The sequence below is a fragment of the Ixodes scapularis genome, unplaced genomic scaffold (genome assembly GCF_016920785.2).
Source record: "Ixodes scapularis isolate PalLabHiFi unplaced genomic scaffold, ASM1692078v2 PGA_scaffold3__209_contigs__length_174095766, whole genome shotgun sequence".
NCBI classification, from domain to species: domain Eukaryota; kingdom Metazoa; phylum Arthropoda; class Arachnida; order Ixodida; family Ixodidae; genus Ixodes; species Ixodes scapularis.
Window position 1 is genome coordinate 99,885,292 of NW_024609868.1, and position 71,228 is coordinate 99,956,519.

Genomic DNA, 71,228 nt, shown 5'->3' on the forward strand with positions numbered 1-71,228 from the left:
GACACCACAAATAAAGTTATGGGTCTAATTATTCGTTCCAAACAGTTAAAATGGATATAAAAAGGGTGTCCTCGATGTGGACACGTGATATTGCAGTTGGTTTCGTTTTTGCTTCAACCTTCAACTGCAAGCGATCTGGCCACGGCGCAAGCGCAACGCCGATGTACGCTGGAAGCAAGCGCCGGTTGGCTTTCGTTGTTTTTGTTTGACCGGAGAAAATCTGGCAAGTACGCATGGCGCCGCTACTGTTTTGGTTTGACGGGACGCGAGAAGCTTCGCATAGAGCTTCGGAGTTTGCGAGCACATAGTGAAGACGTGACCGGAGAAGTGCCCCTGTGATGTTCCTGGAAGAGGGAAAGTAGCATTCGTAATCGTCGTGTGTGCTTTGAAAGCGAAGGGAGTCACAGGGTCCACGAGTTCGCAACCACAAGCCAAGTTTCGTGACAGCGCGGCCTTGACTTCGGCGATCTCGTTCTGTTTGGTGCAACCCGGCGATGCGAAAAAGAGCTGAAACATTCGTCATGTGTGGTGCGGTGCTTTGTATTCCGGGTCTGTTTGAACCTCGCTTTTAACACGGAGCGCAAATTGTTTGTTGCGTGGTGGAGGTTGAACGGGTACAGTCCTGTCGTCGTCAGCTGATCCGGTCCAGCTGGTCCGGGAGGACGCAGCGAGCGTTTTTAAAAGTAAATCTTCCTTCGTTCCGTTTCAAACTGTGGAAGTATCCCGACGCATACCGTGAGTAAGAAGCAGCGGGCGTTTTCAACAAAACTACGTTGTTTTAATTGAATAATGGACTCCGGATTGTTGTTTTAAATCTGCCGTTTTTTATGCTTCGTGTTGGACCGCGTTTGCATAGCGACGCACACCGCTCGAGTAGATGATTCGGTCCTGCAACGAGTTTGTTGCGCCAATCATGCGGCGTGAATAAATTAGGGCAAGGTTTCCTACCTGCACACAGATGCATGTACTGAGACCATTTTTTATGTTGTGAACGTAGTGCTCTTTCTTTATTTTGTAAGACGTGTTGGTGCATTTATTATGGTACAATCACTTGAGAGTTGAGAAATTGGAGAGCGAGCAAGCTTTCCCAAATTTGTCTCTCTCTCTGGCACTGCCCTGTTTCAGTTTCAGTAGGCATATCAACTAGCAGGTACAAACTGCTCTAAAGCAGGTAAAAAACGGGAAGCTTTGGACGATGCGGACTCCGTGTTTCGCGCTTTTCGCAAGGTGACAGGGTAAATGCTTTTGTGAGATATGCGGAATATGCAAGCGATTTTGTTATGCCCGTCGTTTGCGTCTCTCCAGCAAAATGAATAAGATGATCTACTACAAAGGCGCAATCACAAGCCAAGATTTAAGATAGCAGTCGTTTGCTTCGGTGATCTGTGTAGTTGTATTTTGCCCTGCTCTCTGCAACACCGTGTCATGACGAAGAGCTGGAACGGTCACGGTTTGTGCTGGCCTCCCGGTTGACAGAAACCTGCGTCGCCCGCATCGGCACCGAGTGCGCTTGGGCTGTTGATGCTCAAGCCTTTCATCCGCGGCTTGTCGCCAGCTCATCCTGCTTCTCAACGGTGAGGAAGCGGGGAGAGTAACCTCGGAAGTGAATGTAAATCCTCGTTCATTCAGTTATCCGGTGTCAAAGTGTGGAAGATGTCCAACGCGTACTGAGCGCGGGAACTACGAGCGTTTTGCCTTGCTTTTATAACCGAAACGAGACCAACGAGATAACTGCCTTGCCTACTCTAATATGACGGAAGCAATAAGTTTCAACAGGTCGAGTACGTCACCGGCGATGTAGGCGAGACGGTGCACACTGTTCAAACGCTTGCAGTATCCACGAGTGGTACCAGGAAAGCGACGTCAACAGAGAAGGAGCTCGCGATTCAGCATAATGCACTGCTACGGGCCCGTGTATCTTCAAAGTTCGGGGTGGTGGCAGTATAAAAAAAAGACGCATCAGCGCCCCACACCAGTGTTCACGAATAACACCGGACACAAACTCCCAAGCCCCACCTCTGTTCTCGACACCGACACGACATACGACAACAAACTGCATCAAAACGCCCCAAAAGTGAAGGCGTCTGCTCCCGTACTGCAACTGCTGCAACTAGCGGAAGTGAAGTGTTGGGCGGATGTCCGGATGTCCTTCACAAAAATATATAAAAAATGCTTTGCGCAAGGATCATTTACATTTATTATTGTATACGTAATGACAAAATCCCAATAATTTGTTTTCCTATCTGATTCAAGCTAGTCGGACTGCTCATAACACTGGTCAAGCAAGAAAATAACACAAATTTGAACTTTTTCATGGCCGGTTTAAGATTTATTGTTAACATATCGTTATTTATTGCAGCGGACTAACATTATAGATTTTGCCTCCATACTTTTTAAATGCAAACAGTTTTAACACACGGCTGTCCATTGCGCCGTGTTTTGTGTATTCTTCTATAAATCTGTAATGGTCAGCGACCAAAGAGCTCACCCACACATGTCAAGCTTATATGCGCCACGGGGAGAAATGGATATCGAGTAGGAAGTGTCGGGCGTAGTGTTGGTTGTTGTGTTTGTGTACATGCAGACTTGTACGGTACTCATTACAAGTAATCAAATTACTTGTAATTGATTACTTTTTGAAGTAATTTTGTATTCATTTGATTACTTTTGTTTTGTAGTAATCACAAGAGTAATTTGATTACTTTTGAAAGTAATGGAATTACTTGTAATCATTACTTTTTTCCTAACCCCCCCCCCCCCCCCCTCCCCTTCCTCGGCCAATCTAGTCACGACTCGAGACACGAGTCGTCTCCACTTTATCAGCTTCTAAGCTTTTGGAATCCGAGAGAATAAAGGCATTGTTGTCGAGCTCTACGAAAGGAGGTCATGCTCTTTGTCTGGACAGTTCGCAGAGTGGTTTGTTGGAACTTGGATTTCGACTCGGTCTGTCAGGTTCGGATTCTCGACAAAAGCCTTTCAGTGCGAAGTTCGATGGTTAATGTAGAATGTTTGTCTCCATTAACTCTTCATACAGTCCACCCCTCTTATATATTAAAAAAAAGAACTCTAAATCCTGGTCAAAGCACCTCTACACTCTTCTGCCTCCAAGATAACCAAAGCCATGTAATGTAAATCCTAAGGTGTGACTATAAATGTGAGCTCTAAGAATTCATATCCTTTGGCAGAAGTGACAGCCGCTGCCGGATCATTATCTTAGTGGGAAACTCCAGGAAAGAAAAGGCGCCACACGGAAGAAAAGGGGAGAAGCTGCTTCTTTGTACTAACTTAGAGCAATAAGCCACAAAGAGCGCAAAAGCGATATCTCCGGAGCTGGATATAGGTCACCGTAGCTCAGTGGAACTAACAGGATCTAGCGTCCTTAGCACGCACTTCAAGAAATGTTCGAGCTCGCTCTACCACGCCCATGCATTATTACACCCAAAAAGCCTGAATACGGGAATCCGGAAAGGGTGGATCGAGATTATGAGTAGTCCAGCGCTTCTGTTACAACCAAGAAGGGATGAAGGCGTTCCCGGGTGAATAGCTCGGAACTTAGAAATTTTACGGCTATAAAACACGATGTTTCAGTCGTGTTTTATACAGAGATGGCTCATGCTAGGGAGGTCGGTGACGCCGTGTCTCCGTGGCCGCAGCTGGCAAGCTTGTTTGTGCTGAAGGAAAAGCGAGGTGATGGCAACCTCACATTTCAGTGTTTACTTTGTAAGCCTAAAGAAAAGCTCCTGTCTTGTTCCATGGTGACGAACTCGAACCTGCGGAAGCACGTAAAGGTATGTTTTATTAGCCGTGCATGTCCGCAGTATGTGTGTGTGTGTTTTTTTTTTTTTAAATCTATGTATTAATCACAATCGTTCTTTTAGAGTCAACACCCCGGGAATCTGGCTGACTTTGGGAACTCTTCGCGGAAACGGAAGCTGTCTGAAGCTGCTTCGACGTCCACGCCGAAACAACTTACCCTCAACTTTGCAAGCGGGCGGGTGCCTCAAAAGCAGCTGGACAGCCTGATTGTGAATTTTGTTGTAGATTCCCTGCAACCTTTCTCTGTCGTCGAGGCTCCCAGTTTCGTTAAACTTGTGGATACCTTGGCCCCTGAAAACACGGTACCAACACGGAGAATGCTGATGGCGAGAATCGACGAGAGATACGAAGAGATGAAGACAAGCCTGCGGAAAGCTTTCGACGAGGTTCCTTACGTCACTGTGACCGCCGACTGCTGGACATCGTTCCGACGGTAAGCCTCTTTAAGATAACATCGTGTATTCCTTGTACGTTCTTGTCGCATATCCAGAATGTTCGTTTCAAAGCTATATGCGTGGGTTTGTATTTGCTGGTCTCTGTATTTAAATATAAAAGTCTCCTCATGGAAGCTTTTTGTCCGGCGTCCTCGGCACAGTGCGGCTGAAATAAATTCAATTCAATTCAATTATTCTCACTTAAAAAAAAACCAAAAAAGTGAGTTGTCGCGGAATCTTTTTTTTTTTTTTTTAATTCGGTGATATAAAAGCGCTGATACTGCTAAAATACGTAACTAGTTTAAGAGTCATAATATGACCTTAATGTTCAGACAATACCAGTATTGTCTACTGGCGATTAAGCTGGCGGGTTCTTGTTTTCGCAGTACAGTTTATACAAAATATTTGTTTGTTTTTTTCGCAGGTGCTATCTGGCAGCGACAGTTTCCTGGCTCGAGCCGGCTTCCCTGAAGAGGAACTCTGCAGTACTGATCTGCCAAAGAATGACGGGCAGCGTCACGCACGACAAGATTGCAGACCTTCTTCTGGAGGTTTTCAAGGAGTACGGCCTTCAAGGAAAAGTCACCAAGGTCGTGACCGACAATGGATCCAATTTTGTAAAAGCCTTCAGGTAATATTTGCCGCATACAGTAATAGCGGCCTGTTATTTATTGATCAAAATTACTGATAGAATTGCAAAAGCGCTTGCTTAGCACATCAGAACAATTCCACGCATATACCTGATCATGACAACAAGCAGACCCACTTTGTGAATCCAATATAGCGTTCAAATTCCACCAGCAAAGTGTATCCGCTTGTTGTCGTGGTTCAAACGTTCAAAAAGTAAACGCAGGTTGTTCTTTTGGGTAACTATTATTTTCTTCATTTATAACACAGGGTGTTTGGCGAGCCTGTTCAGCCTGACGACCTAGAGCCTTCGGAGCAGGGCGATGAAGGCCTGGAGTTCGTGGAGGTAGCACCCCTGCTTGAAAACGTGGACCAAGGAGAGGCCCGACTCCCCCCTCACCATAGATGTGCTGCGCACACCCTAAATTTGGTGGCTACGACCGACACCGGAGCAGCGGAGCGTCACGAAATCTTCTCGAGACCTTTTCGCTCCGTTTTGCGGACATGCCGCGCCTTGTGGAATAAGCAGGGACAGTCGGCGGTTGCTGCCGAGACCATCCGACGCTTCTGTGGGAAGGCATTAATAAGGCCCGTAGCAACGCGGTGGAACTCTCTCTACGATGCGCTAGAGTGCGTGCACAAGTTGGATGCTGAGGGCAAAGACTTCGACGGGTTATGCAGGACCTTACAAGTTCCTCCCTTCCAGCGTCCACGTGACCTACTCTTCATAGAAGAGTACTGTAAGGTGAGAGTGCCATATCTGTTATTTCTACGTTTCACAAAAGGAGGTTGAATTTATGACGAGGGATCTGCGTATCAATACCGTAAACAAAACATCCTTACTGTTAACCTCCACTCTATTGCATTTGCAGGTCATGAAGCCCCTCGCCTGTGCGATTGACGTGGTTCAAAGAGAAGAACACATGTTCATGGGGTACCTGCTGCCAACGATCACGGTACTCCAGCAGCGGCTCAGCCATCTTCTCCAGGCGGGCCTAGCTTTCTCCGCGCCGCTTGTGAATGCTCTGCTTGATGGAATCCAGAACCGGTAAGTTTCTGAAGAAGCACAATCTGCTTCCACTTTTTGCGGGACGGAACTGTGTTAACCTATCAGATGCGATACTTTCTATTTACAGGTTTGGTCCCCTGATCAACGACCGGGAGCTGCTGCTAGCAGCCATTGCGCTCCCCCGGTTTAAAGTCGGCTGGGTTCTTGGCGAAGCCAAGCGGCAGGAGCTAGCTCAGCTGCTAACGGACGAGCTGAACCGCCCATGCTACGGAGGATCGCCCACCGGCGGATAGGAACCTCCCGCTGACTGCGGAGGTTCCCCTGTTGACGATTTCTTCGCTTTTTCGGCGCCAAGATCGACCCGGGACAGTGGGGAAGTCTCACGCTACCTCAGCTCTCCGGACAGTTCGACGGAAATGCTGAAGGAGTACCCCCGCCTACAAAAAGTGTTCATTAGGTTTAACACTGCCCTGCCATCTAGCGCGCCTGTGGAGAGGGTGTTTAGCGTAGCAGCGGACATCCTGACCCGAAAACGCGGGAAAATGAGCGACTGCAACTTCGAGCGCCAGCTTCTGCTTAAATTAAACAAGACATAAGAAGTGTCTGTGGCATCTAAAATGAAATAAACGTCTCCCTAATATACACGTGCCTTTGTCTTCATATGATGTGCCTCAAAGTAGCTGATTTTTATTCCGTTTCTCATTGTTCCGAGTGCTCACGGTGCGAAGCTTCGTGAGCAGTCGGAAAAGTAACGAAAAAGTAATCGGAAAAGTAACGATTACTTTTTCAAGTAATGCCCAATTACTTTTTCTGGAAAGTAATCTAGTAATCTAATTGAATATTTTTAAACCAAGAGTAATTGTAATTGTAATCGATTACTTTTTTCGAGTAACGTGTACAAGACTGTGTACATGTCGGTGCTGTGTACTGTGTTGCCTGCGTTGTATGTAGGGTTGCTGTGTAGTCATGGTCGTTCGCAGTGTTAACAGGCTCGTCTTTTCTTTTTAAAACAGGCTGCTAGAAATCTCGATAGGTGGCGCAAGTTACCGCCCGATTTTAAATAGTTTCCTCAAGTTATTTATCCATGTAAGTTCGGCATTCGTTCTTTTTTTTTTTTTTTGTCTAGCGGTTTGTTGGAGCTACCAACGCCGCCGACCGCCGACAACGCACGTACGTACCTTTGCAAGTAGCTACGTCCGCCGCTTGGAGACTTTACTGTGTATAAAAGACATCGAAGGAGAACTAACGCGTCCCGTGTGCTTTCAATTCGGCTGAAAGGCGCGCGGCTCGCTGGGCTCGTCTCTCGCCTGTTCACGGCCGCTGGCCGCCATGTTTCATAAGGAACACGCTCGAAACGGTTTTGCGGAAGGCAGACACGGTGTAGCGTGTTAAGTTTACAGAGCACCTCATGTGTAGACGAAAAACACAGATGGCCTCGTGTAAAACGAACACGTTTCGACGTGTCCGCTATGGGACAACGGTTTACACGTCTGGGCGTGTTATTTTTGCTAACAGTGTAGTAAAATTTCTTAAATCTATTCTTTCATAGGTAGTCTATGTTACAGTACACGAGTAGCTTCCGTAAAAGTTAAACATCATGAATCTAGCGTAGAAGTCAGGCAGGCCGGCAAAGTTGCATCACATTCTGATATCCCTTTAAGACACATCTCGATGAAAAGTAATTTATGACTTCATTCTCTACATTTTTGTGTTCGGGTATCTGCTCGTCGGATCAGCATTTAGAACAGCAATATTTAAACTAACCTTTGCTGATAATATAAATGTTATATCACTAACAATTACATAATGTCGTAGTCGGTGGATAGAGTAGGGAGTACTAATGAAACCAAGACTAAGTGAAAATATATTCAATTTTGTAAAGGCCACTCTACAAGCTTCGTTGCTAGGAAAAGATAGATGGTTAGAAAGTGTTGCTACACGCGTTTCCTTCTCCTGGTGTTCAGCGAAGCTCCTGTGTCGCTGAGGTTGGAACCACATTCGAAGGTAAAAATCTGCTGAATGACAATAAAATACGTCGAAGTTAACGGGGCATCACGCATCAAAACACTAAGGATGATGAAAGCAGGCTCAATCTTAAACATTATCACCTCTCTCGTTTAATAAGGCACGTTGACTACGGACAGTAATTTGTATTTGAGACTTTGTAACGATATCTAGCCCTCTAGAACTAGGTTCTGTCAAACTATAGTAGACTTGGTGGGAATTTATTTTGAGCTTGCGAAAACCGATGACTTAATGCTTTCAAACATTAAATATATTTTGTTTTAAATTTTACTTATCTTGACTGGAGAACCCAGAAGTACGTATTGCTATACCAGTTCAGGTAAGTCAATAGTAGACGTTCTCAAGTACCATGCCGGATTACTTTCGGAGATTTTTACAATCTTTGAGTTTTGAGGATAAGCGAGTCAGCGATAGTAGCTCTCTTGTTAAACTTCTAGGTTAAATGTAATAGCTACTTTATGGCCCATAGCAGAATTCAACTAGATACTTAAAAACTAGACTGCAATAAGAAATTTCTAGAGACTATGAATGTTAATGACTTTGCAGGCGGATAAGTGAAATGTAGCCTGAGTAGCATTTGAGGATACGTATTATAAAGCCGTGTGTAAACTTAAAAAAAATAATTATAAGTTGCTTTTTGAGCAATGGCTTACTCATTTTAAGGCAAATAAATACGCATAGAAGATCAGTAAATTCTCTATCTACTACTGCGGAACCCCTATGTGAGATCAAGAGTTCCATTATTCTTCGATGCAATTAAAAATGATAGTGCTTATTTTTTTTTTAAATGCTGCAAGTGTGTCCTATCAGAGTTATAATCTTTACTACCCCAAATGGATAGATAATAAGCACAATTCCATACATCGAGGGTTCTGTATTGATTCCGGTCCCTCGTATAGGTAATTTAATAATTTATTAATCTAATATTGTTCATTCTCCAGTCAGAAACATAATAATAGTAAAATAAAAAAAAACACGACTGCCTACAACCTGAGAGCGTCGTTAAATACTGGGAAGACACAAAATGCCGGAAAGCTATGGCGTAAAAATTAATTACCATTGCAACGTCAATAGGGTACAAAAGAACAAATATAAAAATAAGAGCAACACAAAAAAAAGACAGACACAACATTCGAACAAGCTCACAAATACTTATTTAAACGATTAACAAAATTAGATAAATAAATGAATTAACTATTTCTTCTAGGAACATGTCCCACTATAGGACTGTTCTTAGAGGATATTAATACTTAAAAGCGTCTATTTTGAAGCTATATTAACCGATAGCTTTGCTTCCGCAATGCCACGATGGGCATCTACAAAGAACGAGTGATACAATGTACAATGAGTTGACGCGGGTCTGCGTGAGATAGAGGCTTGGGCGAAGCGGGCATGGCGAGCCCGCTCGCCGGAGAAAAAAAAATTGAAGACATATTTGGCTGCTGGATCCTTAGAAAATTCGTTAGCATAACGCTTGGGAAACGCCATGCACGGCCCCCTTTGGAAACCGCTAGCACTGACTCCGTAACACAGCAAGAAGAGGCAGCCAAATATGGAGGAAGCCGGGGGTGGTTATCATTTGAGCCCGTTCTCGTTTCGCCCTTTTTACTTGGCCCTTCTCAAAACAACCATTCTCAAAAATATCTTCTCGTTTTGGCCCGTCGCATTTGACCCTTTCCCGTCTCGTCTTTCGCATTCCAACTCTCCTGATTTGGGCCCGTTCGCGCTTCGCCCTTCTCCCCTGGCCCTTTGCAAAACAGCCATTCTCAAAAATATCTCGCTTTGACTTGTCGCACTTGACTCTTTTCATACCAAAATCTTTTTTTAGGGTAATATTGATAAATACATTTATATATTTTGTGCCTGTGTGTGTGTGCCACGCTACCGGCATACCCTCTCTGCTAAGGATTTTAGCAATGCGTCGTGGTCGTCATGAAAAGCTACTAGCTGACAATAAAACAAACCAACTATTTATCGCAGCCAGATCATATTCCGAAATGTCACGTTGTTTGAGGTCTCTGGTCTTGGGACAATGCCACCACTTCTATAATGCAGTGGTTCTCAAAAGGGGGTCTGCGAAAGCATCCTAGGGGTCCACGAAGCCCCGTCTCAACAGTCAAGCACGGCAATAATAGTTATCTTTCTTCACGTTGAGAAGAAATGTTATCATTTTCGGGTAAGTACTCTCGTCTGTATGTCAATGAGATGAGTCTACTTCACACTAGCAATTAGTTATATTCATTTATTAAATCATTATCATGATAACCTACAGCTTTCTATTCCGCGCTCCCCAAACGCGGTCCTCCATCATCTCCTCCTTTCTACGAGGGGTCCGCGAAACATCAATGGCTGAGAAGCACTGGTATAATGTATGTTATTTCTGTTAAAACAATTTTTCCAAATTAAACGTTCATCGCTTGTTTTTTCTCGTTTGCTTAGAGGAAGGGAAGCAGGCGTCATTGTACGAGTCTCAGTCGCTACATATGTTATGTTTAGAGGTACATAAGCAAGGTAAGGCTCATCAACAAAACCGCGAAGGCATAACGACGTGAGAAGCATACCGAACTAGCGCAATTCGGTCATAGCGCGAACGGGCGCAATGAGAATGGGTCCAGTTGCGAAAAACACAATTCGGATCTTATGAGAAGGTTCAGACAAAGCGGACCAAATGAGAATGTGACGAAATGCGCACGGTCAAAATGCGAATGAGACGTTTTCAGATAACGGGCAAAATGAGAATGGGCCCATTTGCGAAAAACACAATTCGGATCTTATGAGAAGGTTCAAACGAGAAGGACCAAATGAGAATGGGGCGAAATGTGCAAGGTTCAAATGCGAATGGGACGCTCTGAGATACACCCAGAAGCGGGCAGTAACTGCGGGCCAATAGGAGCGCACAGGCAGAATCCGGCGCATTCCCGGCTACCGCACCAATCCAACACGACAGTGCGTTTTCGCATGTGTGGTATACCATGAGCCATTCATTGCAACGCGTCGTGAACACCCAGTATGATTGAACGCAACGCATTCAATCTGTATAGAAATGACGCACAAAAGACAAGTGACAAAGGGAAGACACATAGGTCTAACAGAGCGCTGTCTTCGACTTTTTCTTCTCCTTTTTGTCCCTTATCGTTTGTGTGCTATTTATATACCGCAAGAATCGCCAACTCAGCCAAGCCTCCCAATTAACAAGAACGTTCAAACTTTGCGGGAACTTGAATAGGTCCTGATATTCAGCACCTTAGACTTCACCGCTAATCCGCGTTCCTAGCAGACGTCGCTTTCTTCAACGAAAGCTCTGAGCTTTTTTTCTACACACCAAAAGTCAACAAATCTAACAATTATTGTTCGAGAGAGTATGACCTAATAAGTGTATAGGAGACGGCTATTATTATTTGCATATAGTAGGTAATCACCTATGCCTCTTGTAACTTGTGCTGCTCGACGATCCGTCATGGTGAAGCGTGGTGATATAATGTCTACGTAGCAGACTGCAGCGCACGAGTTGGTGATAGATGGCACTGTGCTGAATTTAAAAAAAATTACACAAGCTCTTGTGACTGTTTCTCTTTGTGAATACGTGATCTCACTATTAAACATTATTTCTTCTAGAAAGGTAGTGTTATACGACATTTTAATAACTTGTCATTATTTACAAAAATACCTGTGAAAATATATTTGTAAAAAAGAATGCTAAAAAATTGCTCTCAAATTGAATCCATCAATTCAAAAATCAGTGACTTTCGTTTTGAAATAGACTCAGATCAGGACAAAATTTGAACTCGAGTACTACAATGGTGGCTGGCAACTGAATGAAACTAGCACTCAACCTTTCTTCGCTATTTCTTATTTTAGCCCCCGAAATGTTCAAATAAAAAACAAAGAAATTATCAATAGAACAGTGTAAGAAAGTTTGTGCAGAGTGAACATAAATTATATAAAAGCCACTAAGAGATGCTGAAAGGATTCAAGTGCAAAAGGACTTCAAAGAAAGATGTCGCAACCATTAAATATTGCAACTCAGTTAAGGCAGTTCAGCCTATAAGAACCGCGGAGAAATCAATATTTCAAGAACGCACATGTATGCAAGGTGGTTCGGGAAATTTTGGCCAAATCGTCCCAGGAAGAAAATTGATGGCGTAATGGTGAGTGGCAAAGGTAGTACTATGACAAATTATTAACGTTCGATATACTTGCGTGATTAATTACTTTTCAGTAAATAATTTTAGCTATTAATTGTAAACGTTTGGTTTTAATTAGAAACAATTTGATGTGAGTCATGGAATACTACTGAATCTACCCACATTAGGATCATATAAGGACGTGCAGCATTGTATGGCGTTCCGAAATCCTTAATTTAGACGCGTCTTTAGGTTTCTGTTAGTTATCATAGCGTATCTCCGCGCCAGCAATCCCTCTCCCTGTGGCCAAAATGCGGCACGTACGTGCGCCGTCACACATCGCGCGTAGAAGAGGCTAGATAAAAAAACCTCCGGACTGACATATCAGGTTTGGCTTTTTGAAGTCAGTGTCAGTTTGAAGACTCTCCTTTGCGAACAATGTGTGGTGGCGCACGCACATTGCACGTTTTGGCCATGGGGGTGGGATTACTTTGCTCGGAGATACGCTCTTATAAATAACCGAAACCTACAGCATCTAAACTAACACTCTGAAGGCCAATTTAGACAGCACGCAAAATTTGACTTCACAACATATCGCGGTGCTATTTATTACACAGGTGCAAGCAGGTGCTGCAAGGTTACAGTGACAGAATCAAGAAATGAACACACTTCGTCTGAAGGGTGCAAAAACAAACAGAAACCTTTATTATTCAATATGTGGCGCCACTTTGCAGACGATGCACGCGTAGAGAGAAGTGAAGCCAACAGATGTCTCTACGCCGCTTCGAGGGAGTGCCGTTCGATTCGGGTTCGTTTACGGGATCGTCGGTTACGACCGAAATCGGTCAGCATTCCCGCGATGAGGCGTATGCCATCTGCCGACAGCACTTCCATCTACGCGTGCCTCGTCTGTGAAGTGGCGGTGTAGATTGCCCGAAACAGATTTGTTTGCTTTTTTTTTGGAACGTGGGAAGTTAAACTCTTTATTTTTGCACAGTAAAGCTTCCACCACCTGCATTCACCTCTGTAGTAAATCACAGAGGTCATTCGCCTTTGTTTTACGTTCAGCTGGTATTCAAGGAAGGAAGTAAATCACAGCGCGATAGGTTGAGAAACCGACTTTTTCAAGCCGTCTAAATTGCCTCAAAAGCATTAATTTACATGCTGTAGAAAGGCTTTTAAAAGGACAAATTTTTTGGAACTCCGTAAAATGCTGCGCGTGACTGAAATCATAGTAATTTGAGTGAATTTAGTGTTTTCTAATGATTCGTATCATGCTTCGAGTTGAAACCGTACCTCCAAGTTACACATTTAAAGACCCAGTTAGTAAAGAGCAGTTGTTCATTCAAGTGTACTGAACACTAGTCACTTATCATAATGGAAATGTTGGCACAGACCACTACGGCATCGACGTTTTCTTTGGTGCGATGCATAGATTTCGTAGGAACGATTTGACCTGCCAATCCAAAAACACTCTATGTACAGGAATCGTGTTTTCACTATTTCGGCTGGATGCCCTTCACGGGTGCACCGAAGACGCAAGTGACGATGCAACTAAGCGACTATGTCACCTTCCCAAGCGCCATTGCAAGCAAAACGTGACGCGCTTTCTTTTTTTTTTATGCGCGAATTTATTTTTTGTATGGAGCGAACAAAAACGTGGAACTTAATTGTGTATATAAAAACAAACACGAAACTTTCGAGAAGCACGGTTTAGCGAAAATGGATACATTTTATCGAGGCCTCCGTTTGAGAAATGCTGCTTGTAGGTGGCGGCAAGCTAGGCTTGCAAACAGACCGCGCTTCGTGCGGGCACCCCTCGCTATCGCTCGGGAAAAGTTTAATATAAGCTCGAGCGTGGATCGCCAAGGGTTGGTTAGCATGCGGGCGGTCGCCATTTTCTCTAAACGGCGATCCGATCTGCTGTTGTCGCGAAAACGGTGTTCGCTAAAACGAGCTCCCCTAAACCACAGTTCTCCGAAAATCAGCATATTCTTCTCCATAGCTTACAACCATGCTGGGGTGTTGCAAGCTCTTCTTCTTTGACCAAGGCTGACCCCTGTCGCCATTTTGCAGGTTGTTTCCGCCTACGTAGACTACCGCAAAATCGAACTTTTTGAGAGGCGACCCGTCAATGTTCTCCATGAGAGCCTGCACCGTCGCTCCCGAGAACCTAAAGGTGCACACTTGTATGCACTCATCTAAAAACAAACGGTCGTGGCAAAGCCATTTCACTTGGCTGCTCTCGAAGATTGCGCCTTTCATCTTCATGCGGACCTCAGTGAAATCTTCTAAATCTCACTTCTCTATATACCAAGGTCGAACGCTAGAGCACGTCTTTTGAAAGCAATACACCTCAAGCGCACACAAGGAACTGAATAAAGACCCAGGATGGGCTGAGTGAGAAACGGCTAGCTAAACTTATTTTTGCCTCAAACATGCAGTCCGTGTTTGAAGTGCAGGCCACTATAGACTACCGAAAAGTAGCTCCTAAAGTCTTCTTTACGGAACGTGCAGATTGTCTTCACCGGAGAAGAAAATTGTGGCGGAGCGCTTATTTGTACGTGTATTACTTGTTTTGATGTCTAGCATTCAACAATGCTGCGGAATGCCGCCGTGAAAACTAACACCAAACAAAAACTAACCCAAAACAAACGAAAGAGCCAGAACCCGTGCAAACTCCGTGCAAGGTCTTTCCTTTTGTTTTTACTTTGTGCACGCGGCCCAACGCTGCCCGGTGCCCGGTACCGCCAGCTCCGTCCAGACGGACTTTGCGGGCACTGAAAGTGAAGGGAAACGAAAGGAGACTGACGCGCGCGTCTCCAACCGAGAAAAAGGAGGCAGGAGGCTTTGAAGTTGAACTGGTTGAACTTGAGCGCAGACGTCTCTGTCGAAGAGCGGGCCCCGGACGGGCGAGTTCACCCCAAGTTGGAGGGGAGGAAGGCGAAACCAAACTCGCGTAACCTGCGATCGCGGCGTTTGCACCCGCAAATGAATGGGCTTGGCAACTTACAGACTCGCAAGACTTCACACTCAGTGAACCGATCAAGTTAACCAGTTGACAGAAAAAAAACAACATAAAATATACAAAGTAAAATATTTTGCTACGCGAAAGCGCTCGGTTTCGTACTAACAGCGACAAAGCGTCTTTACTACGGCTGATCGAACGCCGTTATATCGAGGCTCATCTTAGCGAAAGGGGTACGGTTTACAGAAAGCACGGTTTAGCGAGAGGTGCACGTTTTATCGAGGCCTCCGTTTGAGAACTGCTGTTTGAAGGCGGCGGCAAGCTAGGCTTCCAATCTGACCGCGCTTGGCGCGGTCGCCCCTCACTGTCGCTGGGGGAAAATTTACTATAACCTCAAGCTTGAGCGTGCACTACCAATAGTTCACCGCCAAGGGTTCGGCAATCTAGGCTAATGAACCAGGGGGATATCGGAAACGGCACGCCGGCTGCCGTCATTTTCTCTAAATTGCTATTGGATAAACTGATATTGATAAAACGGCGTTCGCTAAAAGGAGCTCTTCTAAACCGCATGCCTCCGCGACAAAACGGGAATCCGCGGAGGTAGGAGCGGCATCGAAATGCGCACATCTGTGTCCATTTGGACTGTTGGCGTTTTATCTCATCGCCAACGAGCGACACAGGGCAGGTAATGCTAACTAACCCGTGCCGCGTTTTCTTTTTTTGCTTGCACGTTTTTTTTTTTTTATACATTTGCCTTTGTTTTTTTGAAATGTGCGTGTGCTGCGTGTGTTGCTAGAAAAGTATGCCGATTATTGAGATTCTAAAAGCAAACGTCTCGCAAGATGAGGTAATCGGATAACACTAACACTGACATTATGTCAAAGTTATAACCTTTATCTCCCTAGGTTTACCCCCAAAATTCACAAAACGTCCTAGTACTTACACAAGATAATGACTTCGGAAGGCATTTTAGGTGTGTTATGCTACTTTTTTTTTTTACTTTACGAGCCACCTTGCGGATGTTAGTTTGGAACAATACAGAGGCGCGAACTTCAAAACACCAAGTGATCAAATGACTAATGTCAAGCGTATAAATGCCGGAAAATTAGGTAGAAGTATGTCGTGCTAAATAAATAAAAAACTCGTTCCTCCACAGGTAACTTAAATCGATACATGGGGATTTAATTCCCCATGTGTAATTTGTTCGGGAAATTCATAGTCCCGCGAAGGGAGTTTTAATGCAATAAGAAGAATTGTTTTTTCATTTCCGCAGTTCAATATCGTAGCTTATCATCATGCATGTCAGTACAAATGAATTTCACCAACCAAAACAAAGTCACCCTTTCTTCGAACGCATTGCTACATACTAAAACAAAAATAATAACCAAGATAGCAAACAATAATAGGCCTCGTGAACAATTATAGCCAACAACGAAGACATTATTTATTTTGTTTAATCTACGTGCTTTGACATACTTTGCACAATTCCGAAGGGGCATCTGGTGTTCTCAGATAAGAACGGTCGACCATATCCGGTGACCATTTTTAATTTTGACTAGAAAAATGCATCTTGCTGCCCCAAAGACCAGGAAAACGGAACCGGTCGTTGTTGTTGTTTTCTTTTTTTTTTCTTTAGGGGGGGGGGGGGGGTTGTATCAAAGAAAAAAAAAAGTCAGAAACACCTGGTCAATCTGGAGCGCGGTTTGCGGATTTCGCAGCATTGGCATTTCAAGCAACTTTCCCCCAAAATGTGTTGTGACTACTGGCCCAGAAATATTTACCGACAAAGTAAGTATGGGAATGATTGACCCACATATATTTATCACGAAGTATCGATGTCGTTATTTTGAAATAAAAAAATCGCACAGACGACTGCACATTGAGCCTGACAGCTTAAGTTTTATCTTTTTTTCTCCGCATTTATTCAAGCCAGGATTTTCAAACTTTGTCAGCGTGTTGTCCTTTATTTGGCTAATCTTCGTGACAAATATTGTTGTCCTTGTTAGCGGGAAAAATTCACGAAAAACGCTCAAGTAAAGTCATTTTCGTAAATGTGCATAATTTTGAAAATCAATTTAAAAAGAAAGGCCATCTTCGAATTTTTTCAAACTCTTCCAAGTTAGCGCCAATGATATGTACTAACAGGATGTGCAAAAACATGTTGCATTATTTGTGTGTCTTTAAAGTTACAAAGCAAGAAAATCTGGCCAAATGGAGGCTACCGCGGTTGCCATGAATGAGGCCTGTGCGTACGCCTAGTTGACAATTTCATTATTTTTACACAGCGTAAAACTTTTCCCGGGCGGTCAGATTGACAGCACTGAGGTGGAGGGTACATTTGAAGTGATGATTCTTGATACGTCTTTTTTTTTTTTGTCCTTATTATTAGTACAACAGTCACAAAAATGCGCAGAAGCTGGAGCAATCGCGAGACGCTAGCCTGTCGCACGCTTCGCAGGGCCCGTTTTCTATAGCGGGCGTGTAGCGTCTCTGCGCACGCCACGTAGGGGAAACGATCGGTGCGGCTCCGATAACAGGCGTTTAGGTAACGCGATATAAGGCTCTAACACGATATTGAGGATAGGGCGCCGTACAACGGGGGCACCTTTGCGCGGCAATAGAGCCTCGGCCGTGGTGGGCCGCACTCCGCACACCGCACACCGCACACCGCAAAAAAAAAAAAAAAAAAAAAAAGAGGAAGAAAGATTTTCGTTTGGTTGAGACTTTTATGCTCTTTTTTCATCACATTTGTGTCTTAGACTCATTGTAGCCGCTTCGCACTAGCCTGCCAGCAGGCCTGGGTGGAATCGAGCCTTTATTGTCCGAGTGGCTTGTTTGTAGATGCTATCGCTCGTGCTACGAGCAATTCGTGCCGCAGTGAGTTGACGCATGTATACACTGTCAGCAGTGCCAGGATTGAATTCCAGGCACGGGATGGAGGGAATCCCAGGCTGCTGTTTTCATTTCAACTGAACTCCTCAAAGTCAGCCCTTGCGAATCAATGCCACATTGGGTAATTTGGTGCTGAGGACGTCCACCATATTTGAAGCACATTTCATATATGATGTATCCGGCTCTCGATGGTTGTAAACAGTTGCATCAAGGTGCTTGACGAGGCCTCCAATCCCATCGCAGGCGCTCTTGCTTCCCAGTAGCGAAAACTAGCCACTTGGCCGACAGTTACTCGGTCTTAGCGAGCTCATGATGTTGGTACGTATTCTTGAAGTAGCTTGCTCCGCCGTCACTGACCTACATAAAATGTGCCTAGAAAGGAGCAACGTCCTCAAGCCTCTCGTGAATGTTCCCAATGCCGTAGTATGCGCGGGCGGAATCGTGGCTGGTGTCATCACTGATCGGAGCGCAGCTACAAGTCCTTTTTTTTGGTTGTCTCTATGCATGACGTCGCATGTGAATATCTTCTCTAATAATGTATGGAAAGCGAAGAGGTTGTGCCCTCTAATGGTTTCGCCTCCCCTCCTTTTCCTTCAATCAACGCACCCATTTTTGTGACGTGACCCTCCGGGTGACCAATTAATCAAAAACACGAAAGATGCAGCTACGCTGCCTAAAACGTGGACGGGAAGGAAAATGCGACGTTTCGGGCGAACGTCCTTCTTCAAGTGATAGATACGAAACACGTCGAGGAACAAAGAAAGGGTCGTATACGTCACAAGAAAAGGGGGCTATACATGTGTTACTCACCGATTTTTTGTTTCTTACACGAAGATGGGCGTCCGCCCGAAACTTCGCTTCCCGTCCACGTCCTATTTATTGTAGCACAATAATATCTCTTTTGTGATTACGTGCCGAAAATTATTGTTCTCGGCAGCCCCATCCTCTTATACGCTGAGATAAACATCTGCTATCGGAACCACTTCTGTTGATTCCTCTGGTTGGCGTACACAGAGACGCTACTCGCCGACTACTGAAAACGTACCCTGCGAAGCGTGCGACAGGCTAGCGTCTCTCGATTGCTCCGGCTCATGCGTACTTTTTTAAAATCTTGTACAAAGAAAAAATAACTTGCTAAACATTATCACTTAGAAACTATCGCCCACCCCTGCACTGTCAATCTGACCACCCCGGAGCACTCTTACGGGCTGCAAAAATTATGAACTTGTCAACTACGGGTATGTATAAGACACAGAAACAATGCAATAATATTTTTGCACATCATGCTCATAGATGCCATTAGCGTTATTTTGGAATAGTTAAAATATCGAAGGTAGCATTTTTTTATTTGATTTGCAAAAGTATGCATATTTAGTAAAATGCCTCGATTTGAGCGTTTTTCGTAAACTTTTCCTGCTAATGAGGACAACAATATTTATAGCCAAATAGAGGACAACACGCTGGCAAACTTTGAAAACGGGCTTGAATAAATGCGGACCAAAAAAAGTTAAAACTTTCGCAGTATGGCTCAATGTGCCGTCGTCTCTGCGATTTTTTATTTCAAAATAACGACGTCGACACGTACGTCGTGATAAATAATTTGGGTCAACCATCCCGATACGGGCCAGCAGCCACAACACATTTTGGGGGAGAGCTGCCTGAAATGCCAATTTTGCTAAATCCACAGACAACGCTTCAGATCGAGCAGGTGTTTCTGACTTGTTTTCTTGAATGTAACTTTGTTTTTTTTCCTAAAACAAAGACCGGCTCCGTTTTTCTGGGCATTGAGGCAGCAAGATGCATTTTTCTGGTCAAAATTAAAAGCTGTCTCCGGACACGGTCGGCCGTTCTTATCTGAAGACAGAGTCGTCCTAGAGAAAACTGCCGCGGCATAACATAACAGAACTGCATGTATAATTGACGCACAAATATCAGTAAGCTAGGTGCCCCCTTTACGTTTTATTTATGTAGAATACGCTTGCAACATCACATTTTAATGCGTTCTTTTAGTGGGTAGTGGAAAATCAGACCCTTCACGTAACATATTTTTGTAGCTTTACTTTTTCGAGTACAAAAGAGGGATTTTAGTACTAGAGGAGAAGTAACCAAACTTAGGAACGACTATAGAGACACGACAAGAAATGTAGAAACGAAAGCTGGTGGTCAGTCAAGTGCAAAACAAGCACCCAGGAGATTTTATTCACATTGCGCGGTCGCATTTTAATATTGCAATGATGAAATTCGTCTAAATTTGGAGAATAGACGCAAGTGGAGACGTCCTCAATTGAAAGAACGCATGTTGTTCCTGTCCTCACTCGGAATACTGTCGCGGGACTTCGTTCTTTCTCCACAACCCCAACACAGTGAAGACGATAACGAGTTAATGTTTCAAAGGCCTGCGCATAGAATGATAACATCATGTCCCTTGATTGCAGATTAGCGCTGTCTTCAGGCTCGGGACCGCCCAAGTTGAAGCACTGGAGGCGGTCACAAACTGGAGTCGATAAGACTGTTTGCCGAGCCGACCAAGTCTTGCGCTAGAACGTATAAATAGCAGATTGGTTAAAAGCAGAGTCAATAATTATGTTCAATGCAGGACACCAAGTAACAGTTGCGAGCTTTCACGAAAATTTCAAACTAGGTAATGATAGCGACGTACTTCGTCCCTCGAACACACCCGAATCTGGAAGCAATCTGTATACAATAGAAGCTATACGTTTATTCAGTGTGTGGTTCGCACCAACCTGAAGTACACAAAGTGACTCTCAGTTGATCGTGGCAATCGCACGATTCTGATAAAGTGAAAATGTTCATCACTTGCGACAGAAATCATAACTGAATCGGGACGTCATAAAAAAAAAGTTCTTACCTCTTGATTTTGGCTCTCTTCGGGAAGGCCAGCGCTGACATATCGCGACTGAGAAGTCTAGGCCTTCTCAACCAATAACGACCGCAACAGAGCGGTCGTGCGCCAACAGCCGTCACCGCCGGACGGACAACGTATCGGCGTTCAGAGTTCTACGAATCCTCCGGAGAAGTCACTCCCCGCGAACATTCACCGACCGCACACCGCAACCCTCTAGCCCCTCGGGGCGACTGCCGGCCGCGGCCCGCCGCCGCCGCCGCCGTGGGCGACTCGGCACGAGCCTCACAAACCCGCGAATCCGCTGCGAGCATCGAATGCGACGTCATCACGTGTCATTTACGTCACCCTACCGAAGAAGACGTGAAGCGCCGTCCGCGAATTTCTCGGGGCACGGAAGCACTGTGAAGGCTGTCACTAGCGGCGTTTTGGTTGCGTTTCGACTACACTGAAGGAAATGCAAATGTAATGAACCAAAATGTGGTTTACGTTCTTTTCCGAGGAGTTTTAAAGGACATAAGCTCTCATTTCGCTGCTAGACCCAGATACGTTACGCACTCATTCGCCTCGGAGGGAGAGCGCCTTTTCACGCTTTCGACGCGCGCGCCATCTGGATTCTTGAAAAGTTCCTATCGGAGATAAAATTCGAGGAGCGCTCCCTTTTAAAGCCAAAATACAAGTCACGTGCAGTTCTTCGAGTGGCCGCTGCGGGAGAAATGGTGGCGTTGTGTTCGTCATTAGCCCGGTGCTCGGAGGCAGATTGGGGCCATTTTTTCAAAGCTGTCTCTATGGGAGTTTCCCAACTGAGTGTTTTAGTAACGTTGGTATATACTTTTTATGTCGATAGCAATATTTTTTTCTTTAGTCTTAATCAAAATTAATATTAATGGCAGGACAATATTGTGGACACGTTGTTTTTTTTCTTTTTTTTTGTCATGCAGAAGCACAATCACGCTTCTTTTTACAAATGTGATTGTCCTGCTTTCTAACAGTACACACTTCTTTCTTACATACCTGATCTACTGTGGTGACATCTCCCGTGGTCAGGGGATCACAGTTCCGATACCAATAAATAAGTGCGAGGGCCGTAAATGCACGAACAATGTGAAACACGATTGTTAGTAGCCCTGCAGCGACGGCCATCCTGCGGTCAAAAACAAGTAGGCAATTCGACTTCGGATGAATTTATATAGTTGAGTTATATGTTAGGTTTTATGTTTATTAACGCATCTTAAAATAATTTATAAAAATATAATAAAAACACATAGTGATCTGTCGCACTTACTTTCACTCTTATATCGGTTTTAATATTCCTTGTATTGGCATTTAAGATTTTTAAACGTGGTGTTAGGAGGAGGAAGGCTGAAAATTATTGATTCATATACTGTGCCTCCACTGCACGAGTAAAAATAAATTAGGGCATACACATCGTGAACGCACGATGACTGTAGAGGTAAAGCGCCGTTCACACACATGCAACCGACTAAGACCGAGAGAGACCAGACCGGTTTTTAAGCCTCTTGCGACGTCTTAGGACCGGATGGGCTGCAGCGGAGCTGGTCCTAAAACGTCGCTGGATGCTTAAAAACCGGTCTGGTTTCTCTCGGTCTAACTCGGTTGCATATGTGGGAACGGCGCTTTAATGTGAAGTGGGTTAAAACGTAGTCAATAAGCGTATATAAGCATTGTATCGAGTTACTACGTCTAACGGAGAGTATGTCGAACGAGTGAAAAGTTTTTGATACTCTTTTTGAACACAGTAGCAAGATATTCATGCAACATAATATGGATATAGCCTCAGGTAAAAAGCAACAGAGAAAGATCTAAACTTGGGCAGGTTATATTTCAACAATCTTGAATTAAAGGTTTTCCTACGTTATGTGTGCATAATTAGAAATATTGAAGTACGATGTTCATTTACATGAAAACAAACATGTATATATATATATGCTGTTCCCATGTTGCAACTGACGTTCAGTCTTTTTGTCGATTGCTGAAATGTTCAAGCGAGCTTTGAGATTTCTCAGCATCTTTTACGTATCCCTAATTGCTAAATCTGCATGGATTGTGTTAAATGCTTGTAATTCAAAAGCATGCACCATCGGTATATTAAAGAACTCACAGTGGGCATGCAGGAAACGAACCTGCACAGCTAACCTTTCGGAAGAGGCGGAGGTTACGCCTAATTTATACTCTACCATTTCGTTCGTAATAATGCTTTGTTTTTGCACGTTTGAATCCACGCTCTGTTGGCTGCGGTGTTCTCGCTCACCGCTTGTCCGGAGAATAGCTCAATGGCATGATGAAGAGCTGTGCATTCTTCAAGCCCAGTGATTGGCGGCCTATACCGCCATGACTTGAATTCTCTAGAAAGCTGCTCCACAAACCGTGCCCTGGCCACGCACGACAACAAAGTTATCTTAAAGGGGCGGTGCAATGATTTTAACACTGAACGAATTTGCAGCTTGTATTTTTTATATTGTTTACTTCGGCATAAGTAAGAGAAAAAGTGCCACCATATCCCAAAATACCTCTATTTCGCTGCGTAATCGCAAAATAAAGAGCGCTTTTTTTCCCAACCTGCGGCCACATGGTGGCCGCAAATGGAACCTGTGGTGTGACGTCACTCGGAGTGGTTTTTGTAAGTGATAGTGTTAGGCAATTGTAAGCTTGATTTAAGGTTAAGTTTTAAAAATCTTGTTGTTTAGGCATGCATAAACGCTTCAAAAGCCAAAAGTCAACAAAACCTGCCGTCGCCGTCATCCGTCGACGCCCGAGGCGCCTACGGCGGCTACACGAGCAACCCGGACACCCGGAAGTTTTGTCTTTCCCTCGCTCGACGGAGTCCGTTCGTCGTGGTCCGGGTATCGTGGTGTTGTTATCATTCCTGGTTTCTCGACCTCGACTTCGACTTCGACTGCCCGCCGCGGCCGCCGGCGATGCCAACTGCGTGTTGTGTTCTGCTGTGCCCGAACCGTGACTTGAAAAGTCCACGGATCCGAGGCAAAAGTCTCACATATCATCGCCTCCCGCTCGAGGAACCACTCAGGAGTGAGTGGTGTCGGAGGATCGGAAGAGACCCTGGGAAGACAGACGTGCGCGTATGCTCCGATCACTTCGACGAGAATCGGGACTACCGTTGTATAAGAAGTATCCTTCGGGATGCCGGGCAGACGATGCCGAGAGCCCTCCTGAAGCCGGACGCAGTTCCTACTCTTCGACTGCCCCCCGCGACGAAGCCTACCATCCCCCCAGCGAACGAAACAACGCTGAAACGTCGCAGAACTTTGGTAAGCGGTGCTTTTTTTTTTTTTCGTGAACGGTATTTACAGCAGAGGTTTTATCAGAAGTTTCGGTTTTCCAGGGTGATGAGCCGGTTGATGACCTGTACTGCTTCGAGGGCGACGCACCTCGTGAGCCTTGCGAGGACTGCTGCCGTTGCGGTCCCCGAGCAACCACACACGACGCAGCTGTTCAGACGTCTGCTGAGATCCCGAGGCCGCCTCAGCCGCCTGCCGTGAGAAACGCTTCCGTGGGAACAGACCCTCGGCGGGGAAAGCAGACCGTCGGTAGGCATAAAATTGGTTTGCTCTGTATGTTTATACAGCCTTTACGGAGATGCGTCTCAACGGGTAATCGGTCTCTTAGCTGTAGATGAGAAATTTAGCCAGTGCGGTACAACCGCTAGCCTGGGGCTTTTAACGTACATCACGCAGTAGTGATCACGCGAACGCGTGCCGGTAAGAAACTCATCCAGATCGAAACGGCGGGTATCGATCCGGGAGGTTCCCAGCGCAAGCTTTCGCTCCACTCCGAGCTCAGACGCGTTAGCCCACTCGGGGCATGAAACTGGAGCAGCCTTCATTAGTCTACTTGACGTCACGTGGTAGATTAAAACGATTAAAATATGTGCATGATTAGAGATTAAAACGATTAAAATATGTGCATGATTAGAGATTAAAACGATTAAAATATGTGCATGATTAGTTCCATATGCCATGATATTGTGCGCTTTATCGATAGGATGACAATGAAATCGTGAGCGATCGAAAGCGTCGCAGCGGTCGGCCTGCCACGATTGGCCGAAAGCTGTCTATGACATCAGCAAAGGTTTTCTCATCGACGGAAATAAGACTAATGTGATAACTTCAAATTGGACAGTGTTGGCAGTGTTGGTTTTAGAGCGCATTGATTTCAAGCCTCCACCATGCTTTTTACAAACACCATCCAACTTGTTTTTCGCAAGGTAATTACGTCAGGGGCGGGGGGGGGGGGGGGGGACCATAGGAGCAGCGACGTAGCTTTTAGACTTTCCATTTCCAGTCAAGGTGCACGGCGTCGTGCGTATAGCTTTACTCATGCAAGGTGACAGCCCAAAATATAACGGCACATTTGAAGTGTGCATGTGCAGCCCCGGGTTTTCTTCACCTTTTGTGTATTTAACTTCTATTTCATACTGAAGCGTTGTTTGCTGTCAGATCAAACAGGAGATATTGTTCAAGTTCATCGTTTGCTGAGAAATGGAGCTTGCGCCGGAGTGCATTTAGCAGAAACAGGAGCTTACGCAAACCCAGGCGGAATAAGGAGTTAGATATTGACACCTGTGCCCTTTCTTCAGGCACACAGGCAAACTTCTTCGCAAAAGGTGTGACCAGCGACTGGGTCCAGACTGATGGTAGCGGTGACACAGCCATCAGTGCCAGCACATCGATCCCAGTCCCCAGCGCTTCAGATGACGATGACAGCGACGAGGAGGAGGAGGAGGAGGACGATGACGAGGACAAGGATCCCACGTACGAGCCGTTCATCAAAGAAAGCTGTGTTGGGTAAGATTATGGTTTTTCCTTCGCTTGAAACAGACATTATAGGAACATGGAAGTGCTTAAAGGGACACTGACAGGGTATTTATGCCTGGGAAGGTTTTTATTTGTCGATGGCACATTAGACCCCAACTACCCCGAACACAATTTGTTCGAAATTCTCGAAATTCGATTTTCTTCCAACCGAAAACTGCCTATCGAGAACTGGCCGGTTTGAGTCGTGCTCACTCTCTTTTCCAATGTGATGTGCCGTTTTCTATAGTTTAGACACAACAACAAAAGATAATCAAAGTCGTTGGTCATCGAAAGCACACACTAAATAATAAAAATAGACAAAAAATATGATATCTATTTTTTGTGACTTATAAAAAACAACAAATGCGTCGATTGAAAAAAAAAAAAAAAAGTGGCACAGCCTTGTGACTCCTTTTAAATTTCTCCTCCTCTATAGCCATTCTTCCTCCCCAGTTTGGTTTCGGTTTTGAGCTGTTTTTTTTTTTTACTTTATTAAAAATATATGTGACGTCGTACCAAAATATTGATTCGGTAGTCTTCTGACACCATAATCGATCGCCTGGCAAAACATAAATAAAATTTGTTGGGGTGTGTCAGTGTCCCTTTAATTTATCATTTGAAAACTACAGTAGCTACAAAATAAAACATCTAAAATTGGGCCACAGCAAAAGAAAATTTGGGAAGTGTGCCGCAACTGAAATGAACATGCATCCGCCGTGGTCGGAGGCACAAAATCTGTCTAAACTGACAAGCAGAGATTTCTGAAACTATTTGCTCCAATTGAGGACTATTTTTGTCAGAGCCGTTCTTATTTAGACAATTGTCGGATACCCTGTCTTTCTGGAGTGAGTGAAGTCACTGACATTGAAGGGCAGGGACATGAGAGTTTGGTCAGTCAGTCAGCCACTACGATAGTCAATATCTATTTGTTCTGTTCAGATTCAAGTGGTATGATCATGTTTGAAACCACTGGTGGTTATAGGATGACCCTTGTTAAAAAGCAAAAGCCAATCGCCTTCGTTGTGGTGAATGCTTATATTGTTTTTGTCACACAGAGAAGGGTAGCAATATAAAAAGAAAGTAAAACGCTACGGGTAATTATACAGAGTACACTGCCAGTTTCTAGCATTGCCGCATTATGGTTAGCATGAAGCATAATAATTTATAAGGGTGCCCACAAATTGTAAATTAAATTTAAAACTCGTTCTAGTATTGTGAGCCGAGAAAAAATTCCAGCCCTTATAGTATGTGTTTTTTTGTGTCCATTCATTCACACAACCCCAAGCAATTACCGTATTTACTCGCGTATAGGTCGACCTGTTTTTCAAAAATCGCCTCATCAAAACTGGGGGGTCGACCAATACGCGAATCCCGGTATTATATTTTTCAACTTTTTTTTTTTTTTTTCGGGGGTCCCGAAGTTAGGGGGTCGACCTATACGACGTATCGACCAATATGCGAGTAAATACGGTAGTTTTCACCGATAATCACTGTTCAAAGCATCTACTTACAGTATATAGCTGAGATGCAAATTTTTTTACAAATTAGATTAACAATCATAAGTAGACATAAACTTTTCCTATAAATAGACACCAAAAAAAAAATATGCAGTGTCAATGTAAGGCAAGAATGTTCTGTTTTTTGTTGATAAGCTGAGCACAGAAATGAGTGTCAAACACTAAATATTCACAACTTTTACAGGAAGGACACCTTCACAAGTGCAGAACCTGGGTACCAGGAGCGGAAGTTCTTGGTATTCGAGAGTTGCCTCGAACAGCTGTTTTCTGTATGCAAGACTTGCTACAGCCCTTGCGACGTCTCCATGAAGGGGGTTGGCACCCTGCTCGTGGTACGGACCTCTTGCCCTGCAGGGCACACGAACCGCTGGGACAGCCAACCGTACATCAACGGCAGGGGGGCGGGGAACCTGCTCCTCACATCTCTCGTGCTCTTCACGGGTGCCTCCCCAACCAGAACGCTGCGCCTGTTCCAGTTGATGAACATCCAGGTCTTCTCAAAAAAGACCTACTTCAACTACCAGCGAGCAATTTTGGTCCCAGCTGTTGAAGAGGTGAATATGATGCCACTTCTTTCATTATCTCACATGTTTTTTTCTCCCGATGCAGTGTTTCACTGCACTTTTTATGTCATTATCGCACATTTTAGTATCAATTTTCACAGGTGTGGAGAGACGAGCAAGAGAAGCTGATGGAAGAGCTCCGTGACCAGCCCCTCGACCTCGCTGGTGATGGGAGGTGTGACTCTCCTGGCTTTAGTGCCAAATACCTAACGTATTCCCTGCACGTGCCCTCTGTCAACAAGATCCTGCACTTTGAGCAAATTCAGGTTGGAGAGGTGAGGAATGATTACTACCACCTCCTTACAGTAGCTTCGTAATCAGATGCATATTGAAGCCTTCAGCTACACCTAGTTATTTATACTGACACATTTTGCGGCCGAGCAATATCATTCAGTGCTCTTGTGGAAGAAACAGAGCTCCATGGCGTTTGATCAATCACTGTGATTATAAAAAATGCTCGCTGGGGTCTGTAGTCCGGGTTTATCTGAAATAGTTACAATTTCATGTCAGGTATTATGGTCATCCTGCAGTCTCCTGCACACCTATCCTGTCCTTTGAATCAATTTCTACACCTTTGCCTATAGACCAACACGCAGCCCTGACATCACGCAGCTGCGGTGGCGCTGTCGACGGCACTGCGCATGTGCAAACGCTTTACTTCACGCAAATTTTGTTTCTGCATACACACTGTGCCCACACCTGGTGTCGGCCAACACAGGCTTGTTTGTAAACAGCGTGTAGGTCTATAAGTATCAGAAGGAAATTTAGCAGGTCTATCTGATCCACTGTCTTACTAACATGACAATGGTCTAAAATTGGAGCCAAGCTGTGAAATGAGATATCTGTCCAAAGCTAGATGTCAGAAGGTATTTTATTTAGAAAGCAAATAGTTCAGAAAATGTGAGGCGGCAGAATACTTGAATATGTAAAATATATGTGATAATCATTGCAGAAACTGAAAAACTACTTGCGCCACTTTACGGAAACTTTGCAGTGCGAAGCGGTGCGCTGCAGCGGGCACATGGAAAAGGAAGGTCTTGTGCGGTCCCTTGCTTTCACAAGGGACAACCAGCTCACTGTGCAGTCCCTGGCCACCGACAGGCACCGTTCCATCGGGAAACACATGCGGGAAAAAGAACCGGCCATCCTGCACTACTTCGACGTATGGCACGTTTCAAAAAGTAAATATCACATGTTATGATCCTCTTCAACTTCGCCAGTCTACGCTGCTTGCCAAATTGGCGAAAGCTAGGCTCGAGCAATGTTCCGCTTGACTCGATTCGAGCAACGTTTCGCTTGTTGACAGAAAGACAAGTTTGTCAGCAAGTGTGAATGTAAAACACAAGAGACCTTTCTAACAAGGTGTCCTTGGTATGTCGGCGACTACTGTTTGTCTAGAATAACTATAGGCATTTACATTTTGTTGTGATGATATATATTTTTTTCATTGTAGGGCTTTACAAAAGAAAAGCTGAAGTGGTTTTAAATTTGAGAGAAAGCACTACTATATTCATATTTACTTTACATTTAGAATTGTAATTATTGTTTATATCGTCATTTAAGGCTTGCTTTACGAACAGATTGTGTTCAGAATAGGGTAAAAACTATACAGCGATACCAATCTTCACCTGTGCCCTTTTCTCTCATATTGCTTGCCCCTGTTCTGGCATGGCAGTTGGTAATGAAAGTCGAAATGAAATAGTAAACTTACATTCAAGTCCAATGATCTGAGGCACCTCTCACAAAGAGCATAAATATGCGTTCTGTGTAAGGTGGTGAATGTTTTCTTGTAGACCGGATATTGGAAAAAGACAGACTACAGCTGATTTTGTGCACTCGTCAATTTGCAGGCGTCAAGAAGAACCTCAATGCTGCAGGCAAGAGCCAGGACTGCGGGTCGATTGCTGACTGGGCCCAACCAGCAGTGAACCACTTGTATTGGTGTGCCGCAGCTAGCCAGGGCAACGCTCAACTTCTCGTGGATGCCTGGTGCAGCATGACCAGGCACGTGGTCAACATCCACACAGACCACCCTGGCATCTACACCACATGCTTCCACAACCCCATCGAAGAAGGCGAATGGCTGGTGCCAGGTGAATAAGTGTTTCACATATCTCTCAGTGTTCTACAGAGTGTAAATGGCAAAGGAGATGGCCTTTAAGAAGTATAATACGATAATATTTACAAAGATTTTTAGGTGAACATACAAAACCTGAATCAACTAAATTTTTCCACAGCAAACCTTGGTCGTGTTTTTTCTTTTTGTTCTAGACACGCCTGCGCATGCCCGGTTCGTTGACGTGGTGACGAGCAAGTCCTTGCTCAAGGACCTACGCCAACTGTCTCCACACACCCAGACGTACGCTTTGGAATCTTTCCATAGCGTGCTGAATGGTTTTGCACCAAAGTGGGCTGCATTTCGCCCAAAAGGCATGCTTGCCAGGTATGTAAATGAATGAATTATCCAGAAAAGAATTCCGAGGTGTTGCTCCATCGCAAAATATGGAAGTTCCATCTATGTGTGTGACATGCATTTTGGTGCACTGCTTACCATTTTAAAATAAAATTTCTAAAACTCCATTTTCTTTTGTTGTGAAGTGACCCATAAGGATCACTAAACTCTCACTATTTGACATTATATTTTGGTGTCTTCTATGCTATAACATACTGCCAGTTCACAACTGTAGCTGTTAGCAGATAGAACAGAGTATAAAATTATTCAATGCTACAGAAAGCTGGCGGAACAAAGATTCTCATGGGACTAGCAATCCTCACTGCTGGGGTAAACCTAAAAATGCACAGGTTGTGAAGTGCTGACAAAGGCAGCGAGCAGGCACACACCACTTTTGGGATCTGCTCCATACCTTGTTGGATCACATTTTCTATTGCAGGACCCGCATAGCTGCGCTCCACTATAACGAAAATGGCAACCGGGAGCAGGCCACCACCCAAGCCGGTCAGAAGCAGTGGAAGCTGAAGTCCCCGAAAGCCAGAAAAGGGCACCATGCTGCTCATCCCGAGAAAACGAAGGCCACATATGGTAATCTAAAAAAAGCATTTCTACCTGTGATGCTTACAAGTTAATGGCAACATTATCAGATCAATTTCCGTACCAAGTGACTAGCTAATATGTACAGTTTGTAAATAATATTTAGCGCACTAATCATTTTGATGTAGTATATACTCATGTATAAACCACTTTTTTTTTTTATTCCGCACGGGTGCGGGATATTTATAATTTGTTCTTGAATTTTTTCATCACAAAGGGGGGGGGGGGGGGGTGCGGGTTACGCACGAGGATGGCTTATACATGAGTACGGTATTTACTGTGAGAGTATCTAAATTAATGTTTTATTAGATGAACCATGACAGGCAGCTGAGAACCAGATATTCCTTTTCTCGTTCATGCATTTGTCTTACTGAGGCATACTCGTGCATTTTCTGTGATGTACAATTTTCACTTCTGTATTGGTTTCATGGTTGTTTTTTTTTTCGTTTTTCCAACTTCACCATTTTTGTGGGTTGGAATCTTTTTGTTGTTCTTAGGAAGACTAAATTAGTTATCTATGCACAAATGATACACATTTATTTTTATTATTTTTTAATTGATAACTCTGATTATTCTTTGAAGAAAAAAAATGGATAGCTGAGGAGGGAAAGAGATGTCAGCCTTGCAAACTTCTTTTTGCAGACAGCAGGGCATGTAAACAAAAAAAAATACTGATGCCTGTTACGGTTTATCATTGTAAAGAATATTCTGAACACAAATTACCCTAAGCGCGAACACTGTTTTTTGGTCCTGCCTTTTTTGCATTGTAACATTGTTATCTAAGTGCTACCATTGGAAAAATGCTTAATGTTAAAATTTGATCCTGCAGGCTACGTCACCAAGCTCCTGGCTCAGGCTGTGGTGGTCTGTGAGGAGATGGGGTCTCTGAGACAAGCCTTTGAGCTCGATGCGGAGAAGCCAGACCCGTCCTGCCTGAACCAGAGCACCGACAGGCCACCGAAGGAAGACCTGGTGGCAGCGAGGGTCAGCCGGTTCGCAAGAAGACCACCGGGTGCACTTCTCCCCCACCAGACGCAGTCCCCGTAAGGCTCGGGATGCCCAATCTTTCGAGCTCCGACAGGGTGCAGGGTTTGTGAGACGACAGCTCTATGTGCATTCCTGTGAGGTGCATGAGCATCAGCCTTTCCTCACCCCCCCCCCCAGGAGCAGACATAACATTCCTTCCTCCTTACATGGAGTCACGTAAAGCCCCGGTGGGCACCCTTCTCGTTGGGATCTTGACACCGCAGTTGTTATCGCAGCTGTCTTGTTTTCTCCTTCTTTGGAAGGCGCTGCGACTCTCGAGTCTGAACATGTGGATGCGCTTCCTTGAGATTAGGGCGTAGTTTGTCGACCTTTCCTGGACGAGGCAAGGGTATCCGGTGGTGGCTCTAGAACATGGAGAGCCAGTATAGTGTGTTGTTGGCTTGGTACCGGTTCCCTGCTCATGTCACCGGATGAAGGGTTCTCAAATATAGGAGACAAGAGTGCAAAGGACAAGCAGAAAAAAAAAAAGGACGGGGCAAGGCGCTGATGAAGGTTTCTCTGTCTGGTACTTCTGTGTACCGGGTTTAATGTGATCCAGTTTTTGACGAACCGCTCCGTTCTTGCACTTTATCATCCAAGACCCGTGTCCTAATCCCTTCGTTCTTGTTCTCTCCATCCAAGCAGGGTTTCCCTTGAAGTTGCAGGCGAGAATGGATTGCGCTACGGCAACTCCTCTCAATGACTTCTCTGCACGGCAGTCGGACGCCATTCTTTCAGTCTCATGGGGCTGTAGGCGTATGAGCGCGACTGCTGTCTTGCCTGTCGAGGTGGAGACTGTTGTGTGCTGTTTAGCAGGAATCTTACCAACCAGCATGAAAACGTGCCGGTCTGGTTTTTCGCCAATGCCTGCTTCGTTTCCAAAACCATTCTTTCTGCTTGTCCATTTTTAACGGGATGGTACGGGGCACCTGTAATATATGTGACCCCATTTCTTTTGAGGAAGGCTTTGACATATGACGAAACAAAGGACGGTCCTACGTCACAATCATTTCAGGGATGCGAAAAGGTTCCCCAATTCCTCATTGAGTGTGACTGACTGTACGTTGAGCATGCTGCATACTTCTAACCATTTGCTGTATGCGTCGACAACAAGTGGTAGCATCTTTCCTTCCATGGGGCTGGCGAAGTCGGCGAGAATTGTGTGCCAAAGTTTCGTCGCGCGGTTCCAGTCGGGGAAGGGCACCTTGGGTGGTGCCTTCTAGAGCTGCCGACAAGTTACATAGCTTTTAGCAAGTCTTTCAACGTCACTGTCGACACCGGGCCACGGAAAATAACCTCATGCACGTGCCTTCATGGCTACTACTCCTCTGTGACCTGTATGTGCCAGGTCGAGCACTTCCTTCCTGGCCTTTGTGAGAATGACCACTCTGGAGCCTTTGATGAGACAGTTTTCTTGCACAGAAAGCTCTGTTCCGAGTTTGCAATACCGTGAGAACTGTTGCTTTGGCAGTTTATGTAGTTGTCCCCATGAAACAACTGCTAACTCCCGCGACAATACTGGATTGTGTCAGGTCATTTCTGCGAGTTGACGTGGCGACAGTTTGAATCTTGGTGTGTAGGCTAACATGAGAATGTCTGCCGGGGAACAGGGCTCGTAGACCTGTGCCAGAAGCGGCAGCCTGCTGGGTGAAGAGAAGAGGCTGGTGATCTGTTATAACGGGCACTTGTCGGCCAGCAATGTACTGATGAAAATGACTTGGGTCGAAAATTACGGTCAAGCAACTGTCGAGCTGAAAGTAACCTTTTTTGCAGGCCCCAGGGCTAGCATTGTGAAAGCTATGGGAGCCTCTCTGCCAACTTCATTTTCCTGGGTAAGCGTGGCATTGATTCCATACAGTGACACATCTACCGACAGAACAAGTGGCTTTGTCTCATCGTAACGGGCGAGCTTGTACAGCTCTGCGGCAACAGTCGCTCTAGTTTCCAAGAAACGGTCGTAGAATGCGAGAAGCTCGAGGAAAGCTGGAAGAGCTGTCTTGTTGGTTAGTTTGGGTGCCTGAAGGATAGCTTGCACCTTTTCAGTGGTGTGTGACCATTAGCATCAATTCTGAGTCTTAGAAACTCAACCGGCTGTATGCCAAAGCGGCACTTTTCTTCCTTGAGGCACAGAGATGCCTTGCTCAGCCTTGTTAGAACCTGGTTTAGACGTTTTGCATGCTCAAGGGCATCTTTCCCGCTGGCAATGATGTCTTCAAGGTAAACACTCACCCCAGGGATTCCGGCCAGTGTGGTAGCCATCATGCGCTGGAAGATGGCCAGTGCAACGTAAGTTCCAAACGGAAGCTGTTTCACCTTGAACAGTCCCTTGGTGGTGTTGACAGTTACGACAGCAGCAGTTTCGTCGTCAAGTTCAGACGCAAACTTGCACAGAGCCTAGAACACATGGATCTTCTCTCGACCTGGTTTTTTTGACAACTCCGGGGAATGTTTTGGCCGCATTCGGTTGTATTCCACTTCGCTGATCAAAGAGCAGGCTGCACCGGTATAGACTTCGAATTGTAGAGGGACTCCCCCACAATTTAAGACACACCTATCGTCCATTTGCTACGTGCAATTTGTAGGGGGACTCCATGATCGACGTGTCCAAAAGAGGTATGTTAACACTGTGCGTGCCTTGCTTGGCATTGGGATGCAATTCTTTGTTGTTCTCTTTCCACCTGCCTTTTCAATGTAGCCCTTCTTGAAGCGGTATCAGCATTTGGCTGTCTTGACCTTGCAGGTTGAAACCTCGTGCCAGTTGTCACTATTACTCTTTCTGCACTGTACTTTCTGCAGTGGATGCACTTTCTGCTTGTAGCAATCGGTGTGGGGTGAAGCCTAACCCTATAGGCCACCCCAAGGAACATGGCAGAGACTTTGGGAAACTGAAAACGAAGAAAGCTTTATATACAATACTTACACCTGGTAGCTTGACGGAGTCCAACTTGACGCCCTCTGTCGAGTTCTACCACAGAGTTTCTTTGTATCACTGCACAAAATCTCCCAGTTGCTTCCCGACGTTTCGGCCTTGAAAATGCAGCTCTTGGCGCACCCACTGTCTCACCCAATCGCTGTTGTCTAGCTGAATGAAGACTCGGCTTCTTGTCCGACGCCTAGACTCCCTTCTCATCTCGACGGCGCTCTTCCACGAAGTTGATGGCGCCGTGATGAAACAAAGACGTAGCTCTTCCACGGCAGTGCCCCGTCAACGTCTTCACCAGAGTCCCTGCTTCGCCTCCTGCAGTTTGGAGAGCGTCGCGGTGACTCATCTCTCCACCACCAGATGAATGCCGCTACCACGAAGTCCAATGATTATATCATATTCAGGAAGCGAGTGCCAAGCCTGGAGAACATGTGGACAACGAATGGCTTCTTCCCTTCGTAGAGATCACTCCCTCTTCCCTCTCCGCCCTGCGGCACTTGTTCATAAGACAGAGCAGCCGGCAGGAGAAAGAGTTCACCGCGGGAGAGGAGGGTTCATAGTAACATCGTGTATTGATGAAATTCAGCGGCGAGGCTGCTGCTCCTTCTGAAAGCAGCTTCTTGCATAACATTCATCCGGCACCTGACGCTAGCAGTAGCAAGGTACAAAGGCGCCGCTTTCCCTTCGACCTCCCCCAAGTCGACACGTGCGCTCGGCAATCTACGCCAGCCGAGGCCGCTATGCACGGGGAATTCCCCCTCCGTTCTCCTTCTTTCAAGGCTGCTGTTGACATCAGTTGGCCTCGACGCTTTTCTTGATGTTTTGCTGGGCCGCGTCTTTTGTAACACCCGGGCTCTTTGCCCCTTGTTGAGGTCATGCCGGCGAGTTGCTAGGTGTGGAATTTTTCACATGGCTATTTGACTCTGTATGACCATCCCATCTTGGTGACGTGATTCTCGGTGGCCTTCATCTAGCGACCGTCAAGGTTGGCTGTCCCTAGGCTGCGAACTTTCCTATCGTCAGGCACACGCTGCTGCTTTGCACAACACGCACATGTGCACACACTTGACTCGGTCGGCGCAAGCACGAATCGAAGCAGCCCGTGAATGTCCTTCATGGTTGCCTGAACTGAAGTGGGTCGGACTGCCGATCACACCACTGCTGAGAGAGAGATTTCCAGATCACATTGAAAAGTTGACTCTTTTTCAGTGAACGGTCTTTGTTGGAGGTGTTCGTCACGGATGTCGCAGACGAATCTGTCCCAAAGCATGACACCTTATGGCAGCATAGTGGGGTTCGTTTGTGAAATGAACGTTCTGGCTTCTTGTGTCAACACCGATGCTGCAGTCGTCGTTGTTAGCCCTTCGAAATTGCAGTCAGCTGTCAGTCGTTTGAACGCTCTGACGCAGCTGCTGAGTCTCATTTGGCAACCAGTTGCGTCCTTGGAAGACATACCGGCTGTAAAGCTTAGATGGTCCTGGATGGAAGTGCTTCTGTAGGAGTGTCACTAAGTCACCGAAGCTGACTTCATCCAAGGCCTTCGGTGCAACTGACGCACAAGCCGTTTCGATGGTTGAGCCACACAGTGTGAGGTGGAGCGCGTGCTCCTTTTGTTGATTTTTGGCGTCGCTTGCCAAGAAGTAAAAACAGAGTTGTTTGAATTACAATGCTCAGTCCTTGCCCTGAAATTGCTCGACAACACCTTGCAATGCCCCAATAGCCATGGCCTCGACCTCAAAACTACATCCATTCTTCGATCCAACTTCTCGTTGCCCGTGTCGGGGGCTTACAGCCTCGTGCTAGAGGAATGACCCGAGTCGGGGTTTCCTAAATGAGAACTTATTTATTGGTATAAGGAATATGTATGCTTGAGATGGCTCGTGTGAGGAAGTCACGGCGGCTCAGCTAAGGATACCCGACGTTCCAAGCTCCCGCAGGGTGCACCGTGCGACAGCTCTATGTCCGTTCCCGCGCTGCACCCGAGCGTCGGTATTTCTCCAGGAGCAGACATAACATCAAGAACTGAAGTAAAAGGAGTCCAGCTGTTGGCAGGGCGCTTCCCCGAAGTAAAACAAGTCTAGCTGCTGGCAGGGCGTTTTCACCAATGAAACTGATAGAGAGATCATAACACATATCTCGAAATTTTGTGAAAAGGAGTCAAGCACAATCTTTATGTCTTCCGTGAAATCTGGGAATGGAACCAGGAATGTCTGGTTGACTCGATGACCATCCCATCTTGATGTGCAGAACTTCCTGCATTTTCCTGAATGTAATAGAGAGCCATACTCTGTGCGAGTTTTCATTTTTCCAAAGCCTGGTTGGGTTCTGAGCAATATGCCCTTTGGAAGTCTCAACTGTGTTAGGTGCCTATCAGATCACCTTTTGCACATCCACCACTTTTGTTTGTTGGATATTGAATGAGCGTCCAACACCATACTGCATGTTGGACGCTCATCCGATATATAGGGCGAAATAAAGCATGAATTGGTGAGAGGGGTGCTAGCATCAGTCATCAAGCATATTGAGCATCACTCATCAAATGTAATTGAGAGGAGCATAGGGTGGGCAGCTACATTTTGTAGGGTTTATGCAGGAAGCTCTCAGCACTAGGAAAGGCACATTATTTTGCAGAGCACAGAAACAAAATGGCTTTGATCGCTAAACATCAGTATATTTTTATTCATCAAGCTGCTTCAATAACAGGATTTGCTCTTGGAGTGGCTTGAGTTACAGTATGCATGCAAGAGAATTGTAAGGTGTAAAAGGTGCTCAGCTGTAGTAGAGTTTCAAACATCTTTATTCTGCGTCCAGGTACCCGGTGTATGAGTCTGAAGCAAATTCTTCGCGAATTCTTGAAACTACGCAGGCTGGCAGAACTCTTCTGTTGTTGCGCCCCAGCCGTTTCCACATCCAGCGCGTAAACTGCTTGTACGCCACAAAGCGAAGTCTGTGAAATTAACAAGAACCAAATATTAGTAATGTCACTGTCACATGCATGATCATAAATAGGGTTCCGTGTTTTCGGATTTTATTTTTCTTCAAATTTGGAGGGTGTTTTTCGGAGGTTATTTCTGTTTGATTCCCCATCCTCCGGAATTCAGTGTGTGATTACGCAGTGTTTCTTCTTAAAAATAAATAGAAATATCCAAGTGTAAACGTATACTGGATAAAAAAAAGAAAGGCGACTGTGTTAGTATTTTCTTCAGTTGTATTTGGCATTGGTCAGGGGTGAGACAGGTGAAGCAGGTTTTGGAGCAATTTCTGGAGCAGAAAAATCTGGATTTTGGAGCAGCTTAGGAGCACAAAATTCTCGTTCTGGAGTAGCAGTTTATGCATCTTGGAGCAACTTCGGAGCAGAAAAGCCTACAGTTTGGAGCAGATTAAGAGCAGAAAATGTTAGAGCAGCTTATTAGCAATTTAAATCATCAAACATCTGATTCAAATCAGATAAATTTGATTTTTCTTTTTTAATCGTCATTTTTTTTCTACCCTGGTTCCAGTAAGTCATAATCGTCGATACACAGAAAAATAATATATATAAAAAAAAAAAAAACGGGAAAGGCAAATGTGAGTCAAATGCACATAGATGAGGACAAAAAACGCAGGTTTGCTGCAAAGCTAGGTGGGCACCAGGTGTACCTCAAGCTTATATGAACTGGTGCCAAAGCGCAATTGTAGTTTAAAACCTTTTAAAGCGGTGATTCGAGAGCATGAACAGGGAAGCACAGTTTACTAGAACCAGACGGTAGAAAATTTATGAGCAGCACATGTACGATAAATACAAGTGTGTGACCGATTCATTCGATTGTTCACGCACTGGAAGCACGCCCGAAAGTACTCACGGCGACGGCACCGTCCATTTGACGAGAAGATTACGGACACAAATGAACGATTACTCAATGGAGGTGCTTAATAGCACTTTTAAGAAAAGGTTTACTCTCAAAACAAAAGAAATACTTGCTAATACTTGCTAATCTTGATAGCCTGTGCTCGCGGTTAGACCGCGTGACAGCGCACCGGTAGCATGCAGGCACAAATGACAGCGGAAAATAGTAGGAAAATCGGAAAACGACCACGTATCAGAGGTGGAGAATGGTACTACAGCTGAAATCTTCGAATCCGGCGGCTGTTGCACCACCTTGTACATGTGCTGTGTACTTTTCTATGACGAAATTGGATGTTGCCAACCAAGCTCTCGTTTCCAGCTAAATCTAGCGTCGCCGCAGACATTTTTTTAAAAGTATTTTTAGTTACTTTGGCACAGTGTGGCGCAATTTCGACAGATTTTGCGTTTTTGGCGCAACTAAGCGCAGAAAATTCGGTTTGTATCAAAATGGTGCAATTGGCACAGATGTCACACCCCTGATTAGTGCCATTACTACTGACAATACTATTCCATCAACCTACTGTGGGAGGTAGAGTAGTAAAGGATGTAATAGACAAGTTTCAAGTGTCCCTCTTCCCCGCTTTACGCTATTTCTATGGTCCATAGCTTTCACCGTTACGAAACCACAACCTCTCCTTCCCTCTAAAGTGGAAGTAATATGACCCAAAACTGGAAACATAAACAGTGACTTTTGTTGTGACCCGAAAGTACAATGACCTGTTGTCCTGACCGAAATTTGAAACATAAGTGGGTTGGCATTTTCGCAGGACCACTGACTTTACGCGCTGATCAAACCATTAATTGTCAAATACTTTTGTGTGTGTCTGGGGGGGGGGGGGGGGGGAGAGGGAGTGATTGGCACATAGAAATTATGAGTTTATTGATAAATCTGAATTGACGAAAATTTTACCGGCAGGTGTTTTTCGGGTTTATCGGAAAACACTGAACCCTAATTATAAAGTAGAAGTCGGGATTCATGCCCCCATGGGTATGAATCTGGACTACGCAAGTCCAAGAATATGAAGTCGAGACTTCGAATATGAAGTCTCGACTTCATATTCGACTTACAAGTCGAATATGAAGAAAAAAGCAATGGGATTTAGTCAGCAGATTTCGACGTGAACTGGAGGACCACAGAGATGTGCTGGCTTGAAAGCAGTGAATTACTGGGAGTCATATAGCATTAGGTGTGTGTCTTATTGTACTGTGTATGTAAAATTATTGAATGCATGTAATAAACACTTTGTTTCAAAGCTGTCTGTTCCGTCATTCATAAGCAAGCTACCCGGTTGGTGACAGGAGCATTTGTTTATGGGTGCAATGCCTTCACCTATACACCAAGTGGCACTGTAGACCCGAGTGCAATAAATATGGTCCCAGGAGTTTGGACTAGATACCAAAGTTTCAGAATGTGGCAATATAAGTGATTTTCAGAAATTTTTGAGAAAATTGTAAAAGCTTGAATGTGGCACTATGTGCAAAATGCTACATGCTGGAAAATCTACCTTCGGTGATGCAGAGCTTTTTGGTAATGCAAAACTACGGTTAGTTTTTATTACTAAACACCCTACACTATGAAATGGTGCTATTCACATGCTCACAATTTTTTGTTTGCCCCCCAGGTTTTGCAATTCCTACAAGATAAATGGGCCACTGCTATATTTAGAGAATATAAAAAAAGTTCTGATATCTCAAATGGTTCAAGTTCAAGTATTAATTTTGGAAGAACATAATAGTGGTCTTCGTGAATGTGTTGCTGCAACCATTCGATCCTGCACTGGTGACCACACCGACTAAGAACCTCAAAAGGGGAAAAAAGGCAGGCGTCAGCTGTTCCAAGAGGGTAACTTGGATGTTAGCGAAAACTACAGATAGCATGCTTGTTTACAGATATTCGTGATGTCAGTACTTTGCGCGACATAATTACTGCAGACACCGAACCTGCAATTGTTTAGCTATGGATTGGCGTCAGGAAGATTCCAGTCCTTCAGCTGTATGAAGTGGGCTCAAAACCTGCGATCGTGTGTGCATGCCAGCGGTGTAGAGCGAAGCTAGCATGGCGGCCAGCAACAGCTGTCTTCAAAGCAATTACAGGCCAAATACGCACGTCTGTTCGCCCGGCGCCGGTTGCAGACCTGCTTCGTCCAGAGCCCAGTAAGCTATCCTCAGCACAGCAGGTTGGAGGCAGATTAGGGCAAAGTCCATATGCTCGGTAACGCACCCCTCCGGCTGAGTCGCAACCGCAGGCGGACATTCCCGGCAGCAGAGGCACTCCCTCGACGTGGGCATGACGCTGCACCGCTTACAGGAGCACCTGTAATTGGAACGAAATAGACGTTAGGCAAATGCTAGCTCAAAATAGCCTAGCGAATTTGAGGAATGTGACGCGCACTTCTTACCATGCTGTCGACGAGAGCCGCCACCCGTCTGGGTCGGGACTTGGGTCAGGCGGAGCTGCCGAGTCCTCGGAAGAGAATTGCTGTTCCCTATGCCGTTTTGGAGGCGTGCTCGCGTACGGCACAAGTCCAACTGACTTACTATAGGCAAGCATCTTGCGCTCGACGTCGCTCAGACCGTCCACCCATGCCGCCATGTTGTTCGGGAATCGACGGGAGAGCGGGAGAGCGGCGAGCCGGTGAGCGCTGGGGACACGGAAGCCAGAAGCACCAAACCGGAAACCAACGCCACTCCGAGTGACGTCACAGGCGAAGCTGGTGCCGCTTCAATGTTGAGTTGAGGGGTGCCAGAGATACCAATTTCTTTTATTTTTTTTAATGAAAACTATGGCAAGCAGGAAAGAATAGTTTTCGGTCCTTCGTTTCATATGTGGCCGGGATCAATTCCCGCAATTAATTAGCCAAAGTCCGCAAATTGTTGCACCGCCCCTTTAAGCAGGGGACACACGAGCGGTGAAACTGGGTGCCGCGAGGCTCTCGGCATGACACACCACCTGGTGATACGCTGCCATATTTGTGTGTCCAAGACACATACACGCAAATGCCTGTCCCGCGACGCACATAGTTGCTGGGTGACCGTTGGCACCGAATGTAGAGCAACTGGCATTACTCTCTCAGAAATAGGCGGTCTAGTACTTACAACCCTTGTATATAAATATCACCCCAAAACTTCATTTCGACGTTCAGTCCACTGACCTCGGACTGACGATACCCACTTTTACGAGTGGCTTGATAGCTGTGCGGTATAACTTATGTAAGTATAAAAAAGTTCTCAATTCTCTCACGCGAAATTAGAGCCAAGCTTTTGAGGAGGAGGAGGGGAGGCTACGGAGGAGGCAGAGTATGACCCTCCTCCTCGTTTGTACCCTCTCCTCCTACCCTCCTCCTCTGCTCCTCGTCCTCTTTTCTTCCTCCTTTAATGCTCCTCCTCCTCCTTTCTTCCTCGTCGTTCTCCGCCTCCTCCTATTCCCCCATCCTCCTCTAATCCTCCTCCCCTCCTTCTCCTGCTCCTCATCTCCCCTAATCCTCCTTCTCTCCCTACTCCTCATTCTCATTTCTTCCTCCTCCTCCGTGCTTTTCCCTCCTCCTCCTTCACGCCAGACGTCAATTTTTCTGCTAAATATAGACTTTTCCAGTGACAGTCTCGAACGAAGCGATTTACAGCGCGTGTCCCTGGTTTTGAGAGTGTACGTCAGTGTTGCCCGACTGCGCTGAGCTGTGGAGTTTCTCGTCAGTGGGCTCTGGCAGCCTGCGTAGGCGCAATTCCGGACGCTGGTCGCCGCTGAATTGCCGCGTTTTCTTTTTTATCTTGTGTTCTGTGGCGAACATAATTAATAGAGGTCTTTAAGAAAGCGGAGCTCTATTTTCGGGAACAAAAACGAAGAAATGAAAGCTGTTTTGGTGAGTCCGTGCGCGACAGAACAAATGCAACTGGAATGTTTGTTTCATTTTATGTTCATTGTTTTAGGGCACCGTACACTCAGCCGTGTCAATCTATAAAGGTCAAGATATTTGACCGCACAGGATATCCGTACTGCATGGATATTCCCCACCCACAACGTAAAATTCAATGAGTCTCATCAATCGAACAAAAAATATATTGTACGTACCCCACAGTGCCGCGTTATCCGAACACGATTTGAGAAAGGCCTCAAATAACACAGCATATCCAATATAGAGTGTCGACGATGTCACTTCACGACAATCGGACGGAATCCGGCGTGTTTTGGGGTACATGTAGAAGAGAGCTCCTTTTTTGCACAGCTTCAAAGCAAATGAACGAACGTGCTTATTCCGTCGCCACACCCCGGACCCGACCCTATCAGCTAGTTTTTGCGAAGACCCGGAACACAGCCTGGAAGGCTTTTTGGAGATTATCTCGACGGAAATAATCCTCCAAGCACGTCGAACTGCCTGCCTCGCAGGCTGCTTGACGTTCGCTCTCTTCGTTCGTTTCCTGCGAAGGCCGAGCGGGCTACGAGCCCTGGTATTCCCTGGTACTCACAGTGGAAGATAACATACAAAGGGTAAGCATCCTAAACAGGCGAATAAAGTAAAAACTTCCAAGAAAAGCCGGCGAACTCCGAATGCAAAATGCAGGTGGGGAGTCACGCTGACCGGGTTTTCACAACTCAGGCGGGTGCCAGAAATTTCTGGCTGATAGGGGTCGCTCGATTCCCAAAATGGCGGCGGCCAGAGCGCTCTTTTTGCAAAGGTCTATAGAGGGGAAACTTAATTTTTCCAGAGGTGACTTGACACTAAGTCATGTGACGTCAGTTTCCCCGGTAAATTTAGCAGGGAAACTGAATTGGTGTGGAGGGCACGTGACGTCAATTTTCCCGCCAAAATTTAGCGTACAATTAAATTGCTTTTGAGGTCACGTGACGACAATTTTCCTGCTAAATCTAGTGGAGAAACTGAATTTCTTCATAGGTGAAGTGACACCAAGTCAGGTGATATCATTTTCCCAGCTAAAGTTAGCGGAGTAACTGAATTGGTGCTGAAGTAACAGGACATCAATCTTCCCGGTAAATTTATCGGGGAAACTAAATTGTTGTCGAGGTCACATGGCGTAAATTTTCCCGCTAAATTTAGCGTGGTTATGCGAACGCCGACGGCCACGGCGCTCAACCCGGAAACGGCCGCCTGAGAGCTGCGCTCTGGAATGAAAGACGTTTACAAATCTTTGTAACGCGAAATTAGAGCGCAGTTCTTGAGGAGGAAAGGGTCGAAGGTACAGAGGGGAGGGTATGCCTTTCCTCTCCTCCTTTCCTCCTCCTCTCTCTTCCCCTCCCCGTCTCCCTTCCTCCCCTCCCCTCCTCTTCCTTTCCTACTCTTCTCCCCTCCTATTCTCCCCTTCTTCTCCTCTTTCTTACACTCCCCTCCTCCTCCTCGATACTCTCTCGTCCTCCCACACTTTCCCCGCTAAATTTAGCCAAGAAACTGACGCCGTGTGACCTCAACATGAATTACGTTTCCTCGCTAAATTTATCGGGGAAAATGACGTCAAATGACCTCGCGTCAGGTCACCTATGAACAAATTCATTTTCTAAGCAAGATTTAGCGGGAAAACTGACGTCACGTGACCTCAACACCAATCGGATTCCGCGCTAAATTTAGAGGGTAAACTGAATTGGTGTTAAGTTAGGTGACGTCAGTTTTACCTCTAAATTTAGCGGGGAAACTGAATGCGCAGGTCGCATTATGGAACGTCGCAGACCTACACGCCAATTTAGTTTCGCCGCTAAATTTAGCTGGAAATTAAGATCTGGTATGGGTTTTTGACGGCCCATAATGCAACGCGTGCAATTACAAGAACGGCGACGGCGACGGCGATGCCGTTATACGCAGAAACAAATGCCTTAAAACTGCGCTAAAAAATTGAAACTTTATTAGCAGGGTTATGAAAACCTTGTATGTTTGCCTGTAGTCTTTAATGTGTACATTAGCTATGATAATAAGTAGTATTACACGACTCTCAAGACGCTCGTAAAAGTTGGTATCCTCGGTTCAACGTCTGGAAACTGAATTCCGAAATATAGTTTTTGGGGTGTTATATAAGGGACCAGGGGGGTAAGTACTGAACTCCCTTTTTCTGAGAGTGATACTTTTCTTTAAAACGCTCCCTATGCCAAAATACGTAAATTAAAATAGTCAGATTAAGAATAAAACATAAAACCGACACATACGTTGTTGTGCATATTTATGTCATGATTGAAATAATAATGCCGAAGGAAACAATACCGCAAAAGGTACATATGTTCAAAACACAAACAACGCCGTGCTTTTTTTTTTTTTTACCCGATTAAGTTGAAATAAAACGAAAGAAATATTGAAATCGGTCCAATGAATACTTGTGCATACTATAAATTTATTTTCGAAATTCGAATGCAACGTATCCAACTTCGCTGAGACAACTGGAAGCGCACGGCGTGTCGGTCCTGAAGAGAACATAGCGCCGGACATAAACAGACCCTGAGCGCCGCAAAAAAGTTCTGGACAGAGAGGCAACAGAGAAGGCTAGCGCGAATCGCTTGCACGAGACGCGACCAGTTTTCATGAAGCAGTTGGCGCTTTCGTTCGAAAGTACAGGGATATCTTTTATTCAAAGTATGCCAGGGAAATCGCACCGAATGCTATAACTATCAGGTGTTATGACCTTGAAATTAAAATAAGCAGCGACAGAACGTTACCATCGAGCGTCATAAAAACACTATGCATGTGAGTAAAATACCTGGAAACGCAGTCCAAATTACCGATCCAGCAAAGAAATTCCGAAATCACATTCATCACGTGTCTTCGTTTCCCGGCGGCATCGACTGAATGTCTTGACTAATGGCTAATGACGAAAAAGGTTTCTCCGATACAAAGTGCACCATCTTAACATTATTTCTGCTCCTCCCGTGTTAGCTCCTTCATCGGCTGTGGCAGTAACATTCCCGCGAACAAATTCGCCACCATGAACTCAAACCACCAAAGCAATCCCTCTCGGCGTCATATCGCCGATTTTCGGCACCGCCGTTGCTGTTTATGAAGGCCCGTGTGTTGCTATAGTTGAGATGATGATTTCCCAACACCTTTCGTGTCACTCATGGGACTTCTAATTACTTCGCAGATGACTTCAAGATTCTCACGAGAGCGTCGGAGCCGCACACGGCACTAAACCATAATGGGACAGACCATACGAACGGTCGCCATATTTACTTTCCCATCGCTCGTGGCTAGGTGCACCGGGTGCACCACGCGCAGATATCTGAACCGACCAGATCTTAGCGGCACCGTGCCGCGAGGCATATACGTCATAGACACATTGGCACGCGAGGGCTCGATGCCATCTATATTGCCAAGCGCTGCCGCGAAGCGCCCGTTTTCATCGCTCAGGTGCCCCCTGCTTTAGGGTCCTAAATCCCCATAAGGCCTGCATTTTCTATCGCGAAGCACCGTAATGTGGTCCCTACACGGCAGCTTTATTGCTTCTACCTGCAGGCATTCCACGAGTAGTTTAGTCGGTGGGCCTTTCGATGAAACATAAAATGACATATACTGTTGTGACCGTACTTTTAACTCGTAACAGTTATTTTGCCTGATATTCTGTCATGTTATTGTAAGCAACATGTGTCTCGCAAAGGCGTATGTCTTTTTTTTTATATATATGCCTCACCTCTTTGCATCTTTCAAGCTTCTGGCTGCCGCATATCTTTGCACAGTCATTTGTTCCAGTCCCATGAGGTAGATCTGGCATCCAAGAAGGCCCACAAGGCAGGCCCACAGGTTTTCATCTCTTGTAAAGTCCACGCTAAGGCTGAAAAATGTGTACACATATTAAATCGTTTATTTCAAATATTGTCCAATGACTATGTCACCCATATCTTGCAACTGTTTTCACAAAAGGGTGTTTGAATATAAGCACTTGGGGACTTCTCGCGCAACTTATTTTCTCGTTCTAGCACATTAATTTCGCATGTACCCAGGAGCTAATGAGCAAGGATACCTCCAGCACAAGTTGTGTTTAGCCTCACAACACACAAACTTTCCGAAATAAATAACTTTAATTAAACCAATTTAGAATGCGGCTTTATTTTTTTTTTAACCATTGCAAAGAATTTCATATAATGGAGGTTAACTCCATCGAGAATCATGCAGTATGTTTTGTCTACCGCTCGTACGACGGAGATGTTTTACCTTTTTATCTTCCTGCTTTAACCCTTTTCCCCGCGCCCCGCTCGTTGCAACACCATCTAAAACTCTTGTACACTCTCATTAATTAATCACGTTTTGCGTGCGTATATATATAAATTTTGGAAACGCACCGTCCTTAAGGAGCTACCACATCATATATATTTAACCTTTTCATGCAGGTACACGTTCAACTAAATACACATTTTTCCTAGGACCAATGAATATTTTAACCTGCTGCTCTGCGATGATCCCTTTTTAGCACTGCATAATTTATATCTATGGTATTGAGAGTTATGAATAATTGTTTGTTGCATTTACCACAGAATCTAAAAAAAGCTCGTGAGTCCACTTCCCCGCACGGCACTTGAAGAGCCAATCACCGCAACTTACGTAGGCAGCTCAGCGAATGACGATGTCGAAACATATGTTTAGACCAAAAAACGCAGTCTGAGTTGTGACGTTAAGCAATGCAAGCGTGACGTTTTGCATTGCTTAATGTCACAACTGAAACTGCGTTTTTTGGTCTAAGCATATGTTTCGGCATCGTCATTCGCTGAGCTGCCTTCGTAAGTATCGGTGATTGGCTCTCGGAGTGCTGTGCGGGAAAGTAGACGCATCGGCTTTTTTTAGAGTGCATGTACTTGATTATTATATTATAATTACCAACTAAGTTGTTTTTTTTTACGATTATTTATGTAGCTTTTTTCTAACATCCCTAGCGGTGTGCAATGTTTGAAAACAAATAATTCAAGAAATTTATTTGATTTGTTTAAATTAATTCAGCTCGAAAAACAATATATTATCTCGAGTGTAGACTAAGGACATGTCTAGTTCTGAACGGGATCTACCGGTGCTGTCTTTCGCAATGCATTTTTCTTGTATGCGGACTCGTGTAACCTACTGATGTTTGCCCCTGCTTAGGCCATATTCAGTTTAGAAAATTTCGTTCCGCGCATCACTACCCTGTGGTAATACCAGCTTTTGTTTCGGAGAAGGAAAGGGATTGTAGTGCCGTTTCAATCACCCTTAATCTGACAGTGTGGTGGGAGCCACGCTCGCCGCATTAATCAACCGTCTTCCTTTCAACACCTGACCCCACTGTTTGCATGAGGGCACGGCGGGAGAGTAATCACGTGGCCAAATATAGCAGTATGACTGCTCTAACAACCCCGTAACTTCCACCTCACTGTAATCTTAGGCGTGAACAGAGCATAGGAGTACGCGAAGAGGACTTTCCTGATATAAACTGCAATGACTGACTTACAAAAAAGAAAATATAACGCGCCAATAGAAGGCACGGAGAACGAATAGCCTTATATATATATTTTAAAATCGTGTGTTGTAGCGATATGTGACGTAATATGACCCTATAGTCAGTACCGACTTAAAGGGCCACTGACAGGGTATTTATGCTCGCAAAGGTTTTTATTTGAACATGAACTACTAGGGCTCAACTACACATAACACAATTTGCTGCTCAAAATTCGTTTTCTTTCCGCCAAAAATAGCCGGTCGAGAATCGGACGGTTTGAGTGGCACTTCGTTTATTTTCTATGGTCATATGGTAGTCAAACTATGTGTACCGAATATATTAAAGTAGTGTGGCTTGTGGGCAATTTCAGGCCCAGGCTCGATCATAATACTAGAAACAAAATATGAACCCTATTTTCGTGGCCTGCAAAAAGCTGGAAATACATTGACAAAAAATATGTCACACATTACATACACACGTTATTCTCACTACGGCGACGTACCACGGGCTCGACGACGACTGACGTGGGACCGCTACTTCGGAACTGTCGTTCGTGGTGCCGGCCAAACGATCTTCAAGCGCACAACAACGCCGCGAAAGGGATATAAGCGCGGAACAATCGCACGACAAACGGTTGAGGTAGCTTCGTCTCTGTCGTCGTCGCCTGCTTCACACGCCAAAAAAAAAAAAAAAAAAAACACAGAAAAAAGAAACGCAGTTGGGTGACACTTGGCCGTTCTCCCCTCCCCTAAATTTCTCCCTTTTCCCTGCTACATATCGTCAAAGTTGCTCTGCCATGAGCTTCTATGCTCATGTTTTGGCTTCAGTTTTGAGCCGTGGAGTTTCATTTATTTAATAAAGTTATGCGGTACTCTAGCAAAACATTTTTGGGTAGACTCCTCAAAAGATATTAAATTTTTTGGTAAGAAAAAAAAAAAACAGGGGGGGGGGGGCTGTCAGTGTCTCTTTAAGAAACGGATGGTGTGGCAGATCGTACTTTGCAGTCATTGAGTTTGGGGTACTAGTTGACACGAACGCCGGACAACGAACGACGAAGTAAGATGCATGAACATAAAACTGCAGAATATGGGTGGTCCAGCGTGTTGGTGTCTACATTAAGATAACGAAGAACGTACATGGAAGACAAACTGACGACACAGGTTTTCGACACGGGCTTTCGCTGACTATAGATGAATTTATATTACTACTAATATTTATGAAGCCCGTTGACCTCTGATGCCTGGTCGCGCTCAGTCGGTACCGGTCGTTCGAGCAACGACCGCGTAAAGTCTAGACCATTGTTGGCTCTCGAGTTTGGGAAAAAATGAATTGAAAAATAATATCGGGCAAGAAACAAAAACAAACTTAAACATCGTAATTCGTTTTTTCTTTTTTTTTTTTTTTTGGGGGGGCGGGGGGGGGGGGGGTGGCGTTTTTGTCGGCAATTGCAGCGGTCTCATAGGCTGTGGGCTGATAAAAAAATGCTCAAGACACGCCACACTTGGCGTTTCCTACATGAGGAATTTGAGGCATTAAACAAATGTTTAAGTTGGAGCGTACTTCTATAGTTTTTTGTCCCGTGAATTCAGTTAAGGCACTAGGCTCAGAGACAAGTAAAATCAAACCGGATTATTTAGAAAAATGCGTGAAGCGATTCCCGTAAGGCACACAGCGTGCGCCTCTGCCGCCTGGTACATGTCCAGAGGGTCGTCCCGTCATCGCCGGCATGCCCTAGCAAGCTTAGTGGCGAAATCGGGTCAGCTGACACAGCCGATGACGTCACCTGTAGTTTTCCTCTCCGCCTTCGTGCTTTCCTGCGGCCGACACGCCGCAGCGGGAGAAGCCGACCTTACGCTGTCTGATTCACTAAAACGTCCAATTTCATTTTGGGAGAAGAGACATGGAACTTCTGTTTGGCGATTACGACGGTGCCACCAATGAGATGAAACGAAAACTTAAGACGTGTCATTTTTAGGAACCATCTATTGCACCCTTCACTGTTTTTCTTTTCATTTTAAATTCCAAGATTTCTTTAGATTTTCTTCAACCTATCAGTGACTAAGTTTACGTCAATAAAAAAAAATGCGCTTGGAAAAAAGTACTAGTATAGGAAAAGAAAAACACGTGTATATAAAATCTCTATCAAATAAACGGGGCGCCAAAAAATCTTTTTTTCAACGAGCAAATGGTGATTGCATAAAGCTTCATCATAGAATCTAAAGATATTGAAGTTTTTTGCGAAGCATACAAACATTGCAAAGTGGTTTAAAAGCTTTTTTTAAGCCAAAATAACATCCCCCCTCAAAAAAAAAAAACACTCTATGGTAAAAGAAATTTGCCAAAGCGCGTCACATTCAAATATATATATATATTTTTAGCACGAACCTAGGCTCCTGAAAGAAATTCATTATGGACAGATTAGTATGTCCCTGTTTCTGTTAGATGTTTTTTTTGTTTTTTGTTTTGCTTCTAGAGATGACATGCCTGTCGTGTCCTTTGTTCTCAATTGTGTAGCTGCAACTAGCGCGTTGTATTCTTAGCCTTACAGTGTTCAATCATCAGTTTTCTCCCTAGTGCTCTCTTGAAAACGGAGCAATTTGAAATTATGTTTTCACTTTCTGTCAGACAGACGAAGGTCAACATAGAATTTGAAGTCAACTTCGCACTATATAATTATTCTAGGTAATAATTATCTGTGCCGATGAAAAGATTACAATCGTTATAACAGTAAAAATAGTTAGAACGTTTTTCCCTGTGGTTCTGTGGGGAGAGCGCTTTCCAAAGAATATGTTGCAATCATGTTATTTTTGGAGATGGAAAAGAACGTTTAACACAGAACTCAAAAGCTCATTAAACAAAGCACAAGAAAATCTCTTTGCTAGATCTACCAATTCAAATCAAAAACAATGAATAGCTTCGTATAAATTATTGTACTGACGGCGGACCCTTTTGTTTCAACAGATTTAGTTGAAATATATTTTAACTTAAGATCTTTTTCTCAATTTATACGTGCGACTTACTCGAAGAAATACGTTCTTGGGTCCAAGGTTTCGAAAGGTTCCAGTGCAACAAGTTCACTTCTGGCGTCATAGATGACTTTGATAATGATTGTCACAGGGGCCATAATTGAAAGCACGGCTTGCATGCAGTCGGTCCATACGACTCCCCTCAGTCCTCCCTGCCAAATGCACATTTTTTACTTGAAGAACATAAAAAAAACAGAAAACAATATGCCATTTGAAAGTGTATAAAACTAAATGGAAAAAATAAAAGGTATGAAAGACAATTTCATCATTTTGGAGGCTAAAAAGTTAGTTTGGGGACCGATATATTTTGGCTTAAAGCAATGCCATATCAATGTAAAATGAAACAATGTAATGAAACATTTTCCAAAATTACATCACGAAATATATTTGTAATTTCACGTAAACAATGTAAAGAACTCTCTCTCGTTGTAGCCTAAATCTCAGGAACTCAAAATTTCGCGCCTACCCGCCATCTCTTCAGGGGTGATATGGCCGTTGAGGGAAACTATTTTTCGCATTTTTTGTGACAAATTATAATAAACTAATACTACAAACGTTTCAAAATTTATAGATGCAAAAAAAAAAAAGAATATAAGCAAGTTTAAATCAGCCTAACTTTTGATATAATCTTAAAAAAATCACTTCTGGGTTTCTGTAAGATCCATCGAAGAAGCCTGACCTTTAAGTGTCAGTGTGCCTGAAAAACAGCACCTAATGAAATTATGACTACGAGCTTTTTTATGTAATTCTACTGTACTGGAGTAAAAAGAGATTACTCAAGTTGAATACATTTTCGACTTTCAAAACCTTTGACCCCGTAGTTCAATAATAATTTTATATGACGGTTAAAAGTTGGTTGCATCCTCACATTGTAATTAAATTTACTGTAAATTATCAAACATAGTTTTTTTCAATATTTATGCAGATGTCGTCTTGATTTTGTCTGAAAGGCGAACAGGGTGCTTAAAGGATTGCATGAAATAGCTCATGGTACCATGGGTATAATGAATCTACCTACCAAGGCATGTGTAAAATGTTCCAACGAAGCCGATGGTAAGCGCACACCACAGAATTGGTACCTGGAATACTGGAGACCCACATTCCCATATAACAATTATGAAAAGTCGCGCTCAGCGATTTTTGAATGTATTCGGTAAAATTTAGAATACTTTCCTTCTGTATTGACCAAAGCATACGCATACACTTGCAATCCAGTTGCTAGCGACGTTATTTGTTAATTCTACCAGAGTACTCACTTGTTGAGACTGCAACAGATGCTGCAAATAAAGTCACTGCTCCATTACTTTTCTGCATTAAAAAGAAATAACGAAATTATATCGTTGAATATTAAAATGAAATATATATATATATATATATACTATTTCAGCCTCACGCAGAGAGTATTAAGAGGCACATCTACAGTCACAAGAGCGGGTTATAAATACAGGTTTGAATGAGTCACATATGGCTTTTAATGGGGCACTGCAACAAAAATATTGCGCATATTTTATTGTCTAAATGCACCTATCTTCTGGACATACCACGGAGTTGTCACTCACCTATTTGAAAATGCACCCCAACAATATTTAAACTGAAGAAATCGATAGTTCAAAAGTGTCGCGACGTCTCCCTTTCCGTAAAAGCCACCCCGCACTGCGTACCTAAGGCTTCAAGCTGCGTTTTAACGAGCCCTGTCTAACTTGGCTGCAACAAAATTCCCCTTCTCTACCGCGCCTTTTGAGCGCCTTCGGCGAGAGGGGAGAGGATATTGGGAAGCGCAGGTGAGTCACTTTTTCGCCTCCGCTTTCACAGTGAAACGACCTGGTTGGAACGCGTTCATGCCTCAGAGTAACCAATTTCAAAGTCACGCCAGCCTCCTGTAGACTTAACCGCGAAGTAGAACTAGGACCACGAGTGCCCTGGAGGCGCCGGACCTCCCAAGATGCATCGGGCGCTCCAATGGCTGCTTTCTGTGCACTCGATTGCATCGACCGTTTAAAACGAAACATATAGCTATCCGTTCCAAACACAAGCACGATGGTCATTAGCTGATTTCATTGATCATGTTTAACCTATTTCTGAAAGTCAGAGGCATACGAGCGTAAGAAGAGAGCGCAGCACATTGATGCGCGCGCAGCAGTCGAAGGCAGGGTATTTCAAGTTTCGATTCAGTATCACGTAGAGTTCTTAAAAAAAAAAATTTAAAATAATTATTTTAAATATTTTTCTTCGAAGACCTTATTTTCATTTAACTTTTTTTTTTATCCATTGCACACGTCGCCAACATTAGGCGAAATATACGATTTTAAAGCATTGTTTCATTCGTGATAATAAACATTTATTTACAGCTCCACTCTACCGTCTGCGAACCTCAAGCTACTTCATAATAGCTTCAATACATCGTTGAAAAGAATTACGAAAAAATGAAGACAGAGAAAACTAGTAATTGTGCAATATGTCGTTTAAAGGAGATCTACTTTGTACATCCAATTGAAACAGTAGGGATTTGCGTGCGATTCACGCAAAACCTACTAGACCTCTAACAAAAACAGTATGTCCTCTTATTTAGCGACCCTCCGCTCTTATATGCGTTTTATAGAATGCAGCCGAGGGGCAGATTAATCCACATACCAATGTGTTATTTTTCTCTATAGGTCAGTGCTTCGAGACCTTACTTGTGTGCAAGAATCTCACATTGCCTGTCACTAAATTTACCATCTGCAATAATCTTTGTGACATAATTGTTCAAACACATATTCCTATAAAAAGAAAGCCCTCAGGAACTTCAACCCAGACTTTTTGTGTAAAGGGTGGCGATTTGAGTTAGTTGGTTCATACTGACAAAAAGGCAACCAGCGCACAGTAAACGGGGACTAAAGGAAGTGCAAACAGGAAAAGCGCTGACTCTCAACATAACCTTAATCACATGACAACAAAACAAAGGAAACAGCAACCCGCACACGTCACATGATACATTCACCAAGTGTCCAAGAAAAAACAATATCTTTGCTACTTAAAGGGAAGATGGGGCACTTCTACATTTGAGAAAAAACGCTTGAATTGCGCTCATTTGGCCTTTAGAATAACAGATATCACAATTATATTTCAATGCGACGCGCCGGAGAGCCATAAGAGCAATTTGAAGATAGGGCTGAAGCCCCGCCTCCCTAGCTTTGGCAAGCCAAAAGATCCGTCGATGACGTCACGTACAGCGATTGTCTTTCGCGTTTTTCTCGCGTTTAACAATACTTGCGCGGCAAATGGTTTTGGTATTCGGGTTCACGAGCTAAAAATACACTAGAATTCATTTCTAACTCATTTTTTTCAAGAAGCTCCGTAGCTTCCCTTTAAGCGACGTGACGTTTGGCTTACGCAGTTGGCGCCTGCTTTGATAATTGCATGCGCCTCGAAAATTTCTCTGTTCACTCTGTCCCTTGCATTTCCAATGATACCAGTCTTACTGAAGATAGGTTTCTACTAACATCCATGACAATGCAATGGCAAATGCCCCGTACAACTCCCACCACTGATCGCAATGACAAGTCATGCTCCCGCAGCTTTTGATTAACAAGTCTACCCGTCTGACCAACGTAGGCTTTTCAACACGCTAGTGGAATCGTGTACACAACTCCCACCTTGCTGACAACATATTAATTTTCAGGCTTCACCGAGAAAGCCAGGGGCCTTTGTCCTTCTTAGCGCCAACTCTCGACCATAGTGGCACCAGCTTACACGGAGCGGAAAACAGCAATGACGCCTCGTACCTCAAGGCATTTTTTTTTTCAAGTCGTATGGAATATTATGAAGATAAGGTATTACGAGCGGTCTCTTATTTGGCTTTTTCCTCTGAGGACGGGGACATAGTGGACTGGTACTTTTGGGATACTCCCACGTTCCTGAGCATGCGATCCTAATTCTGGAAAAAGGGCCAAAGTATAGTGTTGAGCCTATACATGAAGGCGCATGAATTGTTGGCTGATGTACGGCGAGTGTCGGAAAAGGCTGCATCTCAGGATGAGGAACACTGTGTTACGGAGGGGGTTGACTGCCAACTAAAATGTGCCACGAAACGGCCTTCTGCATCTTAAGGTGGGTTTTCTACAAAGTGATGTTACCTATTTTCAAAACAACGATCTCCGTTTGCTACAGGTTGATAAGGAGGGAGGATTTGTTGTGCTACCCCGGAACCTACTTAACACTAAGACTGAAGATGCGATTAAGAAGAACTTCGAAATTACTAATCTTAAGCCAAAAGGGCTCAAATATGCGGCAGCCAAGTTGTGCAAAGAATTACAACTGTCCAAGCTGGAAAATGAAATTGGAAAGACCACGAAAGTTAATCTTGATATATTATTTTTTGTTAAGACACATGAAGTGAATGCACCCCTGCGGATTATTGCTACAGAGGAAGGGGCATGGCAGAGACAAATCAGCCGTTTCTTGCAAGAGAACTTAAGCCGATTACAGAACTCTGATACTTTTTCGGTGCGCAATTCGCAGTGTCATAGATTATCTTAGTTCTAGTGTAGTCACAGATCTTGAGGTTTTTTCCATAGATGCTGCGGATCTTTTTTATTCCATCCCTCATAGTGCTCTGTTTTTCTCAGTACGTGAATGTATTGAAAGAAAAGGCGAGATTGGTTTCCAGAACGCTAGCGGTGTGTGTACCGATGAGTTTTTAGAGCTGCTCAAGTTTTATCTGGAGTCAACTTTTATCCTATTTAACGGTATGCTTTACGTTCAGAAAAAAATGAATTAGTATTTGTTCGTCTGTGGCGCCTGTGCTTTGTGATTGTTTTTAGTCAAGTGCGATAGGGCCATATCTGATAAACTGGATGACGAGAGCGCTCGTAAAGTGTTTCGTTGCGCGGATGACTTTTTGTTTTTGTTTTTAGGTTAAATGGCATATGTGAGGCAGATGTCATGAGTTCTGTTTCAGAAGTTTTCACACATCATTCGGAGGGGCTCACTTTCACTCACGAACTTCAGAATGGGGCTTACCTACAATTTTTGGATTTGAGATTAGAATTCATCGCAAAACACGTTTGCTGGTCTTATCCCGCACGCTCAAAGAAGGGTCTTCTTCCATATGATCAATCACACTTTATGCTGATCAAGAGAAGCATTGCCTCGTCGTGCCTACGAGTTGCACTCGAGAAGTAATGTCATCATGTGGTTAATGATAGGTTTGCCCGGCAGGTTGAGAGACTGACAGTGGCAGGTTTCCCAACTTCGGTTTTATTGAGCGTTGCAGAGGGTTTGTTAAAGACACTCAAGTGGGAACCCCGTCCCCAGAGGGAAAGGCCAAATAAGAGACCACTCGTAATAGCGCATCTCCATAGAATTTTACACAACCTGAACAAAGTTGCCTTAATGTACGAGGTGCGACTGGTGTTTTCCGCTCCGTCTAAGCCTGCGCAACAATGTGCGAGAGTTGGCGCTAAGAAAGACAAAGGCCCCGCTTGTTCGGTGAAGCATGGAAATCAATATGATGTTTGCAAGGTAGGCGTTGTGTTCGCGATTTCACTAACGCGTGGAAAAGCCTACGTTGGTCACACCGGCAGATGTGTTAATAACAGGCTGCGGGAACATGACTTGTTGCGATCACTGGGGGAAGCTGTAAGGGGGCATCTGCCATTGCATTGTCATGGATGTGGGTGCAAAACTATCTTTAGTAAGACTGGTATCATTGGCAATGGAAGGGACAGATTGAACAGAGAAATTTTCGAGGCGCATGCAATTATCAAAGTAGGTGCCAAAAGCGTAAGCCAAACGTCAGTGGGCTTAAGTAGTAAAAATATTATTTCTTGGGATACGTTGAGAATGCATCATGCGACGTGGGCGCCGTTTTCTTTGTTTTGTTTTCATGTGATTGAAGTTCAGTTGAGAGTCAGCGCGCTTGTCCTGTTTGCGCTTCCTTTAGTCGCCGTTTACTCTGCGCTGTTTGCCTTTTTGGTGTAAAGCGCGCTTAAGTATGAAGATCCTTTCTCGAACTGATGTAACAAATAACAGTAATTTCAAGAGCATAATTCACAGCTACTATGTTTTGGAGGTGACTATATTATTTTATTTCTCCTTTGAATTTTTGTAACCTGCGTTGAAGCTATTATACTAGAGCGGCCTGAGACTCACAGACGGCACTACAGGATCTGTACCTAAGTATCTATAAATATACAAGAAAACGATCAAACAATAGTTGCAGCTCGGCGGCCGTAGAAGGAAAATATTCAAAGAGAAAGAAATACACCTTTTGAGTAGAGAAGAAATGCTTCAAAAATTTTAAATTTGATTGTATTAAACTTTGAAACAATATATATATATATATATATATATATATATATATATATATATATATATATATATATATATATATATATATATATATATATATATATATATATATATATATATATATTAACTCCCGCTTGAGGAAGAAGGGTCCCCCTTCGAAACGTCGTGGTTTCTGTATAATTTATACAGGTTGAAATAAGCCTTCGAAGTTTGTTTGAGCCTCGGTGGCTTCTACTTTTATAAAAATACGCCTTCAGCCCCAAGATGTCATTATATATATATATATATATAACGTAAACTTTCTAACCAGAGCAGTGCGGACAGTCCCCGGCCAGTTGCCCCGCACACCGAAAACTCCAGGGAATCCGGTCAGCCAACCCCTCCTCCTGGGGCCAACCGAGAAGAGCCCTCCCCAGACCGGCGCCCCATTCAATCCCCCTCTCGCAGATCAGGGTTCCCGGGCGCTTCTCCCCTCCTCGACTAGTCGGAGATGTTCCGTCGGACAATAAACACAGACGTTTGAGCGAAGCCCCTCTCGATCCCTCATCACACGCATCATATATATATATATATATATATAACCTGTTTACCTCCATATACCGAATACTGCCAAATAGCTTTCATTTTCAGCTACATGGCGATGTGCTTGATAACACGGTGCTTGTGTAGTTTTCTCCGGTAATTTAAATTTAATGCGAATCTTGTTCTGGGAAGCAAGGAAGTTCGTGCCACAAATCTAACAAAAAGTAATACTTTTATTTTAACCCGCGTACAAAATCAAATTCAAATTATATCTCAGTTACCTCATTAAATACGTTATAATTTTTGTTTAAGAAAGTTCGCAAGCCATGCTCAATCCAACGAGCGTAAATTGCTCACTGCCTTTACAGATGTTACACTCTGGTGAATTGATTGTTGATTCATTAGTCTTCACTCTATTTCAGACATTTCGTTTTGTCACGTGACAGTTCAGCGTGTATAAAGATATACTCTGCTGCCGGAGTGATAAGCATGAGACTGTCTCGTAGAGGTCTGCGATTAGAGGCCCCCTTGCTAATGGCAAGTGTTTAATTTTAACTAGGGATGATGTTTTCAGGTTGCACATACATTCTAAGAAACATATACGAGGCGGAGTCAAAAAGTAACGGCAATATATATTTTTTTCGTATAATACTAAAGACAAAATTAAAAGCAATTTTCCGATTTTGAACATACTTCTTCGCGTTCGACAGATATGCGCGAACGCTTCACCAACGCGTCGATGCCGCGAAAGAAACCATAATCCTGGTGACTCCAAAATCAGGGATGCACCACCGCTTTCAGCTCATTCCCTGTGCAGAGCGTGATTCTGCTGAATACTGGTTTGATTGGTCCGAAACAAATTAAAATTGATCGGTGCCAGGTCTTTTGAGTATTGCGGATATAAAATGACCTGAAAGCATTGATCCTTGAATTTATTCCCCTGTTGCATGTGTCATGCGGGGGGGGGGGGGTATTATTGTACTGCAGCAAGCCACCAAAAGCTTGCAAACCAAGCCCCTTTTACCCGATAACAAATCTCAAACTGTTATCGAGCAGGACACACTACGACGTCCTTGTTGACACTGAGTCCCCCGAACATGTAGTGCTCGACTTTCCGTCCGTCATCGTTCCAGAAGACCGTGAGCACAGTCTTGCCATCTGTTGAAACCGCTCGGAATTTCTCTGGTCTGGTGACAAAGTGTGCCTCCACTCTTTGCATGCCCGCTTGATATTTGGCTGGCCTACCGGGTTCAACATTCATACTCGCGGTGATAATGCGCTGAAGAAAACCATCTCTCTGAGCTTCATGGCGTCAGAGCAGCATCTTGAACACATTCACATGGCCCTCCTTAATGTTTGGCATACGTTTTCTTAATACCCACCTGGAGCAGACTTTATGATGATGGGGAATGTCTCGAATCATGTGGAACACGCAGTAATGACTAATGTACAATTCTTCAGCTATTTCATGGATGGTAAGAACACGGCGGGTTTGGTATACAGTCAATAGAACTTTTGATATTAGGTGCGTCGTTGGCAAAGTGTGAAACAGGACGTAGCCATGAGCGAAAGTCAGGCTTGACTCCGCGCTCTCAAAATGTCTAAAAAAAACAATCGTAGGCCTGTCAAAATGACATACAGGCGCCTCTAAACCTCGTCAACTTCCTGCAATGAATATCCGCAAAATTTCACTATCTGCGAAAAAAAAAAAAAAAACTGGGGATTTTTAAGGGGCTTGTCATTTTCAGAGTGCTTTGATCAGGTGACATCTTTCAGCAGGCCGCTGGGACGGCGTACGCAACGTTATTTTCTGGAGGGCCAACCAATATTTTAAGCCAATCTATGGCGATATTTAATTTTTTTGTAATCTAAATGCGGTTTCTTTTTTACTTTGTATTCTAATAAAAAATGCATCATGGTAAACACAAGATATGTTATTCTCGAGGTTACCAAGAACGGTGCTTTCAAGCCAGCATTCCAGAGCCGAAGACTGCTAGTCAAGTAAAAGGTGGCTTATTTAATTTGTTTTTCCTGAACACAACAAAACAATGTAAACCAATATTTTACAGCTAATATCTGTATTATAAGCAGTCTACGCAAAAATAAAACTTTTTTAATATGTTTAAAACGCGAATATAAGTAACCTAACAGTTTAGGTTTTTTTACAATGCTTGAGCGAAAAGGAGGGCTATGTAACTGGTTGTCTAGAAATACAACCAATTGAGTCAACAATACTTCTATGTCCGGCGAATGTAAATGTCATGGGCGACCGGCGCAGAAATTTGGAGAGAAATTGACAATTTGAGTATTTGGGAAAATCAACTTTTTTTAGCAAATAGGGAGCAAGTTATAATTCATCTTATAAAGCTCACCTAAACGAACAATATATCCTTAATACATTTTATGTTGTTCTAAACACTTACTGTTCTTCTACGTCAAAGATATTACCGGTTCAGTTTATAGGACAATATAAGCGTAAAACAAAGTTGTTTGGGGTGAAAAATACGTGATTTCGAAACAAAAATTAGCATAAAAGCATTTTTTCTCAAAAATAGCCTGTAATTGTATTTAATTGTTGACAAAATATTAACAGTGTCAAATAAATACACATCGTGAAAAGAAGGGCTAAATTTTCATAAAATCATACCTAGTCCGTGCCTCATTCCACCAAGTGGGTTTTCATTTTTTTTATATAAAACAATTTAGTAAATCTTTGATTCAAGCGCCGATTTCTTAATATTAGGACTTAAGCAATCACATATATTTATTAAAAAAAAAAAAAAAACTCCAAGACTCCCCACACCCTCTCCCTCCGACATAGTTATTCGAATTGAGTTGAAACCACCCCATCATGGCCAGGACTCATACATGCCAAATTTTCTTATTTGTCTGCTATTATTCAAGTTACAGTGTGGTGGTGAGATACTCATGAGAAAATAACGCGACTGAAGGGAGTTGAATGAATCTTGCATGAAATAAAACTGAAGTGCCTTATATCACCGAGAAACCAATGCTGTGTTTATAAACAAGGTTTGCCCATCTACGTTTTCTCTGGGTGCAAATACAGGCAATTACCATGTTCTACAAAACAGATGTTGCAAACAGCAAGGTCCAGAAAACGGTTCTTTGGTAGATTGTTTTCTGCGCAGATCATATTTCCGAGTACGCATTCTATCTCTGTCTCATGACTCACTGGACACCATTCGATGGCGATAATTCGCTATCCTTGTGCTACGCGAGACAGGAAATGTGAAGAATTTCTATATAAATGTCACATCAATTTCATGAGTTAATACGGTGTCTTCTTACATAAAAAAGTTCGTATTTTATGGGCTGATGCGCCATTGAAATTTCACTTTTGATCTTCGTGCGAGCTTACCATCAAAAAGAAGTAGATGCCGCATGCCGTGAGTGAGGTACGTTTCCCGTACCTCATGGTGATATACTGCAAGACAAGAGAGAAAAGATTGAATAGGAAAGTTATTAACGTCACCCTAAGAGGAGTGAGGCATGAAAATGCCTCTCGCTACTCCTAACTCAACAGATAGGTCTGTAAGTAAACGCGTAATATACAGCTCTTAATTTTGAATTTGGCATCTTGATTTGTAGTTTTTTATATAGTGCTAGAAGAACCTGCTAAGCGGAAAAAACGGTTAAAGTGCAGGCGAGCTGGTGTAAGTTACACATGATGATTGAAAGCCTGACACTGAGGTTTGAAACGCAGAAAATCGTCAAGTAGAAAGAAAACGGGACAGACAACGTCTCAACGTTGTCTGTCCCTTTTTCTTTCTACTTCACGACTTTCCGTTTTTCAAACCACAGTCTCAGGTTTTCAATCAGAGCTGCTAAGCGGCTTTCCAGAAACGAAAAATAAACTACAACTTTCCGCTGTAACGATATATGGCGCCACTAGGAGCGAGCTTGACTAAAAGTAGTAGTGCTGAGTTTGTCATGTTTACTTTTTAAAGCGCAGCTCTTAGGCGCCCTTTTCCGGCTCGAGCGGCGTCGGCGTCGGCGGAACCGTGACTACCCCCCCTCTCCCCCCAAGGACCCCGGGAGGACCACGGTCTCCTTCGGGAAGGCCTCAGGAGGACCTCGGGTTCCTTGGGGAGGACCTCGGGTACCTTCAGTGACCTCGGGAAGGGGGGGGGGGGGAAGTCAGGTGACCCCTCCCCCCCCGAGGTCACGTGACCCCGTCCCCGCCGAGGTAACATGACCCCCCTCAGTAACCTTCCCTACTCCTCCTCAAGAGCTGCGCTCTAATTCGGCGTTACAGGGAGTTGTAAACGGCTTTCACTTTTTTTTATGCTATTAATAATCCTCACGAACAGAGCAATATTTAGTTCATGTTAAAATTATGCACAGTTAAAAAACTAGTTTTGAGAGAAATGTAGTTTGCTGGTCAAAATAGACAAAGATGAAAGATCAAAAAGTCATGTGGATTCCATATTTACCAGTATGTCATCACCAGTGACTCTACAGTGTTTTAATAATAAAATTAAACAATGTTGTCACAGTCAGTCTTACACCGCGTCAAGTAAGTCATACTAGAAATTTCGGAATCTGACTGTGCTATAGGAGTAAGATTTTTGAAGCAGTATATAACTGATAACGTCGGATGCTAATTAAGCGTAACACAATAAGAACAATAATATCAATATAATGAATAACAAAATGATATTCAAGAATCACTTTTATTTGGTGCCCAGGAAGGGCCTTCCATCCTTGATGCTGGCCCACACCCATAAACTAAAACAATAATAATAACCTTTATTTGCACGAGTACGACCTATCTCCTGGGAAGCGTGCAAGGCGAAGCAGAAAGGCTAAAGCACGTACTTGTGAGCGCCTGCTGGCACGCCTCCCAGTTGGCAAAACAAACAAGTTACAAACACTACATAACAACCTAAAGTAAAAAAAAAGACATACAACATCGTCTGAACGCGCAAGACCCCCGCTGAAGGCACGAGCCGAACAGAAATCACACGACCAATAATCACATCGCCCCGACGTGCGCATCACTGCGTCGGGAGGCGAGGACAGATGCAGACCGCGGGAAAATGCGATGCGCGCAACCACAGCCAGCCCCAATCGGCACTTCACTACGGCCGACCTCCATTGGAGCGCTAGACGTTCCGCCTGCAGTAGACAACGCTATGAAACCCTTGAATCGAGGACAAACGCGCCGCCCCGTGGCACTCTCAAGGACCAGACACAGTATGTGGCACGTCTGACGTATCCACGTCCCCCTTTAAACAATCTCCATGCCCAAAACGCAACCTAAATGCTCTAATTGTTTCTGGTTCTCAAAAACACGAACCGCAGGGGCACAGAGCATGCTCTGCATTTTGGAAGGGAGCAACACACATCCAGTGGAGCCGACAAGAAGGCACCAATCGCAGTTGGGGAGGAAGGGCCAGAAAAAGCAGCTTTGAGGAGGGAGGGATTGAAGAAATGAATTGTCATAGTAATTCACTATGACTCATCGCCGGTACAATTCCGGATTAGGTAAAATCAAATGAAGAAATGATAAAAAAAAAGTTCTGCACAACTCTCATCTATCCGCCCCCGTTCTCCAATTGACCGCTATGAACCATTACGTGCGTCAAATTCGGTCAAAAATGTTCTTGATCTAGACGGTTTTTCTATTTTAAAACGGTGATTTAAAAAGCGTTTGTACCATCGGCGTAGCAAGTTCATCATTCGTACGGCGACAACCGCAGCTTCAATCTCTGAGTTAAGAACTTAAGGAGAAACTGTAGTTGGACGATGGTAGATGTTGCGGAATTCAAGTAATAAGATTTTCTTAAAACAGCATAATAACAAGCATCGTGCAAAGTTAGTTGCACTATGACCTGTACCTTGGACATTGGTTTTCTGAGTGGTAGATGAAAAAACGCTGAGTGCGCAGGACAGCTGTTGGTTGCTAATCACTGTCGTTTAAACACCTGAAATTATGTCGCAAAAAATGAAAAAAAAAAAAAGCATTTAGTTAAAGGAACAGACTCCGAGACGTTTCCTTTTCTGTCTGTTCCTTCGACTAAATGTTTTTGCTTTACTGCACCACAGTTTCAGTTGTTCAACGGCATGAATAGTTGGTCCATTATTATCCTAAATGCGAAGTTCAGATTTTTGCCTGCTTTATTGATATTTTGAAGATACCTTTGCGGAGTCCTTGTAGTCAACCACAGTGAAAAGCTAGGTTGGTTAGACACCTTTCGATGTAGGATCCTGAAAAAAAGTTCGTATTTTTTCTCAATACACGTACCATTCTTCGTGGAAAAGCACTCCGCAGCGCTGGTAATAGCCCTTTTAGTGGTTTTGTTTATTTGCAAACGCGCACGCGACAACGGTTTGAATTATTTTCGCATTTAGTCTTTTCGCCTGGGTCAGTTAGCTGTTACTAAGAAAGTGCGTACTTTACGACCTTAATCTCGCGTTTCGGGATGAAAAAAAAAAAAACAAACAAAAAACAATCGAGTACATTTACCTTACCGCGTAAGGCAAAGATTGTTGCTTGTCTAATTCGCTATCCTCGTGGCACAATTGTTTTCTCTGCGTCGCATCATCCCTATTGAAAAGTCCGGCAAAAACTTCCAGTGATATTCGGTAAAAACGTGTTAATTTTCACTCATTTTCACCAGAAACCAGCGTAGTTTACCAGTCTGGTGGAAATATTACAAGCAGCCACTTTCGCTGGAAGTTTTACAGAACCACTTCCGGAAGCCACTCTCGTTTGACGGACACCGAACTTCACTGGAAGCCGACGCAAGGGGAACGGCTAAAGGCTAGGAAGCCAAGACGAGCAGAAGGACTGAGTTTGTAATGGTGGCCGCCAATGCAGTGGCATCTCCTAACTGCGTGTTTTAGCTGGAGGCGACGTTGCAATCCCGCAAGAAGTGCGTGCAGCGAACTGTTTTGACGATCCAAAAAGGTGGTCAGCGATAACCGGCAACTTGCTATTTGCGACAAGCAAAGGTAGGGGCCAGAGCAGGTACGAGACCACTCGGTCGGCATTCTCGTGAGTGCAAATTTTAGCTGGGGACGACGTTGCGATCCTCAAGAAGTGCGTGCAGCGAACGGTTTTGACGATCCAAAAAGGTGGCGAGCACCTTTATCTGTATATTCACTGTATATTTTCGCTTACGGTTTCGGTATCGCACCCGAGACTCATCCGTATTGTCTACGAGGAACCTCCTTATTTAATACCCTCTAAAAAGAAAAGGCCCGTTTGTGACGTCATCGTTAGTGGATCTCTGACCCGCCCGAAAACGGCAAACACACTGAAGTCAAAGCATGATGCGCCGCCTGCTAGCGTCGCGCTCTTTATGAGACGCTTGATAGATTTGCTAGCGGCGATGCTTATGCATACTACGAGGCGCCGCATAGATCTACAAGTGGTGGCATTTGGGGGAAAGGCCTTGTCTACCTCACCTAGAAGGCAAGACGTTGGGCGCCTTGTTTCCTAGGTGGCATGGTCAAGACACACAGCTCTGGTTGGAATGTTTAGTTGGTGGACACATAGCTAGAGCGGCTTGTATTTCTACTCAATGTACGAACGCGTTCGAACGCCAAATGCCGGCGTCCGGCGCTCGACGTTTCCTTTCGAGCAGTGACAAGGGAGAAAAGAAGCTAGCTCTTTGACCATGTGATGTTTCGTTTGAACTTTGGTGGTACTTTGGGCCTGCAAAGCATGGCAGGCTGACGGTCGTTGAAGTTCCCAGGAAGCGATGGAAACTTAGCGAGTTCTGTAGTGAACCACCCACTAGACATTCCAATCAGAGATCGATGTTCTGACGTCCGCGCTCGCTCGCGTCTCCTCCTACCCGTATAGTCACTGACAAAGGGAAAACTTCAGGGCACGTCTTTCGAACGCCGGCATCCTCCAGCACGAACTCGTTGCGTTTAGCTGTAATGTGGCATAAGTGCACGCCCGCCTCTCAGAAAACGTCGAAACGTATTAAAGGTAAAAAAAAAAAAAAAAACTGGAATGTATACTGCCTTTAAATGTTTGAATTATTTTGTCTCGCTAGCTTAATTGGCAGAGCCATGGACTCTAGAGAAAAATACGTCAAAAGTATTGAAAGCTAAAAAAAAAAAAAACTTGGAATGCATTTCTGCCTTGCAAATGACGTCATATGGCACCGTAACTGCCGCTATAGCTCCGTACAATTTCTGTGACCGTATCCTCTGCAGCATGCATTTCGCACCATCAAATTAGTTCTTCTCGGCAAGGATTCCCCATAGAAAGATTTTCGATGGGGCTACATGAATACTGCAGAGGGTGCAAGCACCAGAGTATGGTCCGGAGCAATGGGGGCTGATGTGACGTCAAAGCAAACCATGTATTTCGCCTCTGATTTGCTGAGGGTTTTTCTGTTTGCAACTTAGTTGAAAGAGCGATGACCAGTAGAGAAACCGATTGCAGTCATTCTATTGTCGCTGGTTCGAATCCGGCTTGACGGAATGAAATGTTTGTCTTATAGTTTAGAACTCAGTGGTGGTGGCAGCGACTGGGGGAAATCATGTGATTGAGGACATAAGAGAGAGTTTTCGCAATGGATGATAAACAAATTTTCTCAGTGGGTTCTTACTAACAACTGCCTATTTCAAAAGGTGGGGTGGGCCACCGAAAGGAGAGTTTCGATAGGGGTAAACAAAGCAGCTAAGCTCCCTCAGCTAGCTTTGACCCTTTCCCCTCTAAAAGTAAGCTGATGCAGTTTTTCTTATCCCCTTTTTTTCTTTTTTCAACGTTGGTTTCGACTCGATGAGGAAATCAGAAGACCCCGCCAACATAGCCGATTCACGAACCACACTTGAATGACTTAACAAAAAACGACGGCAGAGTGGGGAATTTCAGGATGGCGTCGGTGCGACTTACCCGATAGTTATCAGATACCGGCAGGATCAAAATGGTATCTACACAACCTTTCCCATCTAACACCAATTTTGGAAATTTACTCTGTGCTGCCTGGGATATTGAAGGACGATAAATCGCTGCAGATTAAAGAGATGAAAACACTTACTTTCTACAGTTATTAAAAAAAAAAAAGCAGAAGTAAATTTCTATCTTCCCTCACCAACGGGCCTTCAATCCATAGAGTTATTACAATAAACGCTAGAGGCTCAGCTGGTGCTAGTGTCTACGGGACTTCCGAATGCAAATTGAAGCAGACAGCCTGCAGTCTACTTTTCCAGTCTTCCTGTGTATTCCTATGGGAAAACGCGTGTGAACTTTGTCTCGTCGCTGGAAAATAACATGAGTAACTTTTGTTATTTCTGTTGTACCGGGTATTATGTACCTTTATTAATATTGTGAAAGTCTAATTGCTTTAGTTACAGCATTTTTATTTTTTCCACTGAACGATGCTAAATTTCGCTATATTTCAGGGCCAAACCTCTGTTCCATGGCAGGTATGTAGAAACGAGCGACGATTCTCAGAAAAATTACAATCGAAAGGAATGTAGAGTGTGCTCAAAGTTCGCCAGCATTCCCTTGGTGCTTATATGAAAATGACCCCGCCGTGCATCTTTACGAGTGGTTAAAAAAAAACGTTCGAAACGTAAAGAATAAAGTACGTGGGGTTACGAAAGGTGTGTTTTCTTATTATTTCCTATGTTGGGCAGTTTTTATCGCGCACCCGTCCTCTGGCTTCCCTCTATTTGCAAAGATTTGGAGCGTGCGGGTGATGATTTGAACACAGAACAAGCACCTTCGCACATATTCATGAGCAGAAAGAATAAAGCAGTAATTATTTATTGCATATCGGATTATATTACGTGACTTTCAATTTATTTTGATCGTCTGCAAGCACAATGAGTTACCCAGTGTTGCTCCGTAGTTCTTGCCGTCTTTCCCGGTTTTCCACATGTCCTTCGTTCGTTTGGCACGTATATCCCCCATGCTGGAAAGTGTCGACGCCGTGTTCGCGCTAGCAGTGTCCGACAGTGCACAAAAATACAAGTACGAAGCGGTTTTAACACCGTTTTTAATGCCGCGAATTTTAAATTAAAATGCTGTAACTGACCACTTATTTTGTCTGCGTGACTGAGAAATGTTCCAATGGGCCTAGTACGTACAAATTATTCGTGATATTTGCTCTTATAATCGAGCGCAGAGAGAAAATGCACACGCTTTTTTCCATAGAAATGTATTACCGAAGTCAATTTCTGACTGCTTGCTGTCTGCTTCAAAATGCAACACCACACTAGCGCCAGCTGAGCCTCTAGCCTTTATTGTAATAACTCTATGCTTCAATCCACATCTCTCTAGTTTGAACTAAAGTCAGTGGATCTAGTAAAATAACGCCATTGCCGTCCCACCTGCTTGCCGGACACAAACAAATACTAAATTTCAGACGATAAAACCCCTCAAGGTGACTGGCCCATCGTTGTCAGTTGCCAAGGCTTTTTCTTTTTTTTTTTTCATTTTGAACATTTTCGAAGCTTCGAAGCTGCGAAAGGGTCGTCAAAACCAGTGGCACCATGATTGCTATGGAGCATCATCGTACTGAAAGCGTTCATAGGCCAATATAAGCGTCTTTGGCACTGTTCATGCAATAAGCGTATCACTCATGCTTATTTCCCCAGATCTCTTACAATTATTTTGATCTTCTTGCGTGCTTTAAGAAAGCACAAGTATTTTTCAATGCCTCCAAGCACTGACGTGGCGTGTGATGGCGGTCGTACATCTTCGTAACGCCATCAGACGCCACGTCAGTGCTTGCAGGCATCGAAAAATAATTTCACTGCCTTAAAACACGCAAAAAGATCAAAATAATTGTAAAAGATCTGGGGAAATAAGCATGAGTCATAGGTTTATTGCATGCACAGTGCCAAAGGCGCTCATATTGGCCTAGGAACGCTTTAAGCACGGTGATACTTCATTCGAACGACTACAGATAACTTTATTGTTCTTTACAAAAGGTTAATAAGACGGGCACTTCCGTTTGAATTCATTCCATAACAAAGAAACGCTTCGCCATTCTTTTTATGACCCTGGGGGAAAATAACTATGCTGTCGCCTGTCTCGCCTACCTCGTCTAGTCATTTCGGCTAAGCGATCAGTGTTTCCTGTTGACCCAAGTGCTTGAGTGAGACTTTCTCAAGTGAAGTAGTGTATGTTTAGCAGCTGTCGCAAGTGTTAGTGATAGGAAGCGATGCGTGGTTTTGGCTTTAATGGCGCGGTTTGTTGATTTCGTTTTCCTCGTGCTTTGCTTTCGTAGCGCGATTTCTTTGCATTCTCAACGTGTTATCTTTTTCTTTGCTGGCGCGTGCAAATGCCGACTTTTTGAAGACGTCAGTTTCTGCAAAGCGCTAAAGTTTTCACAATGAAAGTCACGAAACGCCTGTAGCTGAAGTGCTCGTGGCTGAAGCGATGGTGACTAAAGTCCTCGTGGCTGAAGCGACGGTAGCTGAGGCGAATTTCGTTGGAGCGGCGGTGGCTGAAGGGCCCGTCGCTCAAGCGCCCTTAGCTGAAGCGCCGGTCGCGGAGGCTGTTAAGCGTCGGTCACTTAATGCCCGGTCGCGTAAGCTCCGTTGGCGTTAGCGCCTGTTGCGTAATCTCCGTTCACGTAAGCACTGGGCTCGTAAGCTCACAAGCGCCGGTAGCTGAGGCTGACGTGACCTGAGGTCCTTGACGTAGCTTTCAAAATCGTCGTAGAGGTCTTCCTAGAGGATGTTTTTTAAGTCTTCCTCAAGGTCGTCCGAGACGTGTCTTCGAGGTCGTCCTAACGGTCATCGTTGAGGTTAACCTAGTCATCGTTTTGGTCGTCATCCTCTAGGACGTCTTCTTATACGTTCTTGAGGTCGTCCTAGACGTCGTTCTTGACATCATCTGTAGGAAGCTGTGCTCGACAAGTTCATTTCCTAACTGTGTTCCCTCATAATTTTACTGTAAAGCTACTGCACTTCAGCGCGTTTGGTTGAATCAACAAAGTTGCAATTAATTTTTGCAAAAACTAAAGCGCCGTTCTAACATTTTAAGCTTAGAAATCTTTGACTCTTTTTTTTTTAAACTGAACGTAAGGTCAGTAAAAAAATACAATGTAACGCCTAGCAAAAAAAAAAAAAAACATCTAACAAAAATATATATATACATATATTTTAAGTTCCGTGACGCATATGTTAGAAATTTGAATATTTCCAATATTCAAAATGTGTTACTCAGTGTCGCACGCACACGAACGCACACACAGATTAAAATACAGCGTTTAACGCGATGCGAAAAATAGTAAGATGCTCTTTATATCATGTGATATCAATTATGAGTCTCCAAAAAGTATATATAAAAATATTTCAATATTTCTGTGCATATATATTTTGCAAATGATTGTCTGGAGATATTTTAGTAATGATGAGGGCTACAAATACTATTTTTGTGTTATTATGTTTCAAAATATTGTAGTTATATTCTTCTAAAATGTAGGTTGTGTAAGGTTCCAGATTTCTTGCATATCTTGAGCATCGACACTAGTATTCTAATCATATATTACTATATACGTATGTGCGAACAAAGGATAATAATTTGAGTCGAAAAATAATATTGCCGTATTCTTAAAGCGTTTAGAGCCTCAACGACTTCTGAAAAGCTATCAGAAGTCATAATTTCTTCTCAGCATACACAAACAATAATAAATGTCAACTTATAATTTCTGAATGAAAATAAAACACCTTAGATTAATTTGGAGAATGTACTTCTGAAACAACACTTGTACAATGGTCAGATGTTTGTCGAAGTGGCGGCCCCATAGACATGTTCGTGACGTTCTACAATACTCAAGGATACAAAACACTAACATTAGTAAAACACCTGTTAGAGTCCATGTCAGATAAGTTACCATAAAGAGTACTAGCTCACTCTCACTAACAAAAAGTGGTTTGGGGTCCAGTGCAGTCCCGATATATTACAGACGACAGTTGCAAAATGCCGCCTTGCTCCCGCTTGTTTGGAATTTTATTTCTGCAAAACTAGATTTTTCTAATATTCAAATAAAATTGATTCTGTTTGCTCAGGCATACACTAGGACATGTAAGCAGTAAAAATATCTGAAGGTACCCTGCTGCCTAAATTTTAATCATGAAGAAATTAACTGCCTATTGACCCTCCGTCCCTTGCTCTTTAAGTCATGAAGGCCGCAGCCAACCCAGCCTCCCGGGGAAATGAATATTCCTATGTATTATATAACAGAGAGCACACACGACGTGAACAAAAGAAGACATGCCGGATAGGTGAGCGCTGGCTCATAACCGATCTTTTATTTTTACAGTTGGTAGTGGGTGAAATAACACCGCTCAGTCTGCTCAGCTCCGAACAATGCCGCTCATTTCACAACAAGGAACGGAAGGACACGCTCGTTAATCATACTGGAAGTCAGGGGAAAAACAACTCTAGCCACACAGCTCAACTAGGCACACATGCTTGGGCTGAAAATAAAACACGCAAT

The 71,228-nt window shown here is 44.1% G+C and overlaps 4 protein-coding genes and 1 long non-coding RNA gene across 5 annotated transcripts; 4 read left to right on the forward strand and 1 right to left on the reverse strand.

Moving 5' to 3' along the window:
• Positions 1 to 3,605: 3,605 nt before the first annotated feature.
• On the forward strand, positions 3,606 to 6,179 carry LOC115316210. The gene is made up of 6 exons (XM_040216448.3): positions 3,606 to 3,623; positions 3,879 to 4,249; positions 4,675 to 4,881; positions 5,148 to 5,622; positions 5,750 to 5,925; positions 6,014 to 6,179. Exons 1-6 carry the CDS (start codon positions 3,606 to 3,608, stop codon positions 6,177 to 6,179), a joined length of 1,413 nt encoding a protein of 470 aa, XP_040072382.3.
• A 17,786-nt stretch (positions 6,180 to 23,965) lies between these two features.
• On the forward strand, positions 23,966 to 25,675 carry LOC121837406. The gene is made up of 3 exons (XR_006078156.1): positions 23,966 to 24,048; positions 24,123 to 24,327; positions 25,377 to 25,675. It is a non-coding gene; the product is annotated as an uncharacterized LOC121837406 (long non-coding RNA).
• A 1,443-nt stretch (positions 25,676 to 27,118) lies between these two features.
• LOC121837234 lies at positions 27,119 to 28,073 on the forward strand. Its single transcript, XM_042292811.1, has 3 exons — positions 27,119 to 27,155; positions 27,246 to 27,788; positions 27,830 to 28,073. Exons 1-3 carry the CDS (start codon positions 27,119 to 27,121, stop codon positions 27,988 to 27,990), a joined length of 741 nt encoding a protein of 246 aa, XP_042148745.1. The 3' UTR covers positions 27,991 to 28,073.
• Positions 28,074 to 28,506: 433 nt separating this feature from the next.
• Positions 28,507 to 33,534, forward strand: LOC120836058. The gene is made up of 7 exons (XM_042292812.1): positions 28,507 to 28,539; positions 28,626 to 28,854; positions 29,524 to 29,766; positions 29,945 to 30,116; positions 30,565 to 30,713; positions 31,552 to 31,765; positions 33,522 to 33,534. Exons 1-7 carry the CDS (start codon positions 28,507 to 28,509, stop codon positions 33,532 to 33,534), a joined length of 1,053 nt encoding a protein of 350 aa, XP_042148746.1.
• A 3,800-nt stretch (positions 33,535 to 37,334) lies between these two features.
• LOC115331642 (P2X purinoceptor 7) lies at positions 37,335 to 41,150 on the reverse strand. The gene is made up of 3 exons (XM_029993770.4): positions 40,957 to 41,150; positions 40,665 to 40,871; positions 37,335 to 37,618 (listed from the first exon to the last, which is right to left on the reverse strand). The coding sequence occupies exons 1-3, from the start codon at positions 41,148 to 41,150 to the stop codon at positions 37,468 to 37,470; spliced, it is 552 nt and encodes a 183-aa protein (XP_029849630.2). The 3' UTR covers positions 37,335 to 37,467.
• Positions 41,151 to 71,228: the final 30,078 nt, after the last annotated feature.

Coding starts and splice junctions, on each gene's coding strand:
- LOC115316210 (XM_040216448.3), top strand. Junction 4,250..4,674: donor TGCTGGACATCGTTCCGACG/GTAAGCCTCTTT, acceptor TTTTTTTCGCAG/GTGCTATCTGGCAGCGACAG. Junction 5,623..5,749: donor TCATAGAAGAGTACTGTAAG/GTGAGAGTGCCA, acceptor TTGCATTTGCAG/GTCATGAAGCCCCTCGCCTG.
- LOC121837234 (XM_042292811.1), top strand. CDS start 27,119: ATGCAAATTTTTTTACAAATTAGATTAACAATCATAA. Junction 27,156..27,245: donor AATTAGATTAACAATCATAA/GTAGACATAAAC, acceptor TTTGTTGATAAG/CTGAGCACAGAAATGAGTGT. Junction 27,789..27,829: donor TCACAGGTGTGGAGAGACGA/GCAAGAGAAGCT, acceptor ACCAGCCCCTCG/ACCTCGCTGGTGATGGGAGG.
- LOC120836058 (XM_042292812.1), top strand. CDS start 28,507: ATGAGATATCTGTCCAAAGCTAGATGTCAGAAG. Junction 28,540..28,625: donor CCAAAGCTAGATGTCAGAAG/GTATTTTATTTA, acceptor TAATCATTGCAG/AAACTGAAAAACTACTTGCG. Junction 30,117..30,564: donor CCAAAAGGCATGCTTGCCAG/GTATGTAAATGA, acceptor TTTCTATTGCAG/GACCCGCATAGCTGCGCTCC.
- LOC115331642 (XM_029993770.4), bottom strand. CDS start 41,150: ATGGCGGCATGGGTGGACGGTCTGAGCGACGTCGAGCGCAAGATGCTT. Junction 40,872..40,956: donor CGGCTCTCGTCGACAGCATG/GTAAGAAGTGCG, acceptor TTCCAATTACAG/GTGCTCCTGTAAGCGGTGCA. Junction 37,619..40,664: donor CCGGCGCCGGGCGAACAGAC/GTGCGTATTTGG, acceptor TTAATTTCACAG/ACTTCGCTTTGTGGCGTACA.